Source organism: Colossoma macropomum, unplaced genomic scaffold (assembly GCF_904425465.1).
Source record: "Colossoma macropomum unplaced genomic scaffold, Colossoma_macropomum, whole genome shotgun sequence".
Taxonomy (NCBI): domain Eukaryota; kingdom Metazoa; phylum Chordata; class Actinopteri; order Characiformes; family Serrasalmidae; genus Colossoma; species Colossoma macropomum.
The window spans coordinates 29008050-29067314 of NW_023494789.1; the positions used below are offsets into that span (position 1 = coordinate 29008050).

Sequence of the window (59265 nt, forward strand, 5' to 3'; positions counted from 1 at the left end):
CATTGTTATTAATGTATATTTTATTCACTGTAAAAGAAACTGAACTCAGAAACTTCATAAATAAGAAAATGGGTGTGACAGCAAAACAATGTGGCAATAAACAGCATGAACAGAAATATCCAGAAATAAGAGGTGTTAAGTAACATCATTTGAAGGTGCCTTTTCTTATGAATGGCATTGCACACAGAGTACATATTACATGCCTACACATAACTAATCAAAATAACATTGGAAATTATTAATTTTTTTATTTTTAGTTTAAAAAGTTATAGGTCCTTAAACCAAATTCAAGTTTCATTGTCTTTTATTGATTGTCATTCCAAAATTAACCGAAAGCCTTCAGTCTGAAGACTGATATTAATATATCTCATACAAACGATGATATTGATATCAAAATTAAAAACAAAAATACTACAGCTTTCTGGTCACACAGTTGTGATTACATACTTAAATGTTATCTTTAAAAGGTCTGCAGTCCTGGATGTTTGTAAACTGAAATAATGTAGTTCCTATTGATGTTTAAACTACAGTTTATGACAAATGTTTAATGTAAATATTAATAAAAAGCTGTAAGCTAATCAGACAACAAAATGTTTGATTTCGCTCACATAAATAAGTATGGAACAGACAGTGTGCTATCAAGAATGATGATAAATCTTATACTCTAAAAAGAAAAGGTTCTTTTGGCAGATCTTCTTCATTGCTGGATAAGCCATGTTTCCAAATGCTGATGCTGAAGCACTATGAGAACTCTTTAGTTCCAAGTAGACCTGTTTCCAGGTAGCTCGTTCAGGAATCTTAATGAAAGAGTTCACCTTGATACATTTTTATGATACTTGAGTGGAGACCAAATACTGGGTCTGTACACATTTATTCCTACATTGTGCTACTTCAGTTGAAACTGTACTTGAAATCAGGCAAAATACCTAAACTGCTTGAGATGTAAATCACAGGGACCAAAGCAATTTCAAAGATTTTTTTTTTCTTGCATGAAACCTTTAAAAGCATCTAAGAACACCAGATACACACCACATCTTCCTTATTAGTATATTTACTGGAATCATGAATATACTGTCATTCGTTCCACTGGTCAGTGAAAAGAAAAACTCTGAATAAAAATGCACCCACACACAGGGAAAACACTGCCGGTGGCACAAATTTCTCACCATTTATGTATCAACAACTTTACACTTGTATTTCTGTGTGATCAAATCATACAGCTCCATCGCAGATATATCACACTGACCTACTACTCTTCTGCCTTTCAACAGCTTTCTTCATTAAAATAACACTTTTTTTCCCAACACATTTAAGAAAATAACAGTCATCTTTTCTAGTCTTTTCTCTCCAGTACTCTCACAATGTGCCATCTGTTGGTAATTTCTGTATCTTCCACACACTATTTACTCACAGCTACTTTCACTGCTACCATTTAGGTGAAATTCTTCATTGGACAGACATCACTGAATTTCCTCTTTTAGCTGGATTGTCAGAAGGCTATAAAACTATGAAAACTATATCGTTACACAACCATTTCATAACGAATAATAAAAAGGAAAGTAAGTCAAATTTAAATAACAGAAATTCATTATACAAATGAACTTATATTGAAATTAAAAAAAAGAATGAATCTTCTCTTCTTCTCTCTTCTCTTCTCTTCTCTTACTTTCGCAGCAGCTGTTGTGGTCCCAGCATGACCTTGTTGATGAAATTGACGATCGCAGTGGCAGGCTGTTCTGGATCGAGCTCTGCGAACAGATGACATGCATTTCCCAAACCACTACCACTGCGGCGGGCCACGAAACCAAACATCCTACACAGACAGACAGAGAGAGAGACAGAGTGAGTGATTGGGGATGATGAAGGAAGTAATCTTTGATAGAACAAGAAAGTACGCAGCCCTGCTGGTGACATCCCATATAAATAAAAATAATGCCTGGCCACACCCTATTAACTTGTGGGAACAAGATCTTAATGTGTGGCCATGACTTAGTACAGCATGGGAATGGGATAATTAAGTCATGGACATGACTTAGTAAGGTGTGGGAACAAGATAACTGAGATGTGGCCATGACTTAGTAAGGTGTGGGAATGAGATAATTAAGCTGTGGCCATGACTTATTAAGGCATGGGAACAAGGTCATGCCTTATTAAGCTGTGTTTAAGGCTGAATTATTTCATTCCCATGCCTTACTAAGTTGTGGCCACGCATTAGGATCTTGTTCCCATGCCTTACTAAGTCATGGCCATGACTTAATTATCTCGTTCCCATGCTTTACCAAGTTGTGGCCACGCATTATTTTTATTTATACAGGACGTCACCAGCAGGGGTCTGTAAGAAAGAGATTAAAGTAATGCTAGAGCAAAAAATCTAATTTACAAATTCCTCTTGTTTTTTCCCCTCAGTCAGCCAAGACATATTCAGTGTCTGAAGTTTCTGTCTTTAGTTTTGTATGGGGGCTAATGTAGCTAACAAGTTATTGTTTAGTATTTTCCACCAGTTTAGCATCATGCAAACTGCAGTCTGAAGTCAGCATACACTTTGTTGAGTTTTTCAGCAAACTCAAATAGACTTGCTTATATGTTTTTTTAACACAAAAAACATCACATAGCTTTTTAGCCTGAATTTAGTCTATTCTAAAGAAGCAAACACCTTGTCTTGGCTGATCGACTCTATTCGAAGTAAGGCCAAAAATGGTGTAAATTAGATTTTTTGCCAAACCATTCCTTTAAAATCTTTCTTCACTACAAAGTTAAAGAATTAATATGATTGGAAAACATTATATTCTAAGAACATAGTATAATGCTATAGGCTGCAGTTTAGGGTAGCAGTTAAGGCTGGGATGTTTTTTGGGGGAGTGCATCCCTGATCACAAGCAAAGCAACTGACTGTATGGATTGGACAATATGAGGCAACAAGAAACTCACAAGTACACATGCATGCATGGAAGAAAGAAAAGCACATATGTAGCACTTACTTGTTGGATGTGTTATCAGCATTAGTCCACCTGGCACACAGATGCACACAAACACATACACACACACACATATATATATATATATATGCACATATATGCAAAGCAACATGTACTAGCTGAGTAAGTTGGAAAAAAGGACTGACAGAGTAAGACACTGGTGACAAAAAGCATATTGCAGTGACATTCAAACATTTATATCTGCCCATAAGTATTATGGGCATGAAGACATCCCAGCTCCTTTTAAATAGTACTCTGAGCAACTAGAAAAAAATGTATAATGACCAAAGCAACTTTACATTCATGAAAATGTTTTTTTAAAAAGCTCATACTTTACTGGTACCTTACTGTTTGCACAATCATGAAGGCAACCATAACTTATAAACCAACAAATTTAAATTCCAACAAAGTTGGGACAGTATGTGAAATGCAAATATAAACAGAAAGCAGTGATTTGCAAATCCACTTCGACTCATATTTAAATGAAAACAGCACAAAGACAAGATATTTAATGCTTTATCATATTAAGTTCATTGTTTTTTTTGTAAATATACTTATTCTTAAATTGATTGCAAAGAGTTGGATGGGGCAATTTAAGTCTATATTGTAATATTATATAATATTATAAAATGTAAAACAACAACAAAGGAATGCAATCATGTTTGGGTATAAAAGGAGCATCCCGAAAAGGCCTAGTCGTCTATGAGCAACAAAGGGTCAAGGCTCCCCACTTCTTTCCAAAAAATGCATCAGTGAACAGGGACATCCATGCTTGTTTCAACATGAAAACGCCAAGCCATATTCTGCATGTGCTACAACATCATGGCTGTGTTGTCTAAGGGTGAAAGTGCTAGACTGGCCTGCCTGCAGTCCAGAACTGTCTCCCGCTGAAAACGTGTGGCATGTTATAATGCGCAAAATACAACAAGAAAGGACCTGTACAGCTGTGCAGCTGAATGGCAGAATGGCAATAAATTCTGCTTTCAAAACTGGATCAGTTGGTGTCTTCAGTCCCCAAACGATTATTTAGTGTTGTTAAAAGGAAAGATAATGTAGCACAGTGGTAAGCATGTTTTTGTCCCAACTTTTTTGGAACAGTTGTAGGCATCATATTTGGAATGAGCATATATTCACAAAAAACATTGTATTATGTTTTTGTATTGCCTTCAGTTTAATACAGGTCAAACAGAATTGCTTAATCATTGCTTTTATTAGCATTTCACATACTGTCTCAACTTCATCCTGTGGCATTCATTATAAAGCTAGTGTTCAGTTAGGACATAAAGCATCAGTGACACTGCACATGAAAGCTGAAGATGAAAGACTTTTTTTGCCATAGACTGTAATGCAGACTCAAGAAAAAAAACATACATCCTATTCATCCATTAAAATAAAATGGCAACACTGTATTTTATTTGTCACATCAATTACAGCAGTTCTTATTACTGAATAGTACAGCTATGAGAGTGTGAGATCAAATACCTTTGATCCTGTGGATCCACACTGCTGAATGTAACACTATGGATGGGGTAATGTCTCCTGAAGAACAGCCTGTGTGTGAATGGATGGGACAGAGAAACAGGTGGAAATACATGGTTGACTTTTTCAAGCAGTTTCGTGTTTAGTTTTAGGGGCAAGCTGTGTGTGGTCTAATTAGAAGGTATACTATGCTGTGTTATGTGTTTGTGGCTGTGTGTGTGAGAGTACCTGCGCTGATTGTCTGTAAGCGTGATACCCTGAGTGGAAACTTTGAAGTGGACAACAGTAGCTGAAGGGCAGGGGTCCTGGGTCAGAGTACACTTTATTGCCTTGGAGATGGCTTGTGGGCCAGTCAACGACTCAGTGTCCACAGAGTTTAGGTAGAGAACATTACAAGCTGAGAGAGAGAGAGAGAGAGAGAGAGAGAGAGAGAGAGAGAGGTAGCCGATAACAATCCAGTTAATACATTTTGACCTGAATCATAAAGTTAGCAGCTCATATTAAATGTGGTAGTAAAACTGCATACAATATTCAAACAAGTGTTGTGCAACTGAAACCCTGTAACACCCTGCTAGTTGGGCATCAATTAAAAGTGAAACCTTTAAAATGTAAGAAGATGGAAGTATTGGCAAATGCATCAGAGGGTCAGTAGACTGGATTAACACTCACCAGCCCCCTGTTTGAGCAGGTCTGCAGCTGTGCTGGTGTTGGTGCCATTATGCATTTCCTGCAACTCTCCTACAAGATCTGAATCACACAGACCAGCAATCACACAACACATCACACACCACCATTACACTGTCAGAAAAAAGGGTACAGGTACGTATTAATCCCCCAAGGTACAAATAATGTGAAGAAACCCTCAACATGGCCCTTAACATGGTGTGGTACACCACAGTCACTTTACCAGAGGAAAGGTACACATTTATACCTGTTTCAAAACTGAACTTTTTAAAGTTAAAAAATTATACAATGTTTCCTAACTAAAGGCACTGAAAACATACCCTTGAGGATACCACCCCAGCATCTGTGCCCTTCTGAGAGTGTAGAACAAATTTACTCATATCAGAGCCAATAGTCAGTTCTTACATAGCGTATTTTAGTTGTTGAGGGATTAATGTTAACAACTGTGTGCGCGTGAATGACAAACCTTTGTCTGGGATATGTAGTGTGCAGGGCAGTGAGACTGGTGTGATGGAGTGCTGATATACCAGAGCAGACAGAGAGCCTACAAGGAGAACCAATAAGAAGAACAACAACGTTAGAAACTGGCCCACAGGGGGCACTGGTATCAACGTGTCAACATTCTCTCTCACCAAAGTATGTTTCATTCTGACAGCCTTTAATTTTGACTCCTTTTGCTCCGCTTTCAACGAGGAAGTGCCTGACCAGCTGCTCCTGGGGGTTATAGGTGTTGCCATGGTTAATGGCATGAGGTGGTGGTGTTGCCACTTTGAGGGCCAATCCATAAGCACCCTGGAATGATTTGCTGTCCCTTATCAGGAAAGAGCCAGGCTCCTTGTCTTTCAGAACAGCGATTGCTAAAAAGCATTGGGAAAAGAATACATTTAGAGTCACACACCCTTGTAACAGCATGTTTTTGTGTAACTTACTAAAGGATACTTTTTTACATAATTTAACTGGGTTGATAGATTGATAATTTATTGACGTGCTGATCTCCCTCACCCTGGTCTCGAGAGATGCCAGGCTTGTACCAGAACTTGGAGCTATCCTGCACAAACTTGGAGCTGACGCTTTTCTCCGGCTCCTCCAGTCCTTTCGGAGGAAATGTCCTGTGTTTGACTGAGGGAGGCAGTTCATTTGAAGTAGGTAGGGAGGAAGAAGTGCAAGGACCTGCAGATGTTGTGAGTGAGGAGCAGGCAGAGGAGGAGTCTTGGGGAGAAGTATTATGCTGTTTTTCAGGTATGGCAGGTTGAGGAGGGGAGGCAGGAATAGTAATAGCAGTGTAACCTGTATATGGAACATGAGGGACAGTCAGGAGAGGGTAGCTGGGTGATGCTAAAGGAAATGAAGGTGTGACATAGCCATCAGGCACGGGGGAAGGTGCTCTCAAATCGATGGTGCTACCCTCCTCATTGGAAGAGGCTCTATCAGTCAGAGGGGTCAGTCTCTGACCTTCAGCCCTAATGCCCAGCAAAGGGAGCTCAGAGCAGGAGCTTCTCTCTGAAGGACATGCAGAAGGCTGAGTAGATGTTGAGGGGGTTTTGAGAATTGGTCGCAGACACAAATCTTTGTTCTGTTCCATCTTTTGGGAACTGATGCTTGTAGGTGGTGCTGAGTTGTTCCCTTGTACTTGCACCATAGGTACAACAGACTCCAGCGATGTGAGTGGCTGTGAGTTTGGGTGAGGCTCACTCAAGAAGGTTGTGGTGGATGTGGACTCTGTCACAGCGGGATCCTTCATCTCAGAGTCCTGCGACTCCTGGATTAGTTCAGCTTCCAGAGGAGCAGGGCCTTCAGTGGAGGCATGCCTAGGAAAAGGCTCCCCCTGTGTGACTTCTCTCTGGGAGACTTCTTGCTCCAGTGGTGGTCCTACACTGAAAAACCCAGAGAAGCTTTGGTAAATACCGAGCACTAGACTGAGCATATGGGTACATCTTATTGTCTAAATTCAAGTCTGAACTTCCAACCAAACCCCTCAGATATGCAAAACTAGAAGTTAAGTAACACAGGCATAATTTACAATAAGATGTAATGCAGTGGTTCTCAATTCTGGTCCTGGAGTACTGGAGTACCACTTCCCTGCAATTTTAGAGTTTCCTCTGCTTCTAGCACACCCAATTCAATGAATGAACTAATTGACTAATTCATTTTTTTTGAGGCGAACAGGGTGTGTCAAAGCAGGGAAAACTACAACATAAAGGGCAGAGGCACTCACAAGGCCAGAATTGAGAACTGACATAATGGATATGCCAAGGTGGAAGTATCTGGTATTGCACTCACCTGTCCTGGACTTGCAGAGAAAGATCCTCAATGTGAACTTTCTCCAAGCCATCCTTTGGAAGTTTCATCTCTAACATCATCATGAATGTGTACAAAACAAGAGTTTTTTTATGTCAGTTTGATTGTTATTATGTTATTACATTATATGGCTTAAAAAGGTAGAATTTGACAAAGTCATTCCACTGCAAAGATGAAAACAAGATGAAAAACAACATTGAAAGTTAAATACATGCAAACATTTTTGGTATAAGCCTGTAGACTTTAGATTAATACCTAATCTCCACCGCTTCTGTGTTCCATGCCATGTGTCATACCTGTGTGGTTGTAGTGAAGATTGTGTTCCCCTTCAGTGGCTGGTGGGCTATGGATATATGGATGCTGCGCAAGACTGGATCTTTTTGGAGAAGGTGTGAGAGCCATTGGAGATGTGTTTGGAGAATGACCCATGGAAGCATAACCAGGACTCTCTCTGACCTGTGGAGGGGAACAGGGACAGGGTGGATGGGGACTGTGGTAACCACTGCTGTGTGGGCTTGGATATGGACTGGAGGGAGGGTCTGATCGCTGGTCCAGTACATAGTCTTGTTTAGAGACAGAATGGTAGGATCCATGCCCATAAGATGACATCATTGGTGGCACCGCTGTTCTATGCCGCCAGTAGTCTGCCCCCTGAGCTCTGTCCCAGTGAGACTCCATTGCTCTGTCTCTAGCCCAGTGCACAGGCCCCTCCCTCCTGCATCTAAACCCTGTCTCCCAAGATGTAGGAACACTATCTAACTGGCTTACTTGGAAAGAGTGGAGGACGAGATCCTCCCGCAGGTGGGTGCAGTCCTTGCAGGAACAGGACGTGGGTGGAGCTGAGCTGAAGCATAACTCACGGTAAGGACTGGAGGGCAGTGAATGATGTGAAGGGAGAGGAGGTGGAATGTGGGTGTGGCCGTGGGAGTGAGTGGAGTAATGGAACAGAGGGCATGCCTCCCCAGAACAGAACAAGCGAGTCTGTGCAGGAAGCGTGTGTGCGTGGGAAGATTGAGCGGTGTGCATAAGGGGCGAGTGGGTATGTGTATCTTGTGATGGGTAAGTGTAAAGAGGCCGGGCTGGTTGAGCGCAGGCATGATGTGGACAGCACCCTCTATCCCATCGGAAGTCCAGTGGAGACACACATGCTTCGTGGACAGGCAAAGGGGAAGAAGTGCGGTTGCAGGGGAGTGTGTGGTGTTTGGGACGGAGTGTTTTAGGATGTGTGTTAGGCATGTCGGTGACATAGTATGCTTGAGGATGGGAGTATGGACGGCCACAGCAGGAGCTGTCCAATCGGAGAGAAGGACAATCACCGTCATCTAGGATAGCTGTCTCTCTGTCCCGCTCTCTCTCATTCTGCCTCTCTCTGTCCTCTCTTTGTGGTGGAGGTATGGGAGGCTCCTCCAGAAGTTCAGAGGGGGTGGAGGAGTGCCCTGAGTCTGAACTGGGAGAGTTGGCTTGGAAGGGCTGACTGGTAGTGGGAGTGGAGGGGTTGATGCTTGGTTTGCAGCTGTTGGAACTGGAGCCAGGAATACGACGTTTCTTCACCTGAGCATACAGACTGCCATCCAGTGGCCCACGCGTGTGATAGATATCTAGACAACACACAAAGACAAAAAGTTACTTTCTGCTATTTGTGTTTGTATAGAGTGGAGTATTTAGGCCAGTGGTTCCTTATCCTGGACCTCGTGTCGCCCTCTCCTGTACTTTTAGTCCAACCTGGCAAAAGTAGCTATGAAAGAATAGAATTGGCACTAACGGTCGGATTGGGTTCCACAAGTTTTGTTGCTCTTGTGCGCCTCTGGTGCAGTGTAGACTGACTCTAGACCAGTGGTGTCCAATCTTATCTGCAAAGGGCCAATGTGGCTGCAGGTTTTCATTGCAGGAAAGCAGGAGCACACCTGATCAGTTATTTAGAGACTGAGACTGACTGATTAAACGAGTGAAATCAGGGGTGCTCTTCTTGTCTGGAATCAAAACCTGCAACCACACCGACCGTTTGTGGATAAGATTGGACACTCCTGTTATAGACCTATCACTCATTCATAATCTGGTTATTTTGAACAACAACCAAATGTAATTTCAGCAGCACCAGGGCTAATAACTTGCTAAACTGAGTTGTTCTCTATTGTGAAAAACACTTTCTCTGAAAGAGACCAACTGCTTGTAACAATCAATTAGAGAACACTGTTGTTGTTGTAGCTACATTATTGTGGGCTACCTGTATGAATTTTTGAGTAAGACTTCAGGTGTGTTGGAGCAGGGAAAACATCAAAATTTGCAGGGAAAGGGCCAGGGAATACTCCAGGATTAACTGATTTAAGATATATAGTCAGTGTGTGAGCCTGTTTACACATTGCATTAATGCATGTTTTATGTCTGGATAATATCTGGATGTACTTTGGCTGGATTTCAATTACACTTTTTACTAAAGTGCATCCCCAGTGTGACTAGATGACATATAATATTACTTTCCTCTCCTCAAAGCATATCAATGCATGCATGGTTTCCATTTTAATTTGTTTGGATTCCTTAAAGATTTGATTTATCAAGCATGGCTTGGACACTTTCATCACCCCAGAGTGCAGGAAGGCTCTTGGTTTGGGAATAACTCAAACTTCACATATCCTCCATCTTGCATTTCCTGGTTTATCCTCACACCCACCAGTCAGTGCTTACCAGACAATTACCTGATTTCCAATCACGTAATTATGGATGATGGATAACAAAAGAATTTTATTTACACTTGTGTTACATGTGTTCAAGATCTTTCTTTGCCCACCTCCAAATTAGTTTTGAGTGATCCTATTGGAATCCTATCACAATGCATCCTGGTGTATTTACGCTTGGCTTTTCATGCAGTGAAGTGAAATGTGAATGTGTTCCGATCACCTAGAATGCATGCTGATGCAAGATGTAAACAGGCCCTAAGTTTGAGGGTCAGGTATGAATATTGACTGTGTTTTGTTTGTGTACAAACCTTCTGTGCTGTCCTGATGATGAAAATTAAAGTTTTCATATGAATCCCAGCGCACTACAGGATCTGTAGAGCTGAAATCCACACTGCCCCCAGGGTCATTCTGCTGAACATCCCCCCCTGAGTATGCACACACATACATACGCAAGTAATGATAATAAGCTTCTTAGCTCAGTTAAGCATGATAGTGTGTGTGTAGATAGCAGTGATAGATAGAAGACTATCTTAGGGATGCAGACGGTAAAAATGAAGAAATAGGCACCTTTTGTCTGCTCCGGGCTGGTAGAGAACACCAGCTGCACTGTGGCATCAGTTGGGTACCGCTTATCTGTAACCCACAAAGACAAACTATGTTACATCTGTGTTTGTGTATGTGTGTACACACACACACACACACACACACACAAGAGTGTGTGCTTGCTTGTGTCTATACCTGTGCTTGCATGGTCCAATTCTCCTTTTCCAAACCAAAGCTGAGCTCCATGAACTGTACAGGTATGAAACTGTACTCTAAATACACATTCCCTCTCACACATGCCTGCACGACGATGATAACACTTCACCTGGAGAGAGAGATACACAGGAGCAAAAACAGGAGAGAAAGAAAAGTAAATTTACAAAAAGCAAACAGAGAGTAAAGAGAGGAGGTAAGACTCCTCAGGTACTTTAATTATTTAAGCACCTAATTGAGTCTTTCCTCCCCTCTCTCCCTCCGTGGTTTTCAAAACTGTGGGTCAAGACCCACAAGTGGATTGTAGTGTGGGGACAAGTGGGTCATGAGGAAGCTGCATCAATGAACAGAGCAGAGCCAAACAAAGTGCATTTTAGATATGAACTGGTAACCACAGCGTTTCTGCGGCGCACCACTGCCGCTCACAAAGCTTCAAACGTTTTTTGCTGCTTGACAAAAGTTGGCAGCAAGTTTATGTACTTCAGATCACAAAATATTTGGTGGGTTGCGAGATAAATACTACCACTACATCTGGGTCCTGGCATGAAAAAGTTTAGGAACCCCTACTTTAATACATTGCAGTTCAAAACTTTGCAATCTTAAAGTATATATGATTGCTATAATTTTATTCAACAATAACTTTTACAGTGTAGATGAAATGTTATAAACTGGACACCAGGAGGTATTTTAAGATGTTTTATTCAATATTTCCATTGTGTAGAGAACTTATTATAGTTATAGTTACTGACTGGCAAATAAAATGCTCTAATTATTTATTTATGGTAACTTCTTGATGATTCTTCACTTTTCAAATACAAGGCATTCTGTCTACAGCTCTCATCATCATCCTGGACACATCTAAAGTTTCTTCATGTATTTACAGCTTCCTGCAGTTGATACACTGCACAGCAGCATGGATAATTTTAATGTTAAAAGTTAAAGAATGTTTCTTACCATAATGTCCCCCTTCAACTGTAGAGCTGGTTCAATATTGATATGCAGTGTTTTGTTTCTTGAGCCTTCAATATTGCTGCAGCACACATTTAGAAAACAGGTATATGCATTCAGAATAGAGGTTAAATGATCATACATAATGGCCATTCACCTATCAATCTAACATTACAGTGACAGAAGCAGCAGACTCACTATATGCCTGAGGTGTACACCAACTTCAGAGACTGATAGATCTTCAGGAAAGGAGCATAACCTACAGAGAGAAAGAAAGACTGCTGTAAAATATAAACAACACAGGCAACCCTGTCTACAGACAAATATTATTGGATTGATATTGATTTCATGTAGGTCTACTTATGGTATTTGTTAGGCTTTTATTTGCAGCACTATTTTTAACATCATAAATAGCTACTGCACTATTTTTAACATCATATATATGTGTATTTGTATACCTCCACCTGGCTGGTAGTTGGGCAGAGCTGGAATATGAACTTGCTGCAGGAGCAGAGGAGAGCTGTTTATCTTGATTGTGCCCGACAGAAGCCCAGAGAAATAATAAATATATCTGTATGTGAAAGAAAATATGAGTAATTAGGTAATATTCTTTAAATAATGTGCCCTTTGTCTTAAAATGGTAGTTCGGCGAAAAATCAAACATAGTCAGTTTAAGCCATGTTTGGTGTCTTTTTCTTTAGAAGTGCACTGAAGTTTTACACAAAGCTAATACAGCAAACAATTAGCATCACAGAGACTTTGTGCGTATTTCGTCACAAAATTGCCTCAACCACTTTGAGTTGTTAAGTAATCTCAAATAGGCCTTCTTATGTGGTTTATGGGGACTTTATTACAAGCTGCTACTGTTTTCAGCTTTGCAATGTACTTTTGTGTGTTTTTATAAATCACAGTGTCAGAAACATAACCAAAAAGCAAACTTCACACATTAATCTTGATTTGCCTGATTGGTCACTTTGATGTGATGGGAAAGTTATGGCCGGTGACAAGATGTGACAGGCTAGGCTGTAGGGTGATCATGTCGGGCACATACCTGCTTTGAGATGGCTGTAGTGAGGGGGAGATTTTGTCCTCACAGAACTTTCTCATGGCAACAGTGGTCAGAGCTTGATCTGCCCTGCAAAACCAAGGATAGATAGAAATGAAAAGGTCATAAAAAATGTGAACTCAATGTATACAAAGGTTTGAACACCCCTGGTCAAATGACATGTTCTGTTGATTTTCTAGGAGAAAATAAATTAACACATCCTCTACAGAGATCTCCACTTTTCTGCTAATTTTAGTGCAAAATTCTATTTATTTGCTGAGAATAACATATTGGAAATAAATGAAACATGAAAAATAACTTGCACAGGCCACATTTTGTATTTTATTTTCCCCAGCACTTTAATAACTTCAATAGCTTGTCTCTGCTGTTCTTTGTACAATTGAATAGTGCATAGATTGTCTGTATTCATTGTATTTATTGTGTTATTGCACTGTTATCTGTTGCTTTTCGGTGTTAAATGTAGAACCATGTCATAGAGAAACTATGTTTTATTTCTCTTTCAACACATATGTGATGAAAATAAATGAAAATAAAGCTGACTTTAACTGTTTCCTTATTTCTTAATTTCAGCAAATAAACAGTCACTGTGCATTAAACTGTGCATAAGTGTGTTCCCTGTACTTATTTGTACTTATTTTAACTCAGAAAATCAACAACACATGTAATTTGACTGGGGCATCTCAGCTTTTGCATATGACTATATCTGTGCGTAAGTATTTACCCAGCTGAGATCTTGCTGTAGTGCATGTAAGCTGCTATTATCACTCCTGCTTTTCCTCGGTCCCCCTGAGAAAGATGTTAATAGCTATATAATAAACAGTTTACCGTTAATGATAGTCATTAATAAACAATTAAATAGATAGTCCCCAACTCTGGTCCTGGAGACCTCCTGTCCTGCATGTCTTAGTGCAGTCCAGCTCTAATACACCCCTGTTAATTAGCTAATGAGTTAGATCAGGAGTGTTACAGCACTTTTAATGCTACTTAATGTAACAAGTAATTATGGACCATTTCTATTGGTCCCTTTATTGTGTGTAAGGACAGCTGCTCTGTTCAAATAACGCAGGTAAAAAAAATATATGGAAACGGTTTTGCTATGACAGTGATGACAGGCAAAGCCAGGGGCCTCCAGGACCAGAGTTCGGAACCACAACTAAACTAACTGATTGATTGCTAGTTGCACATAAGAAGCGTGTTTTAGGTGCACTTTGGTCCCTTACCTTGCAGTGCAGCACAACGACATTGCTGGGCTCAGAGTTTAGCCAGGCCTCCATGGTCTTACACACAGCGCATATCTTATCCAGAGGAGGAGCATGCAGGTCCGGCCAACCAAACTCCTCCACCTGAGAAAGCAGAGAGAGCATGGCTTCAAAATGAGCTCAAGAGTAGGACTGAAATAAGGCACTTAGTACATTTTAAGCATATTTGGAATTACTTTATAAATCATACCTTGGGGTTTAATCTGCAGATGTCATGACGTTTCTCGGACAAATTGATGACCTGAAAAAAACATGGAAGTTACATGGCTATTCAGAAGTTTGGAATTGCTGTTCAGAAGTTCGGAATCCCTGTTTTTAATAAATTAAAGCCAGTTTAGTTGCAGACAACTATATGAAATGATTCAAATATGTTAGTCCTGTCCAATTTCACAGTTTTAAAATAATAAGTAGGACAATAAGAAGCCGTAAATAAAAATGTAAAAAATGTATGTGTGTCTAGAAGAATAAACAGAGCTGTAGAAGATTCCAAAATGACTGTTATTGAGAATGAAGTCATAATAAAAATAACATCCAGAATTTAGCATATTTTAACCAGCAAAAGTAAATTAATACATAGAAAAAAGCTGTAAATAGACAATAATTTGGTGAATAGTTTGTCAATAGTATATAAGTTATTACTAAGAAAACTAAGAACATGTTAGTTACCAGGCTGCCTTAAAATTTAGTTAGTTAAAATTTTGAGTTTATTCAACTTTAAGTAGGAAGTCTTAGACTCTAGTTCTGTTAACTTACTATTAGAAGTTCAATGAACTTAAACATTTAAGGCAGTCATTTAACCTTGGTTTAAACAGCTTTTTTTCACTTGTGAACACTAGTGTATATGTTTTCATCAATGATATGAAAATGATATGCAATGATATGCAATGATAAAAAAATATATATATATAAAAAATACAGACCAGAAACTTATCCTGATGTTTAGATTTTAACATGGCTGCCACTTCTTTCAGGTTGCTGCGGTAACGGTGCTCATCCAGATGGGGCAGGAAGAAGACAGAGATGATTCTCTCAGTGATGTAGATGAGGTCAAAATCATACTGGCTCTCCATTACTCTGTCCATCACTCCTTCCACACTGCCACCCCTTTAACAAACAGCTGAGTTACAGTGACATAGAAACCTTTTGCTCTCTGTAAAACAATCAGCATGTGTCTTGTCATGACTCAACATTCTGTGTTATTCTTCATACCTGACAGGGTTTTTTTTCTGGCTTTGAATGGACTGAGAGAGAGAGAAAGAGAGAGACGGGGGGGGGGGGGGGTGGGGGTGGGGGTGGAGAGACAGGTAAGAGACGTTTGACCCAAATAGATCTGATTCACTTCATAGCCTAACACGCAGCATGTCTATCTCTTGTGCAAAAAGGGTTCAGCATATGATATGAACCCTTCAGATGTGGATCATGCAAAAGTTATGGCACATTTTATGTTTTATTTTTTGTATTTGTAAAGTATGTTAACCTCAGCAAACAAACAGAAACTGCTTTAAAATTAGCAGAAAAATGCCACATTTAAGTTTGTTCTCCATAGAGAATGTGTCTTATTTTCACTTAGAAAACCATCAAAACATGTAATTTGACAGGGTGTTCAAACTTTTGCATACTACTGTGTGACTAGTACCCTAATGTCAGCCCAAAACACAAAAATCTGAACATCCTAATCTTGATCTTGGTTCTAAATCTAACCCTGACTGACTTTCAGTAAATGCCTACTATAAATGACTTTTCTCCATGTATGTTGCACTAGCAAATAAGAACATGAAATAAATGAACGTAAACAATTAAAATTTTCAGTCAATACATTGAAATGCCATTTGACCTTGCAATGCTGATAATGTAGGCTGAAAAATGACAGGATTTCTAGAAGGAAAAACGAAGTAGAGTAAGTACTGGGTACGGATTTACTCACAGGATCTGCGGCAGGAACACAGGGCCCAGAGACCTGAGAGAGATTCACAGAGTCAGCGAAGGACTAGCTACCTTCCAGCATCTCTGCATCTATACATTTAGAACTCTATCTCAGTCAAGGGGAGTGATTTGACTGTTTCTCTCCTGTCTAACCTCCTATAAGTTTCTATCTCTACTTTCTGTTTTCTGCAGCTAAGTTTTGCACCACACCACCACCCACATCTCCTCCCTGTTCCTCAGTCCTGTCTCTGTCCTTCCTTCCTGACCCGGCCTTCCAGCATCAAGCAGGAGCCGTCCAAAAAGTCTGGTTCAAGTTCCTAAAGTTTTCCCCCTTTTTACAGTCATACAGTCGCTCCTCATGCTACAACCACATATTGAATTTGGAAAAATAGCATCTGTGTGGCTCAGTGAAAATCAAAGATGACTTTCAACAAAGCCCTGTCACCTTATTTCTTTTATGTTGTTTATCGTGAAAGGCTAAAACACTTTATATTCCAAAAATGAAACCATTATTTTGTAAATCTAAAATTTTCTTTGGTCCAAATGCTCTCTGAGCTTGTCTGAACATGAAAACTATATATATATATATATATATATATATATATATATATATAGTTTTCATGTTTGGAGAGGTACATGCAGGGTGTTGTAAGGTAAAGTAGTACCCAAAGTTTCAGTTTCCATTTTTTCACTAGTTTTTTAATTAATAATTTTGTTTACATCTCAACCACTGAATAAAGAAGAAATTTAAAATATCAGTGGAATTCCCCATTCCAATCTAATATTCATTGAATTGTCAATTTTTCAAACAAAATAAAAGAAATTCTGAATGTTATTGTGAGTAAAAGTATGAAAATTACATGTAATCAAAAATAATTTAAGTCAGACGGGTGGTGTGTTTAACCAACGAAACAAAATTTCATCATCTCAGACGTTTTCTGAATTTAACATACTGGAGAAAAAATAAATCATAAATGTGGCTTGTTCGAAAGTGATGGCACGTTTTATATTTTATGTAATTTGACAGGGTTTTCAAACTTTTACATGAAGTGGGACCAAAATGTAACATATTTCAGGTAGCCCAGTAGATTTAGTTTGAGGTTGAGCAGTTCCAGTGCAGTGGCTGAGATATGATAGCCGGACTGCTTTACTCAGAGACAGAAACATCTGTCGAGCAGAACAAACAGAGCCTGACATTCTGCCATCCAGCCAACATTCCAGCAGGACAGAACCGGAGCACAACACAGAGCCTGGAGCGTGCTCAAGGTGAGGAGCCATAAGACACATCTGATCCAGTCTGGTCCGTTTCATTTCTCTCTCTTTTCTTTCTCATCTCTCACTCCTAGCAACTTTTGATGAGCCAACACAAACTGGTTGATCACATCCCTCTGCCAATTACACTAACTCCTCCTGAACACTCATAAACTGCCCCAAACACACACACATACTTTTAATCCCTTAATGTATGTATGTAATTAGGGATTTTAAAGGGTTAAAGGCCTTTGGCTAAACGTAGGGCAACTCCAGGTTACAGAAAACAGGAAGGGAGAAAGATGAAAGAGTTCAGGGTGAACTAGAGAGTATATAGGGATGGTATTGAGAAGTTACAGTGTGTGTATATGTGTAGTGATGCATGACAAACTAGTGTGGTACTGGAAAGGGATGCGCCAGTCATCTTTTTTATAGCCAATTCTGATTTGGATTTGGCTGATTTTTTAAAATCAATTTTACAATATTAGCTTTTTTTAAAACTCAGAACTCACACTGTGTGGGCTAAAAGAACACATGAAACATGCAAGTAAATTTAAAGCACCAGGTTCTATTAGTTAGTCGGGATATAACTGTATCCACTTATTAATAATATGCATATTATGTACATACATACATTTTCTTATTTACGTGATTGTAAATATTACTCATAGATTGTTTGTGTACTATATATATATATATATATATATATATATATATATATATATATATATAATTCCAATTTTTAATTTGTAAATGAAAAATCTGTTGCATGCATCATGTAAATAAGGGGTGAATGGATATTTAGCATAATGAGTCATACATAATTATATTAAGACATGTTGGTATGGTTGTAACAGCAGCGTTAAATACAGTGCAGGTGCACTTACCTGCCTTTACGTTATTTACTGGATAGGGATGCACCCCATCTAGTAAAATTTCAAAACAGATTGGCTGAAATAAAAATAATAACTTTTCTAATTGCCAATTGCTGATTGTGTGTTTGAAGCAAAAAACTGATCTCAACTGATCTGATTTCAATCTCGAATGATTCTTGTTTCGTATTCTAGTATGGTAAACATATGTGTATGTTAATAAATATATGGAATGTGTGATTGGAAGTCTTGTTTAATCTACCATGTACACACATTGAAGTTGTTTGGTGCTGAGTTTTAAAGTCCCCCTCAGTTTTAAAGACATCCTCTGGGTCTTCATTAGACTTATTGTCACACTGGGAGACATCTGTTAATGATTAACACATGTATGTGTGTGTGTGTGTGTGTGTGTGTGTGTGTGTGTTTACCTCAGGCTTCATAATAATGATTTACTCTGCTATACCTTATATGGGAGTAAAAATCTTTTTGTTTTGCAACAACACAAATTAATTCTCTTCTCTTTAACACTACAACACTGTGTCTTCTGAAGCACTTTAAAAGAACGAGATCAAGCTGGAAGCTGTATAACAGAGCTACAGTAGCCAACTTACAGTGAGACAGTTACAGCACATTTATCACACTGCAGTGTATAAAGCGTAACACTTCATAGACATTTTAACAGATACTGTAACTTTTAAAAATGTCATATATGATTGTTTATGTTATTTAACAACTTTGAGCTTGTGCTTAAAAATGTATATATGTTTTAGGGTAAATTTCAAACATAAATTTAGAAAAAGTGGGCCAGCACAACAATAAGCCTCATAGTGTCATCAAGTACTGAGATAACCACTAAAACAGTAAATGTACATGATCACAGATTTGTGATAAAGATAATGGGCTCTGTAATAAAGCAGTCACTGGGTCAAGGTTAGAAACACTATGGCTACGTTTCCCTGCAGGGGATTTGTAGTTGAGTGGCTGTCTGTAGGCCTCCAAAACACCAGTATACATCACCACTATACATCAGGGGAAATGGATTTCTGACCATGTCAATGTTCTATAGTGGACCACTGCAGACGCCAGTGGACTTACAGGCCATAAAAGCCTAGATAACAAACCTGTACACTAGAAACGGCAGCAAAGGGGTTACAACACTACACACACACAAAACATAGAGAAGGGTGGGTGACCTACAGCTGCTAACTATATATAGTCTTTGTATACACAAAGAGAAGAGAAGAGAAGAGAAGAGAAGAGAAGAGAAGAGAAGAAATAAGAAGAAGAGAGGAGAGGAGCAGAGAAAAAGGGAAGAGAAGAAAATAGAAGACAGAAGAGAAGAGAGGAGAAGAGAAAAGAAGAGAAGGGGAGAAGAGAAGAGAAGAGAAGAGAAGAAGAGAAGAGAAGAGAAGAGAAGAGAAGAAGAGAAAAGAAGAGAACAGAAGAGACAGTGTGAAACATGAATGTTGACTAGAAAAACAGAAAATAAGAAGACAAAGTGACGCTTCAGCAGAGAAATACAGAGCGACTGCATTGCACAGTGAGCAGAGGGAAACAAAGAGAGATAAAAAGAGAGTGAGAACAGCTGATAGAGCCGTAATGGCAGATGAGTGAAATGCTTGCTGGCTTCAGAGGACTATTTCCATAACTCTATTTCAGATAATCAGCTGGACTGAGCCGCCTCCTCCATGAATGTGTGTAAATTTAACACTGCTCTGCTTGTATTAAACACTCAGTGAATATACTGTTTTATATGATTATATACTATGTTAAAATAAGTCCTACATTAAATTGAAACCAGTGTTTCATGGTGCATTATGGGAAGTGTAGTTTAGGCCAGACAGGAAAGGAGTCCAGAATATGTGATAATGAGACACATAAGAATCCCTTTACTGCATCCTGTCTCAGCAGGCTAATAACTAACCGCCCTAACCGGCCCCCTGACACATGCAAACACCTTACACACACCCACACAGTTCACTCACTAAATTTAATCATGAGTCGTGTGACTGGATGACACAATGATGCGTGGTAATTAATTTCAGCATTAAAAATTAATATATACACTTCATGTCAAAAGTTTGGGGACACCTAGCTTTCGAAAATGTTTTTGATACAAATAAGCACTGTTTTAGTGATGCAACAGAAAGCAATGCATTTACTTGTATCAGGCTATAGCAATTTAGCTCCACCCATTCACGCTTAAGTTATAAATTTTTTTTCATTCTGCAGTTCTTGTTGAACAAGGCACAATAAAGGCAGCCAATTAGCACAGAGCTCATTTACATATACCGATCTTAAAGGCACAGTAACAAGAACAGCCTGTTTAATTCACAGGTATGAAAATGATCATGTAAAAATTAATTACAGCTTTATGTGGTACATAAAACCACACAAACGTTAGACCTTAAGAGGAAATAATAATAAAATTTAAAGCATCTCTGAAAAACAACTCTGTCTCTGTTTGTCCCATTTCAAGAAGGCAAAGTGCTCCCAAACTTTTGACAGACAGTGTATGACTTACTATTCCATTTATTCTTCATCAGCAAACACAACACCACTCCATAAGGACTCCAGACATAAATGACTGTAAAGACTCCATAAATAAATCAACTCAAATAAAAATCATCTCATCCTTATCATCCTGTGAGAGGTAAATGAAAAGGCATTTTACCTTAGAGATGAGAGTTCTTCACTGCTGTCCCTGACGACAGTTCTGACAGCGCAATGAACACACTCTATTCCTGTTCTCCCCTCACACACACACATTCTCCCCTCCCTCTCTGCCCAGGACACCCCACCACACTCCCACCCCATTTCCCTCACTCACTACAGAAGGCGAGAGAAACCAGAGAACACTGACCTGATGTTCCACTTTGAGGTTATACTATGAGAGAGTAACAGCTGCTCTGTGATGTTAGTGTGTTTAACCCTTTAAACACTATTATTATTATTATTATGTTATTAATCTGAAGGCTTTTTATTCATTTACTCCTATGTAGTTCTGAAAGTGCAGAGTTGAAGTCTGGGCATCACACAGATCCTTTGTAGCACTACTAGCATCCAAAGTGTGGTTCTCAGCTAAGCGACAACAGCTTACAAATAATAAATCATCTACATTAGGACTCCTTCCAGAACACGGAATATGTTTGCATTAGAGCATCAGAATGATAATCCACTAATAATGTGATGTAACAAGCTCAACAGCCATGTCACCAATATTTACAGAATGCAACATAAACACACACACACACACACACACACACACACACACACACACACACACACACCTTGTAACTCGTTTTTTTTCACACCAGTTGGAAATTTCATGACAAATGGATTAATAGAAATTTTGAGAAGCAAGCATTCCAGTTTTTTTATGTTAACAAATGTTAATACTGAGGTGGCTGCCGCTTGCTCTGGTTTGCAAAAGGGGCTCTAGAGCCTTGGAATGCAAAACTATGTCTAATGCTCTGTGACATTTGTTGTTGTTTAATGTTATTTGTGTTGTTGTTTGTTACTTGGGGATGTGTTTATGTGTTGCATGTGTTATTGTGTGGGGTGTGGGTTTAGTTAGTGCAGGTTAAGGGTCTACCATAGAAACAAGTCCTATGGCTAGAGGGTACCTTCCCTGCTAAACGGTCTGTTTGTCATGTGCCGTTTCTGCTGGTGTTAATAAACTGCATTTCTAGTAGCTCCTTCTTCAAGACACTACAATATTCTTTCTCTTGTAAATCTTTTATTTTTGACATATCACAGTGATCAATTATTAGTTACAGCTACAGAAGATGCAGCACAATAGTTATTAGCATCTCAATCATCTTTATTGGGTCAACTTCATGTACACCTTAAGTAGTGATGGAGGTGGTGGGGGTTTCTCAGTCTTACCTGTGTTTCACAGTTATTATGAACGGTGGTTTTGAATTCTGTAAGAGAAAGTGAAACCATCAGTGTGAACAATTAAATTCAGTTTAAATCTATTAAAACAGAAGAGCTTGTGTGAGTGTGTGTCTCACCTTTACAGTAGACTCCATCACTGTCTAAGGCCTGTCTGCACCCAGAGCACTGCTGTTTCTTCTTAAAGTTTTTGTCTATGAAAGAGTGTGATCCAACTTTCCCCAGCTAAATACACACATACACACACATACACAGATACATTGTCAGGGTCACTCTCTCCACTCACTTTAAGTGAGTATAAAAGACCTTAATTTGTGCTCAGAACAGGGATTTACCCCTACAGTCATATGGAAAAGTTTTCAACACCACTGGTCAAATTACATGTTTTTTGCTTTATTTAATAAAAATAGCACATTTAACACATCCTCAATTAGCAGAAAAAAATGGCAATCAGAGTCGTCAGAGTGCACACTTTCTATTTGAAGGGCTTTGTTCCAAAATGCATTATAGAATTTTCTTTTTTCATGATATACATTATTGGAAGGGGGCTTGACACATTCAAGAAATATCAATGCTATAATATCATTAATACCACCTTTATCAGAGAAAGAAAAACATGTTTTTTACTAGAAAAACAACAAAATATAATTTGATCAGGGGTGCCCAAAGTTTTGCATACAACTGTATATTTGAATCGTCAGCATAAATTGGAAATAATAGTCAAGGCTGTTTCTCAAAACACTTTACTTGAACCTTGCTGCATAATATTGACATAACTGCGCCCTAAACATGTCGTGGATGATGACGTATGCTATCATGAGCTGTCATGACAGATTATGTCATTTTACTGTTACTGATAATTGTCAAGATATAATGCAATAATGTCATCTTATAATAAGATGTCATTATGGTTAAATAGAGTACACAGAAAAAATGATCATGTGAGGTAAACTGTCATGACATCAATTGTTATGGCATCATGTCAATTACTGGTAAGGGTAGCATATTATTACTATTATTATATTACTGAACAAAATTTGTCATCTGACAACTCATGACAGCATATGACATCCGCCATGACATGTTTATGGCATAGTTATATCAATGTTATGTAGCAGGGCTCAAGCAAAGTTGATATTCTATGCAGGGTCCCTTCCATTCACCTCAATCATGGAATGGAAAAGAAGTTTTATATATATATATATATATATATATATATATATATATATATATATATATATATATACAACCAAAACGACACTGACAATAAAATCATGTACTCTTGTGACCCCTTGATGCTCACGGCCCTTATCATAATGTGTCATGAAACACAGTATAAAGTAGGTTCTCTGAGCTAGCTGAGCATTTTTTCTTGATGATAGGTGGGAGTGGTGGGAGTGGGAGGTGAAACATTATATTACTGTTTAATATTATTTTTCCCAGCTTGCTAGTGCGTGTAATCAAAAATCAGAATATATTTTAGAGGTGGCAAAAAGGTCATTACATTTTGATGGAAGATTACACAAACACAAGAATTTTGCCTTCTAAATGATATTAGGAAACATGACCACAGACATAAACCAACAGGCTAAAACAGGTCAATTTCAAGTGATTTCTGGCTTTAAACAGCATTCTTCTCCGCACTCATCATGTTAAGGGCCACTGTGTATTCAGTGATATAAGAAACTGTTAGACACAATTTTTTGTTTTGGAAAATCAATCATGTGTGAATACAGACTCCCTTTTCCTAATATAGTGACTGTTTTTCTTTCTATAAACAAATGAATCAGAACTGAAAGCTGGGCACTGATCACATAGCTTAATGACCAGCTGTCTAAAGGTTTACTTTGGCTGTTTTGATGAAAAAGGCTCAAACAGTGGCACTGCGGTTCCAATCTGCTCAGATATCTCCCTTGACAGCCAAACCATCTCAACAGCAAACTGATAACAGGCCATGTTCTTTTCGCGATGGCGCCATCTACTGAGCGTAAATCTGTTTTGGGCTGTTTTATGACTCAGAGCTGAAACATTCTGCTACAAATGAAGAAAGTCTTAGCTGTATTGTAACAGGCCAAAGCATGTTTTTAATGAGCCTGTGCTTTAGTGCTGCTTCCAGAAGCTTTGCTGGCTCTAGTTTGAAACTAGAGGAGATGCACAATGTATTTTTAATCTTTATTGCAATACTGCAACTGCAATATGCAAACAAGGCCTCTAACCAATCGCAGAATTGTTTATTGGCTACTGTGAGTATCCCAACCAATCATAGACATCCCAGAAGAGTGCTACAGCAATGTCAATAACTTTGGTCGTAAGTAATACCAACATCTAACCAAGTCCCATCAGTGCTCCACCAACATGTTTTTAATGTATTGCAAGGCAGAACTGCAATTTTGCTGCATCCTTTTCTCTACCCTTCTCTCTCTCTCTCTCTCTCTCTCTCTCTCTCTCTGCAGCCAAATCCATGCTCATGACTAAAGCATTTCCCTCCACGTTTCCCTCCCCCAACACACACACACACGCACATGCCTGCTGGCTGTCTTGTGAGCAGCAGCACTGGTGTTTGAAATGTGACATAAGACGTTTAGGAAAGAAAGGGATGAGGGGTATTGACAGATTAATAGACTGATGTATGATAAACAAATGTGAATACATAAGCAGTAATGTAACTAATGTAATGAAACATATGCTGTGCTAATGTCCAGGCCAATACAGCTCCTTTGGGTTAAGACAGACAGATAAAGTGAAAGAGAGAGAGAGAGAGAGAGATGTATGAGAGAGAGAGAGAGAGAGATGTATGAGAGAGAGAGATGTATGAGAGAGCATGCATTGACTGTATTTACTGATAACAGATTTAAATGTTTTGGCAGAACTGTAACAATAAGTTTATGGTAAGAAAACTTCTCTGAGTGGAGCTGAGTGCATGTGTATTCACTGATTAGCTGAAAAACAGATTTAAATGCTTTGGCAATAATGTAACATGCCAATAAAGCTTCTCTGAGTTCAAATAAATACAATAGTATCTAAAGTCAGTTCCCTGTACACATTACTTATTTAATTTTCAGTGAAAATGATCATGAAGTACATAGTCATTTATGTTTAAGTATATGTTTCTCTGGAGATTAGATATACTTACGTAAGGAACAGGAAAGTCAAGGGCAAAAACAGGAGTTTCCAAAACTGGAGTGCAAAACATTATTTTAAAAAAAACTGAGAAAATGGAATCCTAACAACTGTGTAAGACCTGATAGATGACCAAAACTGTCACTGTGAGAAACAGAAAATGCAACTAACTTCTAAGACTTTGGAGGTGTGGAGAAACATCCCTACAGATTTCTTTGAAAAAATTAAAATAAGTCTCCTGAAAACAATGGAGGCTGTAATAAAGGTAACAAGAGGACACACTTAATACTAAAAATGTTGATATTTAATGTTTAGTTGTTAAGGTTTCTGTGTTGTTTTTGGTTAAATATATGTTTTCTGCTTGTTTTCTGACATTAAAAAATGAGTAACTTAAGTACTTAATGTACTTTGTACTTTAATAGGAACTTAAAGGTGGTCTCTAATTTTTTGCACAATGATATATACAGTTTTTTCTTGTTTTCTTCTTCAACAATATCACCACTATTATTATTAGGCATTTTTTTTCATTGTGCTTTCGAGAGTGTTTGTATGTGATGTAGAGAGAGTGAGTGAGTGACTGTGTTTTCTGTCTGTGACGAATTTTCCTGGTGACATTTTGAAGTGGCAGATCACGAAACCCTGTAACTGAAACTACTGACCCAGTCACTGCAATACACACTCACAAACACACACACTCTCACACTAATGCACACACACAGAAAATATTCCAGGCAGGAGCAGACGGCAGCAGGTGGGAAGTGCATGCCTGCAGGTCGGTATGCTTCCACCATCCCAGAATTCCACCGTTTATTTTTATCCCGCCTGGGTGACCACTGTAACCCTGGGAAACGTGAGTGTTTGTGTGTGGGCACAGAGACAGGAGTCTTCACGCTAAATCATTTTCCACTACACTAATAATATAGATAGGAAGCATTTCCATCCACTTGCATGGACACACTTGGATAGCTTACACATGAGCCACATTCCAGTTTGTTTTGCAAAACTGTGAAGAACACTAACAAAGTGAAACTACAAATCATGTCAGTGGAGGCTAAAGTAAAGTTATATGGTCTCATAGGTAATGCTGCAATGCGTAATACACCCAGAGGATTACTCCATTTACACACATGCTGTTAATATCATATTTCCTACGATGTGGGTGTCAGGTTGTGTTGAGGCCGTATAGGCCCACAAAAGCCAAACTGGAGCCACCACAGACTGACCAGGCTTTGCTAGAAGTCCAGCATACACAAACAAACACAAAACACGTTTTAGCTTTGAAAACAACACTTGTACTGTATTAAAGTATAATAATAATCAGATGTGCATGAAGCTCTGCACTGATCTCACACTACAACTCCAAACAAACCCAGATCACTTGTGATGCTCACACTGCTCTGCATGAACAACTGTCTTCCTCCTTCACACACTTTAGCTCTAGATACACAAATATATCTCTCTGTTAGATCCAGACTGAAGCGTAAATCTGGACTTAAAAGGCATTTCAGTGGCCAATCACCATTTACATGAAAACTTAGCTCTGGACTCCCACAAGTCATCAAGAGATCTGCTTTCGGAACAAAACCTTGTATCTCCATTTTGGTTGTTCATTTTTTGACACAATTTGAAAACACCAGATGCCATTTACTTTGTGTTTAAGGGCCAAAAGAAATGTTCAAACATTACTTGGAATAAAATTTCTTTACATTAACTTACAATGAAAGTTAAGAACATTTTTTCCAAGTTATCATTTCTGGGAATACAAGATTTTTTGTCTGACAGCAACAACATATTCTATTATTATATATATCCTCACTGCCATAACTTTGTATCTGCATTTTTCTCGTTTGTTTATTTATTTGTTTATTTATTCATTTTACATCATTTGAAACCATCAGCCATAACTTTGACTTTGTAGATCCATTTTTCTGGTTTATTCCTTCATCTAATTATTTATTTATTTAACATGATCTAAAAACGTCAGTTGCTTTTTACACTGTGTAAACATTTCATAACAAATGGACCAATAAAAACAGTCCAATATTACTTGGAATTGAATCATGTAACACTAACATGCATTAAAGCTGTAATTTTTTTTTGTCTTGTGAAGTTACAAGTCTGGAGATATAATGTGTATTTATGGCAGCAATAATTCTATTTACTTCTATTTTCCCATGGAATGTATTCTGTTTTCCTGTGTGCAGATTCAATAACCTATATTTTGGAATATACTGGCAATATATTGACAGCATAATACAATATATTCCATTTTCAAATGGACAGATGCAGTAACCCACAGATGACCTGATGTGTGTACAAACATTCACACCTACCTCTTTAAGGCTGAGTATCTCTGTATCCTCTGTGCACTCTCGCGTTTTGGGGGTGATCTCCTTCACTCGCCTCTGCTTGCTGAACACACAGCCCATCTCAGCAACTTCTCGTCACTTTTCCTTTCTGCTTCTTCCACTCGTCACACCTCTTTTCTTGCTTGTTCAAACTTTTCTCCGGTCTTCTCTTTAAGAACTTTACAGCACCTGCATTAGTCCATACAGACTCTTACTCCTGCTCAGCCTTCAGTTCTGTTCTCCTCTGCCTGTTTTCTTTCTTTTCACGGTGCTAAAGCCCTTGCCCTTCTCTCTCTCTCTCTCTCTCCCTTCTTCACTCCTTCACTGGCCACTTCCAGCGTGGGGTAAGATCTGACTTCTGCTGTTACCCTCACACATTCTCTCTCTCTCTCTCTCTCTCTCTCTCTCTCTCTCTCTCTCTCTCTCTCTCTCTCTCTCTCTCTCTCTCTCTCTCTCTCTCTCTCTCTCCTCTCTCTCGTCTCTCTCTCTCTCTCTCTCTCTCTCTCTCTCTCTCTCTCTCCCCCCGCACTCACTCCTCGCTCTAGGTGTTCTCCCTCAGCCTGACGCTCGCCTTCTCCTACATACACTCTGAGGGACATGCCTTTCACACACACGCCGGTGCTTTCTCTCTCTCTCTCTCTCTCTCTCTCTCTCTCTCTCTCTCTCTCTCTCTCTCTCTCTCTCTCTCTCTCAGCTGTTTTTGGAAGTCTTACATCAGAATTGCTCCCTCTCTTTGGCATTCAGCTTCACCCACAGGGAGTCATCAAACACACACACACTTGTACTCTAAATCTCTAGAAAAAAAAGTCACTCTAGTCCCTCTGTCTTTTATACTTTCTTTGAGTCTCTCTCTCTCTCTCTTTCCTCAGGCTCTGTTCACTTTTCCTGTTTTCTTCTCTCCATCATTCACATCTTTCATTGATGAAAGACAATGACAGTGTCTGTTCTTGTCTATTTGGCCATATCCGCTCTGCACCCAGCCCTGGTCTTAATGTCACTGTACGCTCATTCACAGTGATGATCGTGTGGAGTACATTCTGAGCAACAGCCTCATTAAAACCCACATAAACCCACCAGCAAACATTGCTGTTTCTATACACTTATCAAACATCTGCAGTCAGGGAGCCATCATCTATTTAATTTCCAGTTGAAATCGCCATGAAGCACAACTTCTTCATTTTCAGCATCAAGAAAAAAACAGAGAACATAGATTCAACAGAAAATTACACAAAAACCTCAATAACTAAATTTAATATTGGTTTATTCAGTATTTACTGTGTCCATGCTTTGCCATTAATACAGAGTCTGTTCTTTTCGGGAGACTTGCTTTCAGTATTGCAAGGAAATTTGCAGGGACATTTTTCTACACCACAAAAGTTTAATCTTTGAATTTGGTTGCATTTTTTGCTGCTCACGGTTCAGATATTCCTAAACACATTCGATGATGTTGAGGTCGGGAATCTGGGGTGGTCAGTCCATTGTTAGGAACAATGAACCAGCAGCTTCTTTGTTTGATTTGCAAATTTTCCTCTTTGTTGTCTGTTTTCTTTTTTCAGTTTCTTGTCAGCTACACATCCTTTCAGACCCAAAGTGTTGAGTTGTCTTCTCACAGTGGAAGGATGCACAGAAATACCTGTGTTTTTTTTTTTTGGATCTGAAACAAGAGTGGAGCTTGTTTTTCTCCTCTCTCTCAAAGATGAAAGCTTTAAGTACTGTTTATCTGATAGTGACAGTTTTGGTGGTCTACCAGGTCTTGCATGGTTGTTATGAGTCCCATTTTCTCTGTATCCTTTCATCATTTTTTGAATTCCTGCTTTTTTACTTCTTTAACTATGAAGTGGATTATCTTATAGCTAATCTCCTCAAAAAACATCTCCTGAAAAATGAATTACTTGAAAATGAAACAAATGTGTCTCCTTGACCAGAGTTGATGGAATGATGTGATGTCTACCTCTGAGCTGTGTGAGGTCATAAGCTCATGGACCTCCACTGAGCAGCAACTGCTCTTTTGCACAGACAACAGAAACAACAACTAGAGGCACCCAACACAGCAGGAGAGCACAGTAAAACACACACACATACACATAAAGTAAGCATCTGTCACTAGAGACTGAAAACACAAAAGACTGCTCACCATCTAGCTCTCTCTGTCACACAATCACTTATTACTTTTTTTCTTACTTGGAAAAAAATTAAATCCAGTTTAAACTGGATTTAAACTCCTGCTGTCAGACCTGACACATATTCAGGAGACTAAAGCTTTAACAAAAGGGGCTGACAGAACATTGAATATAATAATAGTATAATATAGCATGTAATATAATAAAAGCACATTGTCTCATTGAATATGATAAGAGCATATTATAGCATGGAATGTAATAAAAGTACTTTATATAATGAAATATAATGAGTGTATTACAGCATACAATATAATAAGAGTGCATTCTAGCATACAATATAATAAGAGTGCATTCTAGCATAAAATATAATAAGAGAGCATTATAACAGAGCATAATAAGAGTGCATTACAGCATACAATATAATAAGAGTGCAATATAGCATGGAATATAATAGGAGTGCATTATAGCATATAGTATTAAAAGAGTGTATTATAGTGTGGAATATAATAAGAGTGCATTATAACATATAATATAATAAGAGTACATTATAGCATAAAATATAATGAGTGTATTATAACATAGAATATAATAAGAGTGCATTATAGCATAGAATAGAATAAGTGCATTACAGCATATAATATAATAAGAGTGCAATATAGCAAATAATATAAGAATGCATTGTAACATATAATAAGAGTGCATTATAGCACAGAATATAATAAGAGTACATTATAGCATGGAATATAATAAAAGTGCATTACAACATAGAATATAAGAGCACATTATAGCAGGGAATATAGAAAGAACACATTATAGCATTGAATCTAAAATTATATAATTTAATATAACAAGACTGTATTATAGCATGGAAAATAATAAAGTACAATGTAGCATGATATAATGAGAGTATCTTATAGCATGAGATCCAGTCAGAACTTATTAGGCCGAGTATTAGCTCTAACTCTGTGTATTGAAAGACCAGCTTCAAAACTGTTTGTCCTTCCCACACACTGCACATTTCATGTAGAAAAACGTGACCAACAAAACTGTCTTTAGAGACTTTCACATTCATATAAGTGTGTTTTGAACAGCTGTCTCAGAACTATTCTTCCGAGAGTCATTGTGTTAGTCACACAGGCTCAGAGCAGGCTGTGTTAGGGCCAGTTGTTGAATATTGCAGCCCAAGCTGGTCTTATAAACATCAGGATGGTATAAAAGAACCACCACAGCACTGTGTATGTGTGCATGGTGAGGAACAGGCCTTCTGAGCTTGTTTTTATTTTATATGACACTGGACGTGTCCCTTTATAGTAAGGTTTACATTCCATTAAAGCACAGTGTAAACAAATCACACGTCTTCACACCCAGCAATCATAACATTACCTAAAAGGCCACTCAGTGAGTAGCAGAGGAGTCACTGAGAGCGCCTGCCTCATGCAGTCTCAACACTGCACTGTGAAAGCAGACACACCTGCTACACTGGAAAGTGCCTACATTTTAATATGCACATCATAGCTAAAATCTTTTATGATTTCTCTGCGTACAATACTGTGTAAAAGTCAGACCACCCATCATTTATTCAATTTAATATTCTTTTTTCAGCCTCAGAAAAAAAACAGAAAAAAAAATATTTAACAGAAAATTACACAATTGATTGTCCTCAACAACTCAAAAGACTCACACAGGACCATCAAATATAATTTTCAAAATTTCAGCATTTAGTTTGTGCACCATTCGCCTTTATTACATCTATTTTTCTTTTTTCAGAAGACTTGCTTTTAGTTAAGTTCTTTCCTAGTTGTTTGCATTTTCTGCTTCTTAAACAAATTCAATGATGTTGAAGTCTGGACTCTGGGGTGGTCAGTCCATTGTTTTGAGAACATCAGCCGCTTCTTTGTTTCATTTGCAAGTTTTCTTTTCTTAGTAGGGGCAACTTGACAGCCACACATCTTTTCAGACCCAGACCATTGAGTTGTCGTCTCACAGTGAAAGGATGGACAGAAACACCTGTGGATTTTTTCAGATCTGAATCAAGAGTAGAGCTTGATTTTCTTTTCTCATAAAGATGAAAGCTTTTTAAAGTGCTGATTATCCAATGGTGACAGCCAAAACATTATGACCGCTCACAGATGAGGCAGATAATAGTGTAACGTTGATTATTTCATAACAAAGGTGCATGTCAAAGTCTGGGATATATTAGATGGAAGGCGAACAGTTGGTTCTCATAGTCATCGTGTTGGATGTGGGAGAAACAGGCAGATGCAAAGACCTGAGTGACTTATCAATACACAAGGGTAACAAAGGCTATCCCATCTGGTCTGAACCCGAAAGAAGGGCTACTGTGGCACAAATCTCAGAATGATGATGGTTACAAGAAGAATGTGTCACAACACAGGGTATGTATTGCACCCTGCTGTGTATGAGGCTGTGTAGCTGCAGACTGGTCAGAGTGTCCATGCTAACCCTACAATAGGTGCACGAACTTTAGAGCTGGACCATGAAGAAGTCCATGGAAGAAGGCCACCTGGTCAGAGGAGTCCCATTTTCTTTTACATCATGTGGATGGCCAGGTATGTGTGCTATGTTTACCTGGGGAAGTGATGGCACCGGGATGCACTGTGGGAGGAAGACAAGCTAGAGGAAGCAGTATTATGCTCCGGGCAGTGATCTGCTGGGAACCCCTGGGTCTGGGCATTCATGTGGGTGTCAATTTGACACATGCTTATTATTGTGGACCAGGTACACCTTCAAGGCAGTGATATTCCCCAATGCCAGTGGCCTCTTTCAGCAGAATAATGCTCCCTGCCATTTACACACACTGTTCAGAAATTGTTTGAGGAACACAAGAGCTCAAAGTGTTGCCCTGGCCTCCAAATTTCCCAGATCTCAACCTAATTGAGCATCTGTGGGATGTGCTGAAACAAAAAATCCAATCCACAGTAGATCCTTCTTGCAACTTACAGGTCTTGCAGGATCTGCTGCTAACGTCTTGGTGTCAGATACCACAGGGCAACTTCAGAGGTCTTGTAAAGTCCATGTCTTGGTGGTTTGGAGCTGTTTTGGCAGCACATGGAGGACCAACAGCATATTAGGAGGGTGGTCCTAATGGTTTGGCTCATGTATATCACCTACATATAAGCCTATTAAAATGTAGGCAGTGCACTGTAGAACATGTGCATTACACATATGAAGATTTTAATTCCAAAATGTTGAAAAAGTGTATCTATTTGTAAAAAAGATTAAATAATACTTTTTGAAACACAATTTCTCTAAAGGTGCTTTCAATAATAATATTGCATTGATATTTCTTGTATGTGTGAAGCCCACTGCCAACATAAATGAAATAGAAAAAATAGGTCTTTATATATATATATATATATATATATATATATATATATAAATTATTACAGCATACAAAATAAAGTCATTCATACAAGTGATTTCAAACTCTTGCCTGAGTCAGTTTAATTCAACTGATATTTTAAAACATGCATATCATTATTCAGGGTTTTCAATAACCAGGTCTAATGTGATCTGATCATCTAGGGAGAAGGAGGGTCTGGATAGATAATCTCTCACTACCTCACTAGGGCGGGGAGTCTGTGTGGACAGTGCGTCAGCCCTGCCACCAGGGAACACACAGCTCATTCAGCTTTGTATGTTTCAGATGCTTTAACAAAAAGATGAGCAAAACGTTTTTGGCAATGTTCAAACACATATGGAAAGCATTACATCTCAGTGCTGTGAGGGAGCAGTGAACAGTCTAAAGAGCTTGAATGTGGCGATGGGACCAGTGTGACACTAACACAAGTAAATCCCTCAGTCAGCATTAAAGTACACACTTTCAGAAGGTAATGCTCCACTAGTTACATTCTAATAGTTCTCTAGATTTCAAGCGCAGAGAATGTAAGGATCAATGTGGTGAATAGAAACTCATTCCATTATAATACAGCTATTTCTTTTTTGTTATTGTGACAAATTGTACCAATATGCTTTTCTGGGCATATCATGGATATCATCTTAACTTAAGGAACACTGCATGACTGAATGGCTCATTAAAAAGAAACATTAGCGCTAAGTAATTTAACTGAAAGCATATTACACTCAGTATTCAATAGCATTTTAAATGTGGCACTACTGGTCTACTTAGTCTTTTACAATTTACAGAAAAACTAAATATCATAATGCATATCATGTAGGTGTCTTTTGAAACGTTTCATATATATTGACATATATATTTGTCATCTCGCCCCACCCCTACATTGTAGTGCAACACGGATTCAAACTGCTATGAACCACTATCATTACTGTTTACATGTCTGAAACCATTGAGGTGTCACCAAATAGTAACTCCTTGTCTGCGAGATATTGCGCCGTATAGCCCTGGAAGTGTATGCCCTATGGTTGTGCATAAACCAGTTGTTAATTGATGACTGTAGCCAACAACCTACATAGCCAGTGCTATGGTTTGACAATTTCCTTCTTGGCTAAATAATACATTTGGTCTTCCTTAACTGCCACTGAAGCAAGTTCTATTAACACAACAGCAGAAGTTTAAAATACTGCATGTATCAATTGTGTACTGCGTACTGTCCACATCAGGTTAAACTGAAACTGCTTACGTGAACTAACATAAAAGCTCATTAAACTGAAAGCAAAACTGATGGAGCTGCTCTTGTGGCGAGTTATTTTTGCATAACTTGTCTGGGACTGCAGGTGTGTGGCTAAAACCAGCTGAAGCTTATAAGAACACTTACAGGCTGAAACTGGTCTGGGCCCACACTGGGCCCTGCAGTGCAATGTCCCCTTTTCAACAACAATGAAGCCCAGTGAATATGGCAGATTAATGTATTAAAGGGCCCATATCATGAACTGAATTCACTTTTTTAAAAATAAAAGTTTGCTATTGTATGTAAATAATATTTCAAAACATACCACTCACTCCTTAAGTCCATATGGTCTATATATGAAAAAGGAAGCTGCAAAAACACCCTGTTTTGAATTCACTGTTTTTGTGATTATATGAATGGTATTTACATAATATTATATTTGATTATACAGCCTACAACAGGTTAACTCCACCCATTCACCTTGAAGTTACAAGCAGTGTTTCAGCCTGGACTGCTTTTTGAATGAGGCACAACAGACAGCAGCCAACCATAAAAGATTTAATTTACTGATATCAGTCTCAAAGGCAGAGTAACAAAACCAGCCTGTTTAATTCTAAGGGAAAAGGTGAAGTTAGAAAATGGTCTTCTACGAATGAATTCTGACTCTTTTTGGCACATAAACCCTCACAAATGTCATAAACGCACCACAGAAGAAAAAAATAAAATACAAGAAAACGCAGGATACGGGAACCTTGAAGTTCATCCATGCTGTGAACCTTCTAAGTATGGTCGAAGGAAAATGGAAAAGCATAGACTGTTATCAGCCCCAAACACAACAGAAAACCAAATATACCCCAACAAGAAGACAAAGACTGCAAACTTTTACATACTTTCAAATTTATTTATAACAATGACTTGCAAATTAAAGGTTTCCAAACTCCTAAATGTATGTGTGAGTGTCTAGTGTCTGGTCTGTTTTACTGTTTTTCTAATTAAAACTAGTCAAATAGGGATATACTTTTAGAAACTTCATGAAACATCATAAAGAACAGCACTCTGGGTAGCCCTGCCATGGTCCCCTTAGTCACTGCAGAAACCTATCTTTGCTGATCAAAGTTTTAGAAGTATTTGATCATTCATTTTGCTCCAATCTTTTTTCCCCACTTGCACTTGTTCCTCTCTTCTTTTCTTCATTCTCACTTAATCCTCACCATCTCCCTCCTCTCCTTGGTCACCATCCATCAACAGGGCAGCATACTTACTGGCTGAACTAAATTTCTGCAGTGACAAAAAAAAACAAACAAAAAAAAAACAAACAAACAAAAACAAACAAACAAAACAATACTTCTCATTAGTTTTTTGTGCTATTATGACATTGGGTGCTTTAATCTATAAAATATAATTCCTCCACTTCAGACAATTACATCTCCAAATTGCAGATGTGTTGACGTCTTACATATTGTGGATTGCTGTGTGAGGATTCAGTAAGACTTCTTTCATTGTGATTAGGTATAGGTATGAAGTAAAAGGGAAAGAGATAAGGCCCGTGTCTTTGGAGGACTGGTTTGGCTGTGTTCAGGGACTCACCGGGGGTGCGGTCTCCTCATATTTCTTTGGCTCCGGTGCAGGTTTGGACTCTTTCTCTCGCTTAATTTCTTTCCTGACAATCAAAAAACACCAACATGTGAAAAATCAAGGCCAGCATGGAACACACTTATTTCACTTTCAGCACTATGATGTCAACCATGCCACATGCCTTATGCCGGGATCAAAATACATAAATTCAGCCCGACTTTGACATGATTTTGTCACAGCTGACAAAGTACCAGCATCGGGTCTGAATATGAGCATCAGGAACAAGGAATGGGTCTAGTAGTGCGACATAATCGAAGAACAGCGATGTGGGATCCCATCTGGGATGCCCAATGATACACCAACGAAAAGTCTAGCATGTCAGAATTTTTTGTATTTTCCTGCCTAGTTTTACCTCTCCTAGGACGCATTCCTTGACATTGACCAATAGGATCACAGAGTGTCTGGTGCACGTGTTATCCTATTGGTGAAGAGCTGGTAGCTACATCTATGCAATAATCTTACTATGTTAACACATTCGTTACCTCAAGTTCTCTTTATAGGACAGACAGCCCACTGGCCCAGGAAGGGGTCCGCAATTGCTTTTTCTTTCCTTACTTTTCCATTTCAAAACACAAAACCACGAACAACACACCCAATGCCTCTGTAGCCATGACTGACAGTTCTTGACCCTCCTAGCTGACAGCCTATTAAGTCGCGCAAGGATGTGAACGATGATTGGTCGGCGTAAAACATATAGTTTTGCCAGTCTCCGCACTGAGACACGGCAAGAATTTGTGGCACTATGATTGCCTAATCTGACATAGTGACCATTGTTAAAAACAAACTGTAGTCTGATCCCGGCATGACCAAGAACATCACACAGAAGGAAAAAAAAATACTAAGTGCACCTGTCTGTGGGTTCTTGTCGCCTGTCTTTGTTAAGTCCATCTCTGTTGGGTCCATCTCTGTTGGGTCCATCTCCTCGACCCCGACCTCCTCCTCTTCCAGCCCCTCCCCCTCTTCCCTGAGACACGCCTCTCTCCTTGCCTATCCCATCCATTCGATTCTCATCTAAATACACAAAAACACCGTAATAAAGCATCTGTCCATTGTTTGAACTGTACAGTGCTGTGCACCATAAACCTTCTTACCTCTGCCAGATGCTGGGTCCTCTGCCAACTCCGAAGAGCTGTGGATGGAAAACATAACAGAAAAAGAAACATACTTAACACCTTAATTTAGTACTATAATAATAAAAACAATAATCATCTTAAGCGTCAGTGTCATTCACTTAGTAGTATTTATCTACATTGTTCCATTCTACATTTCTGTATTGTTACAAAACCTTTTAAATATGCTGTTCTGGTTCAGTTCCAAACCTTAACATGTACTCCTTTACTGTATGACCGCATGTCTCACCTGCCCTGTTTATGAGCGCTACTACTGGTAGGGCCGGCTGAAGGTCCAGTACTTGAGCTGCCACCTGTGCTCCGTTTAGCCCATGCATTCTCCTTAGGGGGAGGAGCTGGCATCGCTTTCAGCGGGAGAGCTCCCTGATTGGAGGAGGACGGTGGGCGGGAGTCTGGGGAGGCAGGTGCATCCTCTTGGCCACTGAACACTTCATTATCTGAATGTTCACTCTGGTGACGTTTCGAACCTACTCAAAAGGATATTTAAATATAAATTGTGAGCTTTACTTGCTACATACCTAAAATACACAGGTTGAAAACCTTGGTCCTGGAATCTCCATGCCCTGCATATTTTGCTTGCTCAAGCACACCTGATTCAGCTAATCATCTAAAAAAAACAGGCCCTTCTTAAACTGGAATAGGTATATTTAAGCTGCGAAAACACTGATATCTAAAGTTACTTTGTGGTACGCCATGGACTCATGTCTGGAAAACTTAAGAATATTACCTCCAGGATGTGTGGAGTCACTTGCTGTGCGTTCTTGCTCACTGGCTGTCACCTCGCTGCGCCAGCTGGGGTCCCTGTGCAGAGAAGAAGTGTGAATCCCTCACACCTCTTAGTGCCTCACTTTCCTCATCTCCCTTTCACTAGTGCCTGTTTCCTTTTTTGGCTGTCTTGTAGACTGACATTTAACTGAGAAAAACATCTGAATTCTTTAAACTAACTCCATTTCTATTGTTAGTGCCTACCCAGCCCCTTGCTCTTGAACACCAACATAATTATTAGCACCATCTTTAATCATTAGTTTGTCGACTCATCATCCCCCACTTGCTCTCTCTCACCGATCCCGTGGTCGTCTTTCTGGAGGTCTGTTTTTGTCCTCCTCCAGCTGTCTCTGCAGTCGCTCCTGTTCCTTCTTCAGCCTCTCTTCCACTTCACGCTCCTTGGCAGCTGTGTCCACAGGTTTGGCAGCTCCAAATATGGAGGCAGAACGGCTGGGGTTGGCCGTGGTGGTTTGGGGGGAGGTGGCACCACTTTGCTCGTCCTCTTTTGGGATGCTGCGTGGTTTCAGGTTCAGTCTAGGTCTCTGTGGAGGGCCTGTAAACACATTATATTACTATAAAGGCTTATCACATCACCAGTACAAATATGGTAAAAAGGCCAAACTGTACTACTGCCATCTGTGAAGACGTCACATGAAGAGAAAGTATCTTTATAAACTGAAATTCTTCAGACTTGCACTCAGAAACAAACATTCTCTGAACACCAGCATACTGTACCTCTCTCCTCACGTCGCTCACTGCGGTCTTCATCTCGCCTGTCATCGAAGTCACGTCTGAAGCCACTACCGAACGCCCAGCGACCCCCACCACGAGATTCATAACCTAAGAATCATACAACATGAATTTTTTAACGACCGATGAGACATACCCTGTTATAGGGGTCTCACAGGCGGGGGGGGGGTGAAGAATGGGGTACAGTCTTCAGATGTCAGAATAACAACCTTTTAATAATTGGGACAAAATCTATCTGAACAATCTGCCCTGTTTATTTTTGGAGCACCCCTCCCTGTTGGACAAAAATCACTAACCTCCACGGTCGTAGTCTCTGCTGCCTCGGTCGTCGTAGCGTTCCCTACGGTCCCGGTCATCATAACGATCCCTGCGGTCCCGGTCATCATAGCGATCCCTGCGGTCCCGGTCGTCGTAGCGATCTCTACCACCATAGCGATCATCACGCCATGGACCGTCCCTGTGTCGATCTGACTCATACCGGTCACGTGACTCTGAACAAAGAGACATCATAGCATTACAAAAAGGTTGCCATGGTGACCCAATACATTCCACATTTGCATATATAAAGTGAGTTAGAGCAGACCTGCAGCATCAGAGCTGCGGATTTTGCGTATACACATGAGAAATGTAGAACAGAAGAGACGTACTCTCCCCATAGTCATCATTTCTTCGTGGTCCATCATCCTGCTCCGCGCTGGGTCGAGCTCTCCAATCAGAATCCGTCTTATCAGGACCACTGTCACCCCCTCGGCCCCGATCCCGCCCTGACATCATACCACCATCTCTCTCTGCAAGGACAATAGAACTGTTAATTTGGGTAAGACACAGCGGTGTTGACCATATGAGGATGTAAGAAAAGATTAAAGGTCTCAAGTTATGACAGACAGGACTGTGGTTTCTGAAGACGGCGAGAGTGTGTGTGACTGGGTTTGGTGGGAGGATGTTTAGAGCTTTTGATATCAAAAACTGTCATTGCTGTCAGAACGCTACCTGTAAAACAAAGTGTTTGAGGTGGCATGTCTACATCAGATTCACTTACCTTTGTCATTGGACTGATCTGCAATATCTACTCGAATTCTCCTGTTCCCAAGGTTCTACATAAAAACCATAAATAGTTAACAGTAATGCACAAGCTGCTACGTAAAAAAAGGTATCCAAGCTAAATCTAACTGTACCTCTTCATTTAAAGTAAGCGCACGGAGGAGTGAGTCGACGTCGTCAAACTCAGCGTAGCCGAACCCCTTTAGCCTCTCTGGGTTACTCGGCTCCCGTGGCAACCGCACTGCACTGATCTGAGAGCAAAACAAACACACATTTACTCCCTCAGTTTCACCACTGATTCACTCTCATACTACAACACTGCATAAAATAAACACCAATTTTTTTAATAAAAAAAAATCCACAAAAACTTGGATTCATTACAAGGTGACAGTAGCAGAATCCAGAAGAGTAATAATTAAGATCTTCATCACAGTTTAGAAAGCATTCATTCAGTTCTGCATTCACTCATATATAGATAACTTTTCATAATCATAAAGCACTATATACACACAAACATATATATTTGTATATATAAAACGTCCAAAAGCATGATTCTGAACAAGTACTGAAAACCCAAACAGGTTTTGCACATTACAGCATGCCGCCTAGGACTAGCCTTAACTCCCTCATAAAGGTCACAAACCCCCTCCTCACCGCCAGGCCTCTGAAGAAATCTTTGATGGACTCTTCACTGACGTCATAGGGCAGGTTACCAAGGAAGGCGGTGTAGGGTGGGCTGCGGGGCAGACGCGACCGGTCAATGTTTGGCTCCCGGGCTGCACGAGGAGCTGTTGGCAGGAGGGACCGATCAATGGGCGGCGCACGATGCGCGTCTTCCTCTGTATGCCAGGAGGTAGACACTGGGGACGGAAGAAGGGAGGGGGAGAGAGAGAGAGGGAAGGAGGGAGGGAAGGAGAGAGGGAAGGAGAGAGAGAGAAAGTTTTAGAGGAGGCAGAATCTACAGATTTTTTAAACAACAAGAATAAGATAATACATTTCTAGCATTACTTTAACCTTTTATCAGCAGCAAGAAACCAAAAGCTTCATAACCCTTTGCTGAATATCCATCATAATAAAGTAAAAATGTTCTAAATCTTGCCTTCATCTAAGCATTCACTGGCATCTTAACCACTGCTCACCTTCTCCATCAAAGTCATCAGTTTCATCTGCCCAACTGGTTGCTTTCGCAGGTGCGTAATAGTGTGGTGCAGAACCTCCAGTATCTTCCGCAAGGAAGTCAGTCAGAGTTAGAGTCTTGCCCTTCTTATTCTTCTTCTTAGCTGGAGAAAGAAGAGAATAAGAATGAAGTGAAAACAAGGTCACTTCCATTTACACAGGAATACAGCAAGTGCATTCATTAATGACAAAATGAAATGTTTTAGCAAAACTGTTCTTACAGTATATTTTTCACGCATGTACATTTAGATGTTAAACAATAACCAAAACTACGTTAGCCTTGTGTAATACAGCCGATCCATGTGGGCACAAAGATAAACAGCCAGTGTGGTTGGACTACCATAGATAAGGCACATACAATCTATAGGCCTCTGCTCAAAAACGACATGCCTAACATGTAAAACAAACAATATGTAAAACTACTCCCAAAAACTGAATGAAGCCTATAACACTACATCAGGTTATTTCCACAGCTTTATTTTAGGAAAATGAGCTGTGTAACAATATAAAGTCAAAGCAACTTCCCAAGCATTTAAATGTAAGTTTTTTCCCCTCAGTCAATAAAAGGATTATTCTACTTTAAAACATGTGCTTTGCTTCTGATAACAAATAAAGGTAGTCAGATAGCTAGAACAACCCTTGAGAAGGCTAAATTTCACAAGAAAACTGCGCTAAACAAAGTTATTTAGTTTCACAAGCATTTAAGAGTACAAATCTATGGATCAGTTGGTTTAGTGAACAGCTACCGATAAGAAAGTGTTTTTTACAGCACTCGCAGAACAGTGTGTGCTATGAATTCCTTTGTTAAAAGGTTACTCCATCATTTTTTACAAAACCTCGTACATAACTACATGATTAAGATGTAAACAAAGTCATTCAGACTGGTTCGGTGTGAAATGCTTCGTTTTAGTGAAACTTGCTGAGTTAGATTTGTTCACAGTGTTGGTGATAGGAACCAGACGTCTGAAGAGTTTAATGCCTCTGAAAGCTTCCTCTCAGAAAGCTATTACATTAAATGGTTAGATAAGTGCTGAACGATGTCTGACACACTGTTCTATCACAGTTTTTGATAAAGTGTGGCTTAAAATGTATTTGCATCTATTTAATTAATTAACTGTAGAGAGGTGCATGCAGGGCATGCAGGGAAATCAGAGTCCGTAAGTTTCTCTACAATGATCCATTTCACTTCAAACGACTCCGAGTGACTGTTTACATCTCAGGGACAGAAATATTCAGATTTTTTTTAAATATTAGTGGATTTATCCTTTACGCTTCTATGACAACTTCTGTTTCTAAGGCCAGTCACCATTAGATCGCGCGCTGCCCGTTAAAGCACGTGGAGAAGGTAGTCCCGCCTACCGGAACTTCATGCGCATGCGCGATAAGCACAGGTCCCTGCCGTAGCACAGCGCGATATACCTTATAAATGGTACATAACGGCACATATCACAAGATTTCACAGTTTAAACGGGATTATATACTGAAGAAACACCATAAAACGTCTCAATAAGCAATAAGAAAACCCAGTTCGTCTATAAATCCCTCCGGAGTGCCGCCGCAGCCCGGAGCATATGACTCCACAGCTAACAGGCTAACCGAGTGGCTGCCTCAGCAGCCTGTACAGCACCATCTGATAGGCTTTTATAAAACAGGCTCGCGTGCTATCATTTAAAAACGGCTGATATTGATTCAGATACAATGTAGCAATATTCTAATACAGCGTTTAAAGCGGGACCCCTCCCTCTGCAAAAAAACTCGACACAGACCGCAACTCCACATTGAGCTCACCTGATGCCGCCATGTTGGAAACTGTGCACGTCGCCGAGACCCGGATGAAAGCGTCACTATGGCGCGTGGCATGGGAGCTGGAGCGCGCGCTTCATTTCTACGGTAAAGGCCGAACAGTGTGAGCGGCTGAGGTGTGCACACTGAAACATGCATAACTGAGACATGGATCAGTTCAGCCCAATGTTTCTGTTATTGTACCAGAACGAGAAGCTTTCTCACTCTTCACTCCAGTGTGACGTGCGTGCAACACAATCACAGACAATGAATAACTACTGACTCAGCTTGCTGTACAAAGCAGTTTTTGCTGTAGCTCAAAACATTTTTGTCTTTCAGAAATAGTAAGGTCCAACAGAATATACTCCTGGGGTGCCCCATGTCAGTGGTGGGCCGAGGGCCAAAAAGGCAAAACAATACAAAAATACTTCACAGTGTAATTTTAAAAGGAAAATAATAATGTTAATATATATATATATACACCAATCAGGCATAACATTATGACCACCTCCTTGTTTCTATGCTCATTGTCCATTTTATCCACTCCACTTACTATATAGGTGCACTTTGTAGTTCTACAATTACAGACTGTAGTCCATCTGTTTCTCTGCATGCTTTGTTAGCCCCCTTTTACCCTGTTCTTCAGTGGTCAGGACCCTCACAGAGCAGGTACTATTTGGGTGGTGGCTCATTCTCAGCACTGCAGTAACACTGACGTGGTGGTGGTGTGTTAGTGTGTGTTGCGCTGGTCTGAGTGGATCAGACACAGCTGCTGGAGTTTTGAAACACCTCAGTGTCACTGCTGGACTGAGAATAGTCCACCAACCAAAAATATCCAGCCAACAGCGTCCTGTGGGCAGTGTTCTGTGACCACTGATGTAGGACTACAGGATGACCGACACAAACTGTGCAGCAGCAGATGAGCTATCGTCTCTGACATTACATCTACAAGATGGACTGACAAGGTAGGAGTGTCTACTAGAGTGGACAGTGAGTGGACACAGTGTTTAAAAACTCCAGCAGCACTGCTGTGTCTGATCCACTCATACCAGCACAACATACACTAACACACCACCACCACATCAGTGTTACTGCAGTGCTAAGAATGATCCACCACTCAAATAGTACCTGCTCTGTGAGGGTCCATGGGGGTTCTACAAAGTGCACCTATATAGTAAGTGGAGCTGATAAATGGACAATGAGCATAGAAACAAGGGAGGTGGTCTTAATGTTATATGTTATAATGTTAATGTTATCTCTCTCTCTCTCTCTCTCTCTCTCTATATATATATATATATATATATATATATATATATATATTTATATATACACATAGAGAGAGAGAGAGAGAGAGAGAGAGAGAGAGCTGGATTGTTCCAAGGAGATCTACGAGGGGTCCTGTGATTTTCAGCTACACCATCATAAAACCTACCACTGTATCAATTAAAAAAATAACTATTGGGCAACTTTGCTGTACTGACTTTAATAAGATGTGAATCTGACTTCAGAGAAAACTTTAATGCACAAATTTACAGCACTCGCTGGTGCTTTTTTTTTTTTACAAACTACTCTAATATTTGTTTATATGTAGACATCCAAAAACATGCTTACTGCATTCATGTCAAAGTGAAGGTAAATATACGTAAAACATCTTAAACAGTTCCTTACTTTGTTTTGCACTATACTGATTATAAAGTACACAAATCTATTCTGAAGTATTCTCCCAGACTTTTTTGTGTGATTTTCACACAGCCCACTGGTAGCTGACACACCACCCTTCACACACTACATTTAACTTGTGGAGAAGCCTGTATGATAGTGAAGTGGCGCCACACCCTGTAGAAAGCCTGCAAGCGTGCTTTATGGTCCGATTACATTTAGAACTGCACTGCTTCATTACTCACTAGAAACAACCTCCAACACTGCATTTATATTGCCAATCTCTAAACCCTCCGTATTGTTGGTGGAGAATTCCTGTGTTTATAGCTGTCATTAAAATTCAGAGATTTTATATTTGTTGCTACACAACTATATCAGAAGTTACCATGACTGGCAAAAATATTGTATGAAATAAAAATAAAATGAAAATGAACCATCTTATGATTGTATTCCTCTTTTGGTTTGAATAGCAGGAAGCCTAAGGTCAGACAGGTACAGTAGGTTACAGCTGAGAGAAGATCAGTGTGTTTGATGTATATTAATTTGCACCAACATAAAAAAATAAAAAAAACAGTTTTAAAAGCAGAAAAGAGTCACATGAATAATACGAGTTGAGAAAAGGAAGAACTGGAGAGTTGTGTCAACACTGCCCCCATGAAGCTTTTGGTGTTTCGTAAGTGTGGTCACATCAGTAACGCTTTGTGTCCGAGTTCTTTGCTGAACTGAAATTCTTAGCTCGATCTGCATGCTGCTAAAATTAGCAGAAAAGACTTATAATAATTGCTGTGGCATAGTCAAGCAAATGGTAATACAGTAAGTATAAATTCACTTGTAACAAGGCAGTGAGGGCAGGTTAGTGCTTCTTTCTACATGCTGCAGTAACCAGGTCATAACCATATAAACAAATGAAACAATAATCTATTTCGGCTTTGAGTATAGTTTTAAAATATATGTGCAAACGTCTTGACAGCTCAGCGACTCAGTTATTCTGAATGAAGTGATATTTCTGTAAGCTCAAAAACACTAACAGGCAGAAATATGTTATCATGTGAGCTTTCTTTCAGAGACACCCATGCTTATTTCAACATGACAGCACCAAGCCACATTCTGCACGTTTTATAACAGCATGGCTGCATAATAAGAGAGTGCAGGTGTTAGACTGGTGTGCCTGCAGTCCAGAAATGTATCCCATTGAAAATGTGTCTTATTAAGCTCAAAATCTGACAACAAAGGCCCTGTATGGTGGCACAGCTGAAGATTTGTACAGAACAGAAGAACGACAATCCTCAAATTCTCTTTCAAAACTGGATCAGTTTGTGCCCTCAACCACCAAATGATTATTAAGTGTTGTTAAAAGGAAAGCTGATATAATACAGTGGTAAACATGCTCCTATCCCAACTTTTTTAAATGTGGCAGACATCAAGTCTGTAGGGCAAAACCTACCTATCAAATATCATGTGTTTGTACTGTTTTCATTTTAATACATCAAACAAAATTTATTAATCACTGATTTTGGTTTTTATTATCATTTCACACACTGTTTCAACTTTTTTAGAACTGTATTTGTATAAGCTATGGGCTTTTTTTTAACAACCGTCCCATGACCACCTCAGATGGTGGTTGGGGGAAACATCCTCTCTGCCTCTTCCATAAACCGCACCAGTGGCCACAATGCCCTCCACCCTAATTCTGTGCGGCTGGCATTTTTATGTCACACCTCTGCAAAACACCACCAGCACTATAATACTGCACTCCAGTTATTTTTATGGATTTATGGATTTTTTAAGCCTTTGCATTACAGATGATTATGGACTTGCTTATACACATTTAGCCACTATTTGCCACATATTGGAGCTCATTCACTCATCTTTTATTTTACACCTCTGATGATTCACTGAACCATTATTATGAAGTCACACTGGGTTTTCTGAGCTGAGTCATATCAGGCCTATTTATGCTCAGACACTAGTGGCCAAGCTGGTGAGAACCAAGAGGGACCTAGTTGAGAACACAATCAGAACACAACAGAATTCAGCGAACAATAGCAAGATTGTTATTCTGGTATCTACCAAGCTGGGCTTGTTCATTGCTGCAGGTGGGAGTTGTACACAAATTCCTGAAATATGACACACTTTGCTTTTATGAAACTCTATACATCAGAATCATGAAACAGCACTACAAGGAAGAGGATTCTGTAATTCTGTGAAGGGATGGGTGGAAACAGGAAATATTTAAGGAAAAAAAGTTCAGTACTGTGCAAAAGTCAGAGACCACCCTTTCACTTATTTCATTTTCAGTCATAACAGCTGTTGAGTACAAGTTATTCATTTTTCAGTGTCAGAAAGCATGTATTTAACAGAAAATTACACAAGATCCTCAACAACTAAATATAATATCTTTGTTTTAGTATATAGTGTCTCCACCCTTTGCCTTTTGCTTTCAGTTTTTCAAAGAAATGTGCAAGGATATTTTAAAAGTAAAGAGTGGACAAATTCAATATGGATAGATTTAAAAATGGGAGGCTTTTGTGTAAGTTTCCTGCCTTTTTCTGACACTGAAAAATGAATAACTTAACAGCTGTTTTGACTGGAAATTGAATAAACAAAATGGTGGCCTTTGACCTTTGCACAGAACTGTAACAGTAATAATAATAATAATAATAATAATAATAATAATGGGAAAGATGTTTTGAACAGCAGGCATTTCTAGAATGTGAAACCAGTTCACCACAGGTAAAATGTGTATATTATACAAGTATCCTCTAATTAAGAAGGGCCTGGGTTCAGTTCCCCATCTTGGCAACCAGGGTCCTTTCTGTGTGGAGTTTGCATGTTCTCCCCATGCCTGTGTGGGTTTCCTCCGGGTGCTCCAGGTTCCTCCCACAGTCCAAAGACATGCAGTCAGGCCAATTGGACATGCTAAATTGCCCCTAGGTGTGAATATGTGTGTAAATGTATATCTGTCTGTCTGTCTGCCCCGCGATGGACTGCTGACCTGTCTAGGGTGTATCCTGCCTTCCACTCCGACCCAGAAGGATAAGCGGTTTAGAAAATGTGTGTGTATGTGTAACATCAAGACAACTGCACACAAACATTACTTCCGAAAACAAATTTAAAATGGGAAACATACCTCTGGAATATTCCATCAAATGCATAGCCAATGAGATAGCATAGTCTGGGTGTTTTATGACTCCATTAAGACGTCAGCAGTAAGGTTATCAAGTGTTTCCAGGAAAAAAAAGGATTTTTCCTTTGTCAAACACCTGAAATTCTTGCCTGACAGGTAATTATATAACGTGCTTATCTTAAAAATACTGCCACTGAAATGGACTTACAAAACGTATTGGCTGAACAAAGGAGGGCAGGTGTCCTTGCTCTGAGAGACCGAGACACAACATTGTGAAAAAAGAGGAGGAGGAAGAGAACATAATGAGCGGTGAGTTGTTCAGATGTGTGACAAAAGGAGTGGGCATACAGGTAAAGAGACGGAGAGAATATAAGAGAGCGTGACGGGGAAGAAAGAAAAACACTCAGCTCCTGAGACAGACTGCAGACATGTGGAGGTCAGAGTGTGCGCTCTTGGCCCTCGTCTTGTGTGTGAGAGGTAAGAGATCTATGATATCACTCTTCACTAATTACCTCTGTTTATCTCAGTTACAATGACCACGACACTGAAGCAGCAGCAAAGGGAAAGAATATAGAATAAAAATGTAGAATTGTTATGCCTTGATATTGATAACTGTAAAGTTATGAAGTTGCATTATCTGAAATGTAATTTGTATCCATGTTTTTGAATGAGTGTGTGAAGCTGTAGAAGCAAATACAGTTAGATCTAATTCAGTTTTACAGTAATCTGATCCTGTTTTTGACTTGCAGTCATTTCAAATTCAGGTGATCAAATTCATATTCTGTAACAGTATATTGGCATTATCAAAAAAAAAAGCATCTCCATTTTTTTGTAATTTTTTTTAGATTTCTGCATAATTTGAACACAGCAGCTGCCCATTACATTGTATAAAAATTTCATGATAATTGAACCAATAAAATGGAATAACATCTCTTTACCTTAACTTACATTAAAAGTAAATAACGTTTTTGCCCTCTCCTTTAAAGTAACTACAATGATGATGTCAAGTTTCAGAAAAACAAGCAAGTGCAGATTCAGCTTATCATTTAAAAAAATATATTTCTATGCTTTATCATTAAATAGCCTTGACTTATTAGACTTGTGGATTTCAGCAAAGCACAAATATGAAGTCAGAAGATAAAGAAGTGAAGCATGTTTTGCCAGCAAATTAAAGAAATTATAAAGTATAACACTTTCATGATACTTTTCATTTTGCCTAGTCATGTTCTCTTCATTTTGCTCAGATTCAAACATTTGTCTGAGAATGATTGGGAATGATAAAGCCCAAAGCAAAGAAACCATATTCTTAGTTTCTAGGAGTAAAAAATGATGAATGAAACATATAATCAGTGGTGGTAAATGAATGTGTTTAGGTAATCTGAGCTTCCTGGGTAAATGAAATGGTAATTGAAGTGGAAATTTGATAGAATGGAAATTTCAAAGGAGCAGTTAAAAAAAAATCTAATTTACGCCGTTTACCCCAAGTGTACTTAGTCAGACACTTTTGGTGTTCAATCTTTGCTTCTTAAGTTTCAGGGTGGAGTTAAGTGGTTAATATACTATTCTACATCATCCAAAAAGATTTTGATGCCTCAAAAGACAAACGTCCTCAGAGCAGTTCTATAGTTCTACATTATTAGAAACTGTTCAACACAAACCTCATTCATTTTCCATATGTAAGGTGTACTTGTCTAGGTCTTCCACTGAACTAAGAGACACATCAATCAGGTTTAGAATGCTGCCGCTCCATCTTCACCTGTCCACACTATAGCAAAACTGAGACGGTGCTGTAACACAGCATTAGCAGTCACCCATGTAGACAAGCCCAAATGTGAATGTGGCTGACTTTACTGTAACATGACTCACTTTAATGTGACCACTTTTAAAGGCAGAGCTTTTACAATAGGGTGGCGGGGTTAGACCTAATAAAATTAAGCTGAACTACATTTAGCACAAACCTGTTCCATACTGGATTCACCTCAGATGAATCTAGCCTGAAGACACACATAGTAAGTGCTAAAAAGTAATACATCACAAATGATTATAGGAGAGTATAGAACTCGATTGTGTTGCTTATTATTGTTTTTGCCCATCTCAGCTGAATGATGTCATCTTCTTCGGGTCCGCCCACTGTGGGTAGTGTAGGATGATTAGGTTTGGGTTTTTATGTTTGCTGAGTTGTTTTTCCCCGTCTTTGTTGATTTCAGCTGTTTAATTTTATCCATGTGATGTTATATCATTTTCTTTGGGCAAACAAAGAAAGTGGTGGGCGGACGCATCTTTTATTGTCTTTGTAGGTGTTGCAGTGTTTGTTGTGTTTCTATGAATCCAGAATTCTGGTTGATGACATTGCGGGACGTTGGTGTGTTTGAAAGTCATATTCATCAAACAGGCCTACCCAAAAGTGTATTTTTGCCTACAACACTGCAGCAGGGTAGTTTCTCAGTGTGAACTGTGCTGATTGTTTTGAGCGCAGGGTGAGCAAACTCTTACATCTGATTGGTAACAGATTTAACCTGTAAGCATAACTGTTCACACATGGTAGGTAGTACAACTTATCTGGTGACTGCTTTATTGATGATAGCTGTCTGTCTCTCTTGGTATAACCAGGGTGGCCAAAGCTTCTCGCTATGGTGACAATGACCACTCTTTGGTCTGTTAATTAATTTTATTATAACTTAATTTTTAGTATTTTACGGTCTTATCTGTCATTTTAAGTCAGATTTTAGATCAATATTATCGAGATTATATTTCTTACCTAATTATATGTTCCATTGCGACTGTGTTCCAGGTATTATCCTCTCCTGTACTGACGGTTATGGTCACAAGTGGAACAATCGTTGTTCCAAATAATTGCCCTGCTATTGTAGATGTCCTCAAAAGTAAAATAAAAATAATGAAAAAATATGTATATGTTGTATGCAAAAGTTTGGGTGCCTCTGGTCAAATGACATGTTTCATTGATTCCTCTACAGAGAACACACTTCCGCACGATTTTAATGCACAATTACTGTTTATTTTCTGAATTTTACACATTGAGCAAAACAACATAAAATGTGGCCTGTGCGAAAGTTATATTTCATGTTTTGTTTTGTTCAATATGTTACTGTTTTGTTCAATATGTTACTCAGCAACTCAGCAAATACATAGAAAATGTGCATTAAAACATGCTGAAAAATACCATATGTTTTCTCCATATGATTTATGGATTTATTTGCACTTAGAAAATCAACAAAACATGTAATCTGACTGGCACATCCAAACTTTTGCATATGACTGTATACTGCAAACCAGAGGACCAATATTCTAGATATAGCACAATCCACCTTAATTATGCTGTCTTGATTAAGTCTTGATATCAGTGTTTCTTGATATCAACTCCTAGCATCTCATGTTTGCTGTTTGCTCTTATGTTTCAGTGTCTCTTGCACAGCAGAATGGTAGGAGCCTCTTCTCTTGTTCTATTTTTTCTCAATAGATAAAATAGAACACACAAACAGCCATTGTATTTGATTACACGGATCTCTCTCTTTCTCAGTATGTGGTCGTCCACCGTTAAACCCTCGTATTGTGGGTGGGCAGGCTGCGTCTCCAGGGGCCTGGCCATGGCAGGTTAGTTTACAGAGCCCTGCTTTTGATGGCCATTTCTGCGGAGGATCCCTCATCAACAAAGACTGGGTTATGACAGCAGCACACTGTTTCCCCAGGTATAGACTGCACACACACACATCCGACTGCCTATATATTCTATACTGACACCCCTCTGAGAAGCAACTGGACAAATGACTGAACTACTCTTGTTTTTTTGGGGTTTTTTTCCTTCTTTTCCTTTCTGTCTATCTGCAGCACGAACATTGCTGGTTTGGAAGTGCACTTGGGGAAACAGACTCTGGAGGGCTCTAACTCTCATCAGGTCATAAGGAGGGTCACGCAGGTGATCCGTCACCCCAGCTATGATAGCAACACCAACGACAACGACATCACCCTGCTGCGCATGAACGCGTCTGTCACCTTCACAAACTACATCATGCCTGTGTGCCTGGCAGCCACGGGCAGCACCTTCACTGCTGGCACCAAAAGCTGGATCACAGGCTGGGGAGATATCGCTTCTGGAGGTAAATCACATACACTACCACTCAGAAGTTTATTCAGTATTTCAATTAACCTCTTAAAATTGTAGGCTTATTACATACTAAGGCTTATTATTCAGTAACTACAGGGATCTCAGTACAAACTGACTGAGCTATACTTATAGAAGTGTGTAATAAAACTTTGGGCTTGCTGGTAATAGAAGTTATTCAATGGTACATACTGCAGTTATCTCTTTACTATAATTTCTTGTCTCATCTTTCTTGACATTTGATCACCACTTTTCAAATACAGGCATGGATGTTAATTTTATTATAGCTTTATCACCAAACCTGATCCTGCAGATCTGAGAACTCTAACTTTAGTCATCTGCCTCCAGCTATTTAACATCTTTATTGTTCTGTGAATGGCTGGATCAGATGCTTTGTTAGATGGGGGTGGGGGCATGTTTGCTGCAGGTTGGAACTGAACTTTGCAGGTCTGCTCGTCATTGTCTGGACACATCTAAAATTCCCTTGCTTTTTTACAGCTTCTTTCACTGGGAAAAGTGTAGTTTGAATGTATGTGATTCAAATGTTTCAAGTCAGTTGCACATAAATAAAATATGTTACATCAGCACAGTTGCCCTCTTTCAGTTTACTTCTTTTTGGCAAGAATTGTGTTCATGTAATGCATTTTATTCATGTGCAACATAATAGTGGACAAATTATTTGAAACCTTTGAAGTTCTGAAGTATTTGCATCATCTTATAATAATTTAATACATGTACATTCAACAAAGTTGGTTTTATATGATTGAGAGCAAAATTTTGAAATGTACTGCACACAGATGCATGCTCCCATTAACACAAACATGTACTGTACACATATACACACATTACACATTTCTTTGCCTTTCAAGTTTTAAGCTGAATCAGCAGCTTGAATTTGGTGGCACCGTAGCACCAGTTGTAAGACGTAGAAAGAAGAAAAATCAGTGGCTGCTGCCGTGCAGGCAAACTATTTTGTGCTGTGTGAAATTTGCAATTCCAAATTTTGACAAATGGAAGATCAGACTTATTATTTAGCACAAGAAAAAAACAAGGAAAGTTGAATCCTCCTTGTGAAAGAAGCAAAAACATGAAGAAGCAAAACAAAATTGTGACAGGCAATGGCAGAAAACCTGACTGCCACTTGGAAAGAGAGGGGTGAGGGAGGGATATTCAGTTGTTTGCAATCTGCAACCCCACCACCACTAAATCTTATACACTGCTCCTTTAAACTATAATCTGCAAATGTGTTTATGCAGCATAGTTAGTTAGTCCTGAAAAGGTTTCAAAGGCGTAAGCTACTGACTTTATATTCACTCTGCATATGAAAACAAATAAGGTATATGACGTGTGTGTGTGTGTGTGTGTGTGTGTGTGTGTGTGTGTGTGTGTGTGTGTGTAGTGCCATTGCCTTATCCTGGAGAGCTGCAGGAAGCGCAAGTGCCCATCGTTGATAGAAAGCTGTGTGCTAAACAACTGGGACCTGAAACTGTGACCAATAACATGATCTGTGCTGGATTAAGACAAGGAGGCAAAGACACCTGCCAGGTACACACACACACACGCACAGACACACTCAAATACAATATGAAGTGTGTTTACAACCTTTGTTAGTCCTCCAGTGGGCACTGCCTTTTACTTGGAGGTACACACTGTGTTTCTTTAAGGCTGCTGGCTGCCCTTTTCCCTGTCACAACGCAAAAACAGTGTAGCCTAACTGCCAGTTAGCTGTGTTTTAGTATCCTGCAAGCTGATTATCATTTTGAAATGTTATAATAATTTGGATTTGTGAAGTTAAAGAGCAAAACTTACAAAAAACATCCTGTGCACACCAAGCAGCCATGTAGTGTGCATAAAACATGTAACAACACTGCACAAAAACAACAAGCAAGGTGTGTCTCTCCCACTATTGACAAGTGTAAGAATTGTTTTTTTTTTTTCAAAAACAAAATCCTTGTTCATTTTCTTGTGCTGATAGGGGTTGCTGTCATGTTGCTGGGCAAACTATATAAATTTCTTGTAGATTTTTGTCAAACTTATCCTTTAAGAGGCTCACAAATTTGGCAGAAGGATCATTGAAATGGGTTATATGAAAAAATAAAGTAGCAGGAGATCTCTCTCTGACTCTCTCACTCACTCTTCCTCTTTCTCGATCGCTGCAGGGGGACTCTGGAGGCCCCATGGTGAATAAGAAGGGTACAGTCTGGATTCAGTCTGGTATCACTAGCTTTGGTTACGGCTGTGCTCAGCCCAACTCGCCTGGCGTCTACACTCTGGTGTCTCAGTACCAAGGCTGGATTTCCAACACTGTCAAACAGAACCTGCCTGGATTCATCAAGTTTACGCCTGCACGTTAAAACACGGTAAGACATTTACACACACTTCAACATGTACAGGACTGTCGATAAGTCCGATACCATCTTTCATTTATTTCATTTCCAGTCAAAATTGTCATTTATTCTGAACAATGGACTGACCACCCCACAGTCCAGTTATCAACATCACTGAATGTGTTTGGGATTACTCTGAAAACACAGCCAACATCTAAGACTAACTTTGGAGGAGTGAAAAAACATCCCTGCCAAGTCCTATGAAGAAATGAAAGCAAGCAAAGGATGCAAGCTATAATAAAGGCAAAGGGTGGACACAATAAATGCTGAAAAAAATATATATTTAGGCTTCTGTGTAATTTTCTGTTAAATATATGTTTTTACTTTTTCCCTAAAGATGGAAAAGGAATAACGTCTACTGAATGGCTGTTTAGACTGGAAATTAACTAAATGAATGTCTTAGACTTTTTACAGTACTATACTGTATTATAAATCTATTCTAACCAACTCTGAAACCAACCAACTCTTTTTTGCGGTGGAATTAATGAGGTGTGAGAAGGTAGAGCAGTGGCTGGTTAGATGATATGTGAGGAGCAGGTCCAGAAACTAGCTGAAAGTTTAGATCTTTGCAAGGTGATCATTTGGGAGTTTACCATCAAAGCAGGTGTTTTCTTTCTTTCTATCTGTTTATAATGTCTGCTTATGTCTTGGCAGGTGCTAACACTGCAGTGGGGGAGACTGGTGCTGAGCTAATGCTTTGGTCAGCCCAAAAAACACTTTTTATATTATATTTATAGGTACAGAATGACACTACCTTCAATTGCAATGAAGGTCTGAGAATATATTTTTCAGGAAAATTACTGTGATATACATTATTGTATTGAAACTGTGTTGTAATATCGATGTGTAATGTGAGAACTGTGTGATAGACAGCATGCTACTCCATGTAATTTTGTTTTGGACCACCACTATAATTAAACACTATAGACCTGCAGGAGCTTCTTTGTTTCTGAGTCATCATCATTTCAGGCATGTGTGGCCTCACAAAACCTAATATTAATCTCTCTTTTACAATTTGCAGAGGTGGAAAAAGCTCAGAGAAATTATGTTTAAAGGCAAATTACACACTTTATAAATTTCTGCATAATTCAGTCATTAAAATGCCATTATAAGGAACATTGCTGAGCGAGAATTGCTTGCAGCTGTGGTGATAAGAACCTTGACAGATATGTTGCCTGGTGCCTGAGACTTTGTTTTACAATAGTTTTGAGATGAGGTTTTGGCCCAAAATGTATTTTCTAAATATTTTAGGCAAAATAAAATTTTTGGATTTAACAGAATTTTACCATTATCAACTCAGAAGACACATGTTTGCTGGTCATTTTGGAGAGTAAATAAAATCTTTGTGTTGTGGACAAGTTGCGACTCCTGGTTACTGTAAAGACACTGAGTGGGTATATTTCTCTACAGTGAACCATTTCACTTCAAACCACTGTAAATGACTTTGTTTGTATCCTAATGACTGAATTTTACAGCATTTTTTTTTAAATTGTTGGAATTTCTCTTTAATTCAAAATACAGGCACATCATCAAAATCTTTATTGAAAATGTAAGTATGGAGCGAAACTGTACTTGAGTGAAAGTCAAAAAGTATCTACAGTTAAAAGTAAAAAGTAAAAGTTTATTTTATTTTTTTAAAAAAGGTTTTTTTAAAGTACCTTTAATGCTGTGCACAATCATACATTACATCACCCAGACTTAAATTTATCTTGTCTTAACCCTGGGGTCAGCAATATGCGTCTCTTCTACTGCCCTGTTGTGGCTTCACAGCAGAATTAGTAGAATTTTAGGTAAAAATAATCGTCCTTTGCAACAAAATAAATCTCTGCTGATCTTTATAACCAAGTTTTAACAATAAATGGTTTTAAATGCTGGAGTTAATGTATAACTGCTAATTTACCAACTTTTAACCCTGAGGATCGGCACGCAGACACAACAATCTTGCCCAGCTAGTAGCTAGCGAAAAGGCAAAGAGAAAGATTTAAGATGAACATTGATAATTTGGTGACGAACAGACTTAATTCCATTTATAAGCACTCAGCTGATTTCCTGATAAGTTTAATCTGCAAAAGTCTGCGTTTTCGTTTATGTTTTTAGCCTGTACTAGTACGTTAGCACATACTGAGACATATTTACAGCCAAGATGGTAAAATGGACATAAAATGTTGTGGCTCCCAAGGTGGATTATTTTTTGTTGAAAGGACAAAATGGCTCTTCTTAACATTTGGGTTGCTGACCCCTGTCTTAACTTTAGATATTAGGTCTCTAATGACAAAGACTTCATATCTTAATATTTCCAGTATATTGTGTGTGGTGTGGGGATTAATGGGTGGTGCCAATTAATTAACCTAGTTTCAGGCAGTATTATTTTACACTTTGATTTTGGGGAAAAAGGAAAAGCACAGCAACTGAACCAGCAAGAGGAATGAGGGAAAAAATCTCCTGACCTCTGAAATTTATAACAAGTACTTTGCTGGTGTAAATGAATTTGTAAGCAGTAAAAGTATGTTTTGTCTCTTTGAAATGTAATTGAGCACAAGAATTGCATTTCACAAATGAGTAAAGTACACCAATCTTATAAAACATGAGCACAGTAATAAAGTACAGTACACTCAAGTGTTTTCCATCTCTTAGACTTTTCCCTTAAAGAAGACAAAGCTAGAGGGTAGATTGCTGTTTGCTCTTCTCGCTGAAGTGATCACATTAAAGTTGCACTGAAAGGTGAAGTGTTATTGAGTGCTGGACTGTATCAGACACACCAGCAGGTGGTGATGAGAGCACAAGAGAGCAGTTCATACTCTTGCATTTCTTCAGCCGCTGCTACTTCACAAATATAATTTTTTATTTACTCCCACTGCAAACTGCAAATTGATTCATTTGAAGCTGATAATGATACACTAATGTGGCTGTGCATTCTACATAAGTCACGTTTAGATACAAATAAAGTCATAGAGCGAGAAGTGACTGTTTCTTGGTGGTGCTTCTCAGCTGTGGATGGGTGGATAAACTGAGCAGGGAAAATGGTTAACCTCCATTATTTATACATGCTATAACTCCTTAATTACACAAGAGCCACCAGCAAGTCCAGGCTCTCACTCCTCACTCCTACAACTGATGATGTGTGCTTTGTTCGAGTTAATCAATGTAATTACTGAATGATAAGCCACATAATATAATAAGCCTGAAGATCATGTTAAAGGGTTAATAGAAGGTTGGAAAGGTTGGAAACATCCACTCCCACAAGTTCCTCCTAGAAAAACCTGTATTTAGATGAATTAGTGAAGTATTGTCTGGGTTAGCATGAACATATAAAAGAGCAGTGAATGAGAGGCACTTTGTTACACACACACACACACAAACACACACAAACAGTTTCTGCTTGTTTGCCCGATCAAGCACACACACATTGAAAAGCAGCAATTGATCCAGAACGCCCCACTCTCTCTTGTTTTTCTCTCCTCGCTCTTTCTATCTCTATCCCTCTCTCCCATTTCTCTCTTCTCTCTCTCCCATTTCTCTCTTCTCTCTCTCTCTCTCTCTCTCTCTCTCTCTCTCTCCCCTCTGCTCCCTCATCCTACAGTTGTTGTCCTATATTGGGTTGCTGTTCCAAGGAAACAGAATTAGTGCATGGCATCTCGCACATTTATCCTGAGAGAGAAAGAGAGAGAGAGAGAGAGAGAGAGAGAGAGAGAAATGTTTGCTGATTGTCTGTTCTTGAGTTGAACTGTATTGTTAGAAATACCACTGGATTTTCCTAGCTGTGTGATGTGGATGTGCAGTGTAGTGATGCAGTGCCTCCTCTCTCTGCTGTCGGAGAACTCCCTGGCTCCATAACACATAATCCTAAACTAAAGAGAAGTAGTGCCGTGAAGAAGTGAGTCTGAACAGAAGAAGGGAAGAGGTGAAGAGGTTCCCAACTTCAGGTACCCACATTCCTCTCTAATGCATTTGCTTGGTTTTCTTTTTAGCATATGGGGGTGGGGGGCTGGGGGTTCAGCACAGTTTGGTGATTTTCCTGCTAAAACACACCTCATCAACTCATCAGTGAAATATCAGATTTCACTGGTGTTCAAACATCAAAATCACCACAATGTGCTGAACACCCACCTTTCTTTACCTTGCCCCTCACTACATAATATTGACTTAACCATGCGGATGTCATATGCTGCCATGAGTTATTCTGACAGATTTCGTTCAGTATATCTAATATAACAGTGTCCTGTTACCATTACTGGAAATTGTCATGGCAGTTGTCATAACATTTGATGTCATGGCAGCTTACATCACATGATGGTTTTTGCTGTGTACTGTAGTTAGCTGTCATGACATTATGACATTTGTCATGACAACCACCGGTAATGGTAACAGGACACTGTTATAAATACTAATCAAAAGCTGGGGTAACACTGTGGTGCAGTGGGTAGCGCTATTGCCTCACAGCAAGAAGGGCCTGGTTTGATTCTCCTGCTGGGTGGCCAGGGTCCTTTCTGTGTGGAGTTTGCATGTTCTTCCAGTGTCTGTGTGGTTTCTTCTGGGTGCTCCAGTTTCCTCCTGCAATCAGGCAATTGGAGACACTAAATTGCCCCTAGGTGTGTGTGAATGTGTACGTCTGCTCTGAGTTGAACTGGTATCCTGCCCGATGAGCGCTGGGATAGGCTCCTGCGACCCAGGAGGATAAGCGGCTTAGAAGATGAATGAATGAACAAAATCATGACAATTCATGGTAGCAAAACATATTTATGGCATGGTTAAGTCAACAGTATGTAGCACCGTTCAAGTAAAGTGTTACCAGATTTCCACAGTATACTTATTAAATTACAGATGGAAGACAAAGCGGCATTTCCAAACAACGTAAACTTTATCACTAAGTGTTATCAGCCAAAAATTCAATCTAAAATATTCAATATGTATACTAATGAAATCAATTGTTTAAAATTGTAATATTCGTAACTCATTTATTTGTTTTATATCTATAATATAATAATTTGTTCTTTCTTTTGTTTATTTGCTCACACAGTTACTAATACAGCACTGGCAGTACTGATCTTGAGGCAAAATGTAACATGCAATGATTTGTACTTACTCAAATAATCAGAATCTGATGTGATGAGTTTGATGCACACTGACCTTTCCAACATGTCTCAGAGTGTGGCATGGCCTGAGTTGGCAACTTCAGTCCAGCTCTCACATTAACACGTCCTCTGAGCTCATCATGCTAACATTTCTCATTAGGGTGGATGAAAGCTGAGCCTGGATCAAATCTTAAGAGTGGGGAGGGGGGCTGCCCTGAGGACCTGTAACTCAATAAAAATACTTAGAGAGAAGTACAGTATATAAATAGAGATCATCTCATTCTGAAATGTTCTGTATGAAAGGGTCAGGAAGTGCAGGACTCTGAAGTGTCTGGGTGGC

The 59265-nt window shown here is 39.2% G+C and overlaps 4 protein-coding genes across 7 annotated transcripts in view; 2 read left to right on the forward strand and 2 right to left on the reverse strand.

The window, feature by feature from the left end:
• Positions 1-1202: 1202 nt before the first annotated feature.
• tns2b (tensin 2b) lies at positions 1203-28003 on the reverse strand. Of its 4 annotated transcripts, XM_036570770.1 has the most exons (26): positions 27537-28003; positions 22203-22308; positions 22075-22112; positions 16065-16097; positions 15350-15381; positions 15061-15244; positions 14331-14381; positions 14102-14224; positions 13603-13667; positions 12867-12950; positions 12274-12386; positions 12014-12074; positions 11822-11897; positions 10850-10979; positions 10679-10744; positions 10420-10536; positions 7733-9034; positions 7419-7488; positions 6141-7012; positions 5771-5995; positions 5605-5682; positions 5124-5201; positions 4683-4851; positions 4458-4526; positions 2979-3008; positions 1203-1813 (listed from the first exon to the last, which is right to left on the reverse strand). In XM_036570770.1, the coding sequence occupies exons 1-26, from the start codon at positions 27630-27632 to the stop codon at positions 1663-1665; spliced, it is 4419 nt and encodes a 1472-aa protein (XP_036426663.1). In that variant the 5' UTR covers positions 27633-28003; the 3' UTR covers positions 1203-1662. The 4 variants fall into 4 exon arrangements, with proteins under 4 accessions (XP_036426663.1, XP_036426664.1, XP_036426665.1 ...); XM_036570771.1 differs by lacking the exon at positions 16065-16097; XM_036570772.1 differs by lacking the exons at positions 22075-22112; positions 22203-22308; positions 27537-28003 and adding an exon at positions 20861-21435.
• Positions 28004-35158: 7155 nt separating this feature from the next.
• eif4bb (eukaryotic translation initiation factor 4Bb) lies at positions 35159-42633 on the reverse strand. Its single transcript, XM_036570774.1, has 15 exons — positions 42567-42633; positions 40742-40882; positions 40257-40462; positions 39737-39853; positions 39601-39655; positions 39209-39349; positions 38858-39052; positions 38547-38651; positions 38109-38364; positions 37774-37847; positions 37276-37513; positions 37008-37045; positions 36765-36927; positions 35869-35941; positions 35159-35559 (listed from the first exon to the last, which is right to left on the reverse strand). The coding sequence occupies exons 1-15, from the start codon at positions 42577-42579 to the stop codon at positions 35482-35484; spliced, it is 1893 nt and encodes a 630-aa protein (XP_036426667.1). The 5' UTR covers positions 42580-42633; the 3' UTR covers positions 35159-35481.
• A 4947-nt stretch (positions 42634-47580) lies between these two features.
• On the forward strand, positions 47581-54790 carry LOC118808242 (serine protease 27-like). The gene is made up of 7 exons (XM_036570775.1): positions 47581-47823; positions 50766-50786; positions 50885-51053; positions 51193-51461; positions 52866-53011; positions 53626-53826; positions 54508-54790. Exons 1-6 carry the CDS (start codon positions 47775-47777, stop codon positions 53818-53820), a joined length of 849 nt encoding a protein of 282 aa, XP_036426668.1. The 5' UTR covers positions 47581-47774; the 3' UTR covers positions 53821-53826; positions 54508-54790.
• A 2715-nt stretch (positions 54791-57505) lies between these two features.
• Positions 57506-59265, forward strand: part of LOC118808243 (zinc finger protein 385A-like) — a 21852-nt gene continuing 20092 nt past the window's right edge. The window contains exon 1 of the mRNA XM_036570777.1: positions 57506-57776. The gene's annotated coding sequence lies outside the window, so the exon portion shown is untranslated. The remainder of the gene's footprint in view (positions 57777-59265) is intronic.

What these genes read in the sequence shown, in the direction of transcription:
- LOC118808242 (XM_036570775.1), top strand. Translation starts at nt 47,775, where the DNA reads ATGTGGAGGTCAGAGTGTGCGCTCTTGGCCCTCGTCTTGTGTGTGAGA. An exon ending in CCTCGTCTTGTGTGTGAGAG is followed by an intron (nt 47,824 to 50,765) that starts GTAAGAGATCTA and finishes CTTATGTTTCAG; the next exon opens with TGTCTCTTGCACAGCAGAAT. An exon ending in GGGAGATATCGCTTCTGGAG is followed by an intron (nt 51,462 to 52,865) that starts GTAAATCACATA and finishes GTGTGTGTGTAG; the next exon opens with TGCCATTGCCTTATCCTGGA.
- tns2b (XM_036570770.1), bottom strand. Translation starts at nt 27,632, where the DNA reads ATGGGCTGTGTGTTCAGCAAGCAGAGGCGAGTGAAGGAGATCACCCCC. An exon ending in CTACAGCCATCTCAAAGCAG is followed by an intron (nt 12,387 to 12,866) that starts GTATGTGCCCGA and finishes TTTCACATACAG; the next exon opens with ATATATTTATTATTTCTCTG. An exon ending in GTGGATCCACAGGATCAAAG is followed by an intron (nt 3,009 to 4,457) that starts GTATTTGATCTC and finishes TCTGTGTGCCAG; the next exon opens with GTGGACTAATGCTGATAACA.
- eif4bb (XM_036570774.1), bottom strand. An exon ending in CGCTTACTTTAAATGAAGAG is followed by an intron (nt 39,656 to 39,736) that starts GTACAGTTAGAT and finishes GTTTTTATGTAG; the next exon opens with AACCTTGGGAACAGGAGAAT. An exon ending in CGACAAGAACCCACAGACAG is followed by an intron (nt 35,942 to 36,764) that starts GTGCACTTAGTA and finishes TTTGATTGTCAG; the next exon opens with GAAAGAAATTAAGCGAGAGA.